General features: G+C 44.4%; 5 protein-coding genes across 7 annotated transcripts; 3 read left to right on the forward strand and 2 right to left on the reverse strand.

The window, feature by feature from the left end:
• Nucleotides 1-3138: 3138 nt before the first annotated feature.
• Nucleotides 3139-12813, forward strand: GALM (galactose mutarotase; the record flags this gene model as incomplete). The annotated part of the gene is made up of 7 exons (XM_081997921.1): nt 3139-3334; nt 3820-3974; nt 6834-7040; nt 8466-8547; nt 11870-12011; nt 12095-12269; nt 12736-12813. 7 exons carry the CDS (start codon nt 3139-3141, stop codon nt 12811-12813), a joined length of 1035 nt encoding a protein of 344 aa, XP_081854047.1.
• Nucleotides 12814-16384: 3571 nt separating this feature from the next.
• Nucleotides 16385-23117, reverse strand: SRSF7 (serine and arginine rich splicing factor 7; the record flags this gene model as incomplete). Of its 2 annotated transcripts, XM_081998491.1 has the most annotated exons (8): nt 16385-16651; nt 17795-17830; nt 20676-20729; nt 21105-21206; nt 21296-21370; nt 22255-22431; nt 22567-22747; nt 23090-23117. In XM_081998491.1, the coding sequence occupies 8 exons, from the start codon at nt 23115-23117 to the stop codon at nt 16597-16599; spliced, it is 708 nt and encodes a 235-aa protein (XP_081854617.1). In that variant the 3' UTR covers nt 16385-16596. The 2 variants fall into 2 exon arrangements, with proteins under 2 accessions (XP_081854617.1, XP_081854618.1); XM_081998492.1 differs by lacking the exon at nt 17795-17830.
• Nucleotides 23118-25403: 2286 nt separating this feature from the next.
• On the forward strand, nt 25404-28428 carry GEMIN6 (gem nuclear organelle associated protein 6; the record flags this gene model as incomplete). The annotated part of the gene is made up of 3 exons (XM_081997153.1): nt 25404-25451; nt 26283-26428; nt 28053-28428. Exons 2-3 carry the CDS (start codon nt 26301-26303, stop codon nt 28426-28428), a joined length of 504 nt encoding a protein of 167 aa, XP_081853279.1. The 5' UTR covers nt 25404-25451; nt 26283-26300.
• Nucleotides 28429-30277: 1849 nt separating this feature from the next.
• On the forward strand, nt 30278-37191 carry LOC309403235 (serine/arginine-rich splicing factor 7-like; the record flags this gene model as incomplete). Its single annotated transcript, XM_081997300.1, has 8 exons — nt 30278-30299; nt 30700-30880; nt 31027-31203; nt 32139-32213; nt 32337-32438; nt 32910-32963; nt 36065-36100; nt 36924-37191. The coding sequence occupies 8 exons, from the start codon at nt 30278-30280 to the stop codon at nt 36946-36948; spliced, it is 672 nt and encodes a 223-aa protein (XP_081853426.1). The 3' UTR covers nt 36949-37191.
• A 3577-nt stretch (nt 37192-40768) lies between these two features.
• Nucleotides 40769-59998, reverse strand: DHX57 (DExH-box helicase 57; the record flags this gene model as incomplete). 2 transcript variants are annotated; one of them, XM_081998028.1, is made up of 23 exons in its annotated part: nt 40769-40912; nt 41031-41231; nt 42226-42360; nt 42793-42867; nt 43681-43818; nt 43935-44018; nt 44117-44212; nt 45311-45587; nt 46398-46598; nt 47364-47537; nt 48870-48966; nt 49311-49427; nt 50487-50689; nt 51458-51512; nt 52183-52316; nt 53076-53200; nt 53979-54174; nt 54431-54552; nt 54684-54877; nt 56323-57134; nt 58574-58744; nt 59014-59166; nt 59838-59998. In XM_081998028.1, 23 exons carry the CDS (start codon nt 59996-59998, stop codon nt 40769-40771), a joined length of 4065 nt encoding a protein of 1354 aa, XP_081854154.1. The 2 variants fall into 2 exon arrangements, with proteins under 2 accessions (XP_081854154.1, XP_081854153.1); XM_081998027.1 differs by having other exon boundaries at nt 59826-59998.
• Between the last annotated feature and the right edge of the window lie 950 nt (nt 59999-60948).

The raw sequence follows: 60948 nt of genomic DNA on the forward strand, positions 1-60948 counted from the left end.
GATCATAGCCCTGCAGGTGTGCACATGTCTCTTAACTCTTGTTTATTCCCCATGTTATGTGCTTTTGTATAGAGGCATTTAAGTTGGGCCCCCGATGAAACTAACTTACTGGCCTGAGTGGCTGGAAGTCCTTTGTGCTGCTCTTCAGTTGCTTTCCTGTTGACCTGTTGACCTCTCCAGGCTCTGGGTATCTATTGTTGGCACTGGCATCAAATTGGGATGGATTAAGGTTTCCCTCCCCTAGCAACTTTATTTTAAAGCCCTCTTAACCAGCTTGGCAAACCTATGGCCAAAGATGGTCTTCTGCTTCTCTGACAGACTCTATCAGCGCCCAGTAGACCAGGTTTCTCAAAGCAAGTCCCATGGTCTAAGTAGCCGAACTCCTGGCTGTGGCATCAGTCCTGGAACCAGACATGACTGTCCCTTTCAAGCTCCTTCCCTTTGACTGGGTAGATTGATGGAAAAACTGCCTGTGCTCCAGAGTCCCTTACCACCACTCACGGGCTCTGTAATACTTCCTGATAGTCCTCAGACTGCTCGTAGCTGTATCACTGGTGCCCCTGTGAAACAACAGCAGCAGATAATAGTCAGTTGACTGTACAAACCTTCGTAGTCTCTCAGTGACATCCTTGATACAAGCCCCCAGTAAGCAACACACCTCTCTAGAGAGTGCATCAGGTCGGCAAATCGGTGCTTTGTACCTCTCAGAAGATGTCTCGCTTCTGCCGTGTAAAACGGTCGCTGCCCTGTAGGCACCTGGGATTTCCAAGCTACTGATCCCAGGGAAATAAATTCTGCTCTGTAATATTTGTCATACCAAGTTTATTTTTTGACAGTAGTTGACAGTCCATTAAATGGCTCCCTCTCAAAAAAACAAAAAAAACCCAAAACAAACAAACTGTTCTTTTTCACAGTATGCTTTTTGGTGGGGGAAAGACAGGACCATTCACTCACAGGCTGAATTCCCAGTTTGCCTTTGCTACTAAACAGAAATCTCTTGCCTGCTTTAGAGCACCGGCGCCAGGCTTCTGGGCAGCATGTAACAGGTTTTTATGCCTTTATGCCATGCCTCTGCTACACCTGCAGGGTCACTGGCTGTGATAAAGCACATAAATCCTTGCTCCTCCCGAATGTTTTGGGTTGCAAAAGGCTGCTGCAGTACCTCAGTGAGAGCGAGGGAAGATGGGAGAAGAGAGCTAGTGCGCTGCCCAGCTACTAGTGCAGAGCCGCAAGGCAGAGCAATTAAACCAAAGTCTTGGAGCTGTGCAGCAAGCTTTTGTGAACACACTCTGGCTGTGGAAATGCCCTGCTGGCAATGTCAGGCATGTTCAGGCCCGGTACTGCGGTTTTCTTCTGGGAAGAAAGAAGACAAAAATGCACAAAACTCAGTGCCACAGTGAATATGGCCTGGAGGAAACTCACTCTTAAAAATAGGAATGGCCAAAAAGAAAATCCAGTGTAGTGAGATGCTGAACACAACTTGCTTGCATCTTGTCTCTTCCCTTGTCTGCCTACCCCATTCACCAGAGGTAGACAGGGAAGACACACGCAAAGGTGAACTACGAGAAATCCTCTAGGTAATGAAGCAGGAGTCTTGAAATACCTTGCTCAAATCCTGAAGCTGACCTTGCTCGACTGCCCTTACTGTTTCATGCAAGATTCAGTCTTGTGCAAGCTGATTTGTTTTCTGGTTTATCTGTGAGCTTGAAAATTGGGTGGATGATTCATGAACAGATTTGTCTGTGGTATTGCTTTTGCACCTGCACAGTCTTAGATGTCACTGGGGCTTGGGTGATCTTGCAACTGTGAAGGAATGTGAGAAAATGAAAGAGTGTGTATGACTTAGGTCAGACAAAGAGTTGGATCTGGACCTTCTCTGGTGTGAATCAGAGAAGTCAATCAAAACGGCAGCTCCTGTCGTGTTAAAAAAACACATCTTAATGAAAACCTGTCTTTGCAAAGAAGAAACGCTTCCTGTGTCTGGAGAAGCACTTTAAGAGAGAAGTGTTAAGGGAGCTAAGGTGCTAAGGAGTGAGCTTCTGTGAATGCTCTGCATGTGAAAACACTTCATTAATTCTTTATAAATGCGGCTGCCCTCTCTTCTACCTGCCAGGAGCTTTCTTCGCTTCAAAGTTTGTGCTGCTCCCTGACCCACTTCAAATGGGAGGTGGTATTGACGAGCAGTAAAAAGCATGTTTACTTGCAATGTTGTTTTCAGGTAGAGAGCACTAATTGTGAAGATGCAGAAGGAAACACAGGAACAGCCATTTGTGTTACACTGCAAACATGAGGCCTTCGTTAACAAAGAAGAGCAGGTTTCAGAACCACCTCTGCTTAGCACCAGGTGGGAGGTTTTGTTTCTGTGTCAGCTTGGAATCCATAGTTTGTCTTGTCTAAAGGTGATTGCTGTGTTGGAAATGGATATTTAGCAAGTACTGGTTGATTGATTGAGGTTTTTTGATTATTTTTAATGAAGTCTGTGAAAGTGACTTTGAGAATAACACCTGGCCAGCAAAAGTCCTGAGCCCAATTTACAGCTAGCTCCATCAGCAGGCATTAGACCTGCCTTGTGCCTCTTGTGGAGGGGCTAAGGGAGGGCATAAAGGGAGAAAACAGCATTTTGTCATGTCATACTTTGCAAGGGCCCTTGAAAACTCTGGCAAGTGTAATGAAAGTGGGGGAGAAGAGCTGGTGGTGGCGATGCTCTGTCCCTTGAAAGCCTGAACGTGCAGGAAGGCAGTCCACTGCCTGTCCCCGGCAGCACAAGCCTGAGCACATACAGCCTTGCTCCCTCTTTTCCGCATCCTTCCTTCTCTCCTCCAGCACCTGCAGCTGACCAGGCCCAGAGGGATGCTGCCTTCAGGTGAAAGCCCTCCACACCTCTCCACGCTCCGCTGTATCCTTCTGCGGCTGCCCTGCCACTTGCCAGTGTGCCGTCTGCTGATCCGGGATGGGGGGGAGTAGCCGATGCACGGCGTAACTCCTCCCAGCGCTGGAAGGCAATCATGTGGTTTTTATGACTGCTTTCTAGAACTGTGTTTGCTCTGCTCCTGTCCGCCATTGCTTCCTCCTCAGCGTCCTTCCCTGGCAGGGCTGCAACTCCTGCCAGCGGTGCCAGGGGCCAGGTTTTGGGGAGCAATGACAGAAGTGAAGAGAGAGGCATTCGGGCAGATGCCCCCAGAAGAAGGAGGAAGCGTGGTGGAAAAGTTCATCTTAAAGTCGGACACCGTGAAAGCAGAGATCCTGTCCTTAGGGTGCATAATCACCGCTCTGGAGACAAAAGGCAGGGATGGGAAGTTTTCAGATATTGTCCTAGGCTTTGACACTTTGGAAGGTGGGTCTTAATCTGCTTCTTTAAAAAAAAATAATATTTTTTTTAATCAGGCCATTTAGGCAGCATTTTCTGGTGTATTACCACACTGCATGATCTGCTTCTAAGGGTCCTGTCCAAATAGTCATCTGAATAAATACAACTTTTACTGCCTGTCCTGAGCTCGGTAGTGGATGGGGAATGGGGACATTGGTGGCTCCAGGTTGCAGTGTGCCCCTCTATTGGGGCAGCTCTGTGTCACATTTTAACTGGCAGTGACAGAGGCCTTTTCTGCAAATCTGCAAAGAATACAAGATCCCATCAGGCTATTTTAATCAAAGATGTGCATGACTAGCAAGCTGTGTGTCTTATGAAACACCAGGACAGCAGTCACCTACTTAGTACTGGGGGGAAGCAGAGAGAGACACCTCTGAGTCCGTAAGCACACCTAGAGACCACCCATCCTGTCCCAATCCTTCTGTTTAACTGTGCGCTCTTTTTCCGGACAGGTTACACAAGGAAGCACCCCTTCTTTGGCGCTGTCGTGGGACGTGTTGCCAACAGGATTGCGAAGGGGAGGTTCACTGTGGATGGGAAGGAGTACCAGCTGTTCCTCAACAATGGGCCCAACAGCCTTCATGGAGGAGCCAGGGGATTTGACAAGGTGAAAATCAGGCTGGCAGGTTCCAGCGTCCTCCAGCACACAGCCTGTGGGGTTGTGGCACGAGGATATGATGCCTTCACTCCTGACCCTGTAGGGTTTTCTGGTAGTTATTGTGTTGAATACAGAAGGTATTCAACTCCCAGAAGGTGCTGTGAGTGCGGGAATGGGTGGAATTGTGACCCTGTGAGCTGCTGGGTCAGCCTCTCTTTGCCCTTAGCAGGGCTCACTTATGTCATCCTCGGATGCCATACAGAGGGTTGCTGTGCTTTCTGTGCGTTACCGCAGCCCTGAGGCCCTGAGAGCTCAGTTGCAATGGGATTGTCCTGGAGGAAGGTACTGCTCCCGCAGAGCCTGGTTTGGGACATAGTGGTTGAGGACCCAGCTTCATGCACTATGGAGGCTCCCAAGGTGCCAGCCGCACCACCCCCAAGTTGCTGTAGTTGTCCCAGTGCCCAAAGAAAGTTTCCTGGGGAACAGGGAACAGTGATCCATGCAGACTCTTTTGTGCCTGCAGTTTCAAGGCTGTTACCTGCCCATAGCTCCTCCCAGAGTCAGATTGTCCTGGGTTTGCAGAAACTGAATATCATTGCTGCTTGCTTTTGACAGCACTCCCAAGTACGGGGAGAGCAGGGGGGTGCTGCGGGTTCAGTGCAGTTATTGCATACCCTCTTCAGTGCTGCTTTCATCCTAGTGACAGCGTACCCTGGGCTCTAGCTCTGACTCACAACAGCAGGTGAGTAGATTAGGCCTGAAAATCACCCAGCATCACCGTGTCCCTTCCCCAGCCCTTCCCTGTGACCTCCTCGAGATAAAATAATCTTTCCCTGGCCTCAGAGTATTCAACCCTTCCTACATCCTCCAAAGAGCTGCTGCTGAAGTCCAGATCATCCATGCACTACAGGTGGTAAAAGCAGTGGAGCATCTCCTCTCTTGAAAGCCTTGCTGATAACCCTGCTGATTGCATAGCAGGCTCAGAAATCTCTGCTTTCCTGAAACCTTGGCCTTTGTCAGATTAAATGCATTTGTAACCAGCAAGTGGCTGATCCACCATTTCCCCAGAGGAGTGCATGTGAATGTGCTGGTGCACCTGCTTTCCTGGATTGATGTTTTGTTTCATGAAAGTACATGGGGGATGATGGGGCAAAATTCAGTCTGGGCAGCACAGTGTGGTCTGGCATCAGATCGGCATCAAATGCTCCTCAGCAGCCTGAAAAAAGGGATGAGTTGGCTGTTGTACCCACAAAGAGGACAATTTGGTTTAAAGTTTCTTTATACGCCCTGACCCTCTGTGAGCTGGAGATGAAAACGTGTACTTCTTTGCACCCAGGGCTTCCAGGCTTCTGCATGTGGTCTCTTCTCCTGCCTCTTCCCCTTGCTTGCTGAAGGCATGCTAACTTGGTGGGGACAAGGCAGTGACAACGCTCAGCCATGGCTTTGTGTCCTTTGGCCCACGGGGCACACTCAGGTACCTGCTCAAGAATCCCTCCAGCCAGGTAATGGTGACTGTGCAGACACCTGTGGTCAGCCTTAACAAAAACAAGACATGCTGGCTCTTGGCTGTGACTATCTTGGCTGTCTTGTCAGTCAGATAGTCTTCCAGATCTTGGTGCTGCGGTCAGCGCGTGGTCTGATGACAAGGAGGCTTGCAGCCACACTTACATGTCACCAATATCTCACCATGCTGCTGGGGGACTTTAGAAAATAACCTTCATATCTTTAAAAAATAGTGATGTCTGTATGCTTACTGGCCTTTAATAGCTTTTTCTTTGAAGAAATTAAATAGAAATTCATATATAAAACTACAGCATCCCAGAGCACTGGGAGCTGCAGCCGAACCGCATTCAGTGCAGGAAGATGTGCTCTGCACATTTGGAATCCTCAATTCCTGTGTTTTCTGAAAATGTTGGCTTTTGACAAGTGCCCCAAGTCTGTGATTTCTGCATAGGACATGAAAGGAGTGATCTCAAAAACGTTATTTGGCCCCTGTCCCTAGATCTGTCCTCTTTCTTTGATTAGACAGTAACTATTCCTTAAGTTGATGCAAAGCTCCAAAGACTGGGCACCTTGCCTCTTGTTGCACTTCCATCCTGCATGGGGCTGAGACAACTGCTTAGCATCAGGTCCACCGCCGGGGTCAAACAGGCTGTCTGGGCAGCTAAATTAAATTTACAGTGTGCTGGCTTTGCTCGTCAGCAGGTTCAGCTACAAGCAGAGCCCTAGCCTCTGACAGGGGCAAGAAACAGAGAGGTTCCGGTTCTCTGGATCAGCCCTGACATGTGGATGTATCTGGCAATACATCTGGGTACTGTTTAACCCAACCCCAGCCCCTAATCAGGAGCTCCCAGCATGAATTTACATTGTCTTAGAAGCTGGCCCCAAGTTAACTAGGGGAAGGGCAACAGCTTATTGGGACCATGTTACACACCAGGAGATCCATGGGAGGGGGAATAAGTGCAGCTGCAGGGCAAAAATCCAATGCATGGACACCCTTAGTCATGGAGTAATACAGGCTGGGACAGATCCCCATCAGAGCAAACTGCTCTGTTTGTTTGGCTCCTCATTGGAAAACATCTTCTCTGCTGCTGGACCTGGCTGACCAAGAGCAGGCTGGTGCTTGTGTTTTCTCCCACTTCGCTTTTTCTTTTTCAACAAAGGGATATTGTTTTTTAGTCCTTCATAGGGAGAAGAAGATTGTTTGGGCTTTTTTTTTTCTTCTAGGAGTAAGAGCAGGAAAGATGATTGAAAAACCCTTTGTTTCAGTGTATCATTCCTTGATTACCTTTTGTCCCTGGGTTCAGGGCCGGAGAGAAGGGCACCATGTTTCCCATGACTGTCACAATAACAGCATGCTCCTTGCAGGTTCTCTGGAGCCCCCAGGTCCTCCCAAACGGTGTCTGCTTCTTCCGGCTCAGCCCTGATGGTGAGGAAGGCTACCCTGGAGACCTGAAGGTCTGGGTGACCTACACACTCAGCGGTGGGGAACTGGCCATCAATTATCAAGCCCAGACCAGCAAGACAACACCCATCAGCCTGACAAACCATGCATACTTCAACCTCTCAGGGCAGGTAAGCATGGGGAGATGAACCCTGTGGAAGGACACTGTACAGGGGAAGAAAGCCTGGGGACCCATGGGATGATCCATGGGCTTCTCATGGCATCATTGGGACAAACATGCTGGTCTGAGGACACAGCATGCTTCTGGGGACACAGCGATGGGGGTCTTTATGCAACATGGGCTGTGTGCAGTCTACAAGCTGGGACAGGACTGAATCGCATAGACCTCAACCGAGGATGCTTTATCTCAGTGCGTCATGAACAAAGACATCCCATCATGAATATTAACTCTCCTTTTGTATGTAACTGGGGAGTTTCAATCTCTCCTGAGCCTTCGGGAAGATTACAAAGGAGGTGCGGAACTGGCATGCCCTAGTGATGAACTGGTATTTCTTAGCTGTCTTCTGTTGGTGCTTCTGAGACAACGTACTGAACCCTTGCGTGGATGGTGCAGCTGAGATCAGGGCCTGTAGTGCCAGCCACAGCCAGCACAACACTGAAATACCCAGGTCAAAATGGGGAGGAGAAACGTCATGGAAATGGGATGTGAGGCAGGCAAGGTTGCAGAGCAGGGCAGTAGCAGGGTGCAGAAGGGTCCCGCAAACCAGTCCAGGGCCCTTCCAACTAGACAGGCACTGATTGCAGCTGCACTTTAGTTTCTCCCTGCTTACAGCTGGGCTTGGAGGAAAATGATCTGGGAAATAAAATGTTGCTGGGCAGAGCAGTCACACTTGGACATGAGACAAAGACCCTTAAAAGTGTTAGTGAGAGACAACCTAGCCACTCTGTGCAGGAGGCCTGCTCAGGCTACTGCCCTAATAATGGCTGTGCAGTTGTTAGTTTATCCTGCATTTGTCCTCCCAGTGGTGCAGTAATATCAACATCTACAGCATGCAACTCAGGTGTTTCCAGAGGAACGGGACGCCTTTGGGCATGACATTGCTGCTTAGGTTAGACAGTAACGTGCAGGCTCAGATTTGATCCTGCTCCAGTTCCAGCCCAGCAGGATCCCTGCCAACATCCCCGAGGCTGTGGGAGAGGAAGAGGAGTGCAACCTCCCATGCTGCAGGAGATGAGTAAGGAGGATGGGTTGTGTTTCCCCATGCTTGCTTCCTTCCCCTTTTGCCCGCTGCTGTGTGCTCAGCAACAAGCATGTTTTGGCTAGTCAATCTGCAGGGTGGTAGTGCTTGGTGAGGTACCAAGTTCAGACTGATAGTCTCAGCCCTGCAGGATTTACAGCTCCTAGGTCCCATGCAGGTTTTTGCCTGTGCTGGTACCTTTGTCCTGTGCCTAGGGTCAAGGTAAGATGACAGCAAGGAGGTCCCCCAGGCACTACCAGATCAGCTGTGGCACCACCATGGGCAGCCACTTCCCAGGTGTGCTCGAATAGTGGAAGGGTCGCAGCAGGAATCCCAGTATTTCCCATCCTTCTGCAGGGCTCACAGGATATCTACGACCACGAGATTTCTATTGAAGCAGATTCCTACCTGCCTGTGGACGACACCAAGATCCCTACTGGTGGGTGGTGCGACACCTGCGGAACATGGTGGAGGCAGTTTTACAGATGAGTGTTTGTGTGTATCAGGGGAACAGCACTGCCCAGCAAGGTGGTACAAACCAGGACCAGGGGACCCTAGGTGCAGCAGGGCCCTAACCCATGGACAGAGTCCCACAGCACTTGAGCAGAGTGGGCAAAGCCAGGTGCTGGTAATAGGGTCCATCACCAGCCCCAGACCAAGAGAGGGTGTGGATCACGGTCCATCCAGGAGATGCAGGCAGGAGCAGCAGGAAATGGGGCCAGAGGCAAGCGGGATGTGAGGCTGCAATGTGGGTCCAAGCGGCCCATCCAGGAGACAAGCTACCTACGACATGGGACCAAAGCATGTCCCTCCAGACCTGTTTGTCCAGCATTTCCCTGCAGGCCAATCCATTGTTCCGGGGGCCAGTGGGGCCACCAGAGAGGGTCACTCAGCACTTTGAGAGCTGGGATTGGCCTGCAGTTTGCCTGCTTTGATTCCTCTAGCAGTGTTCAGCTTTATCATACTTCTCTACTGGGATTTTCCATGTGATGTCAAGGTCTTACTTCCACAGACCTTATTTCCATAAGATCAGCCTCTGCTCAAAGTCCACAGAAAGCAGGAGAATTTGTTTGTTAAGACTCAGTAAAATGTGGAAAATGCAAGCAGCATGCTCCAGGCACATCGATAAACGCGATGCATACCAGGACACGGTCAGATGCTCTGATCTGGAGGCCAGCTACCAGGCCCAGCACTGAGGTCTAGAGCTGCTGAGGTCTGTGCTGCTTCGCAGGCCAGCATTATCCTTTTCTGCAAGAGCTGAGCCATCAGTCCCCTCATTGGGGAGGGACAGATGGCACTACTGGCTGGGGGGCTGAGAACACAAACCTAATACTTTTTTTTCCTGTTTTTAATGTCCGGCACAGCCAAAAGAGAAAAGGCAGTTAAGGAAAACAGCATGTTTTGCATGCTAAGCAGGTTAATTAAACAAGGTGATATTACTGCTATCTCCAGTCTCAGCGTGGAGAAGTGACCTGGCAGCCTCTTGATTCAGGGGGTTAAAAAAAGAGGAAACAGGGCTTTCTAGTTTTCTTTTCCCACCACTTCCACTCTGTTCCTCCACATAAACGACTGAGCTGCTAAATAATCTGAACAAGCTGGAACCTGCACGAGAGCCAGCACTGAACGCATGCACTTGGCAATTGTCCCACTGCTAACAAGGGGGCACCTTTCTTTGGGTGGCTTGACTCCAACCCTCCCACCATGCTGCTCCGACACCCATTTTTCATTTAGCATAAGTGACTGTGATGAGTTGCAGGAAGAGTTGATCTAATTGCAAAATGAATCTGATACTAAGTTTTATTGTTTTTAAGAATGAAAAACATTATTTAAAAAAAAAGCTGTATTTGGCTTAATTTTTTAAAAATGTAACATAGATTAAAATAATCAGAAAACCAGACTTCTAGATTTGCTCCTAAATGATGGCTTTTCATCCAGCCTGACTGGAATAGAATGGAGGCTGTCAGAGTGCAGATGCTGAGACATGGCAGGCAAGGGTGCTGTGCCGTGCTGGAGGTCTCCTGAGGACAGAGTAGTGACGAGAGCACCAAGCAGCCGGCCTGGGGCATAAATACCAGGAAGGCTGTACTCCTGAGTGCAGCTATCATCAATGGAAGATAAACTGGCGCAGGGGATGTGTGCCTGAGGGCTGCATGCACCGGTGGGTCTGTTTCTGGTAAGTGTGCTGGAAATGGCAGGGCTTGTTTCCCTGATGCTCTTGCAGGGCTGCCTTGCTGAGCACAACTTCTGACTTCAGGGGGAAGAGAGGCTTTAAAAAGCAAAAAAAAGAAAGCAAGAAAACTTTTTAGCTCAGGTGTCTGCTAAAACCAGAGTTATGTCTGTGTCCATGAACAAAAACTGCTGTGCGTGCATGCATCAGCTTGCACCTGGAGGAGCGGGTCTCACAGTCCAAGGAGCTTTTGCTCAGCTTGACGTGTCATGTCTGGGCTCAAGCTGGGGAAGTACTTAATGCCATACCAAACCCACTGCCCTGCTTCTCCCCACTGCTTTCACCATGGAGCTGTTTCACATCTTAATTGCAACCAGCTTGCTGCACCTGCTTTTTGCAGTTTCCTCTTGGTGTTTTGGGTAAGTGTAGCCTTTGAAGCTGATAAAACTGTGTATAGTCTTAGCCCTGGGGTGAAGACAAGATTTGTGCAACTATTAAAGACAGAGCCCTTGTGTACAATGGCTGCTGTATTTTATGTAAGTGCCTAAACCAAAATGCTTGTTTTTTTCAAGGTGTTTTTCTGCCCCACCACTGAGTTCAGTAAATACACTCCTTTTAGATAGGATCAGAGCCACAGAAATGTGCTGTTTGGTCAGGTGGAGCCTGATGTTTCTCAAGGTTTGCAAAGCAGAACCAGTGCAGAACCGCAGCAAGCAGAGCACAGCGCATGGGGCTGGCAGCAGGGCTGGGATGCCTGCACGCCACCATCCGCAACACTGGCAGCTCCCTGCTGACCCTTGGAAACCTCTCCATTTAGAGAGGGGTAGAAAAATGTGACTTTAGGGAAAAATCCCCTCCCTGCCCTTCCTTTCTCACTTCCCCCATGCAAACCCCCTTGCCTTTGGGTTGGGATGGCTCTGTTTTGCACTGTGTTTTAGTATGTCTTAGGGTTGTTTTCACTGCAAGAGCTTTATCACAGGATGCTGTGTCTCCACATTAGGCCTTAAAAAAAGACTTGAGAGAAAATGCTGGCTTTATGCTCTTAAACTGTTTTTTCCTGAAACAATGCCCTGAGGCAGGAGGGGTCTGGTCCCAGTGTACAGCCCATATTCACCATCCTGACAGGTGGGCCACCTTCATAGTCATCTCATGTTTGCTTGTTCAGAGATCAGGGAAGATACATTTATTTATTTATAGTGAGATAGATAGTAAATGTATATAAATTTTATGCATGTATAAATATTAACAGCTAATAAGTTTGGGGTTTATATTAATTAGCTTGTATAGTTACATATACAAGCCCCCCCCCCGCCTTGTTTTCTGTCTACTTGGCTTTGCTTTGTCCCAGCTAAGCACAGCAGTGTCCCCAGGGGCTGCCAGCTCTGCTAGGGGACAAGATCTGATGTCCCAGACCAAGTCACAGTGGCCACAAGGCAAGCTCGCTTGAAGCGGGGCACCACAACGAGACAAGGATCACAAGCAGCTTAAAACCCTCAGCTCACCAAAGCAAGGGATCTCAACCCTGTGCAGGGGCCAGCACTGCAGGTGTTTGTTGGCATGTGGGTGAGCATCTGACAGTGTTCTCCTTGCCCAGGGGAGGTGGCCACCGTGCAGGGCACCAGCTTTGATCTCCGGCAGCCCGTGGAGCTGGGGAAGCACTTGCAGAAGTTTCATCTGGATGGCTTTGACCACAACTTCTGCCTTCAGCAGGCACAGGCTCGACACCTCGTGGCCAGGTAGGCTGGGACCCCAGCCACCGGTCCCCTACCCCTGGAGCTATGGGGCACCCATTTGGTGTCCTCCACTGGCATCTCCCCAGGGCTCGCCACCCACCCACTGGCAGGGCCATGGAGGTTCACACCACCCAGCCTGGCATCCAGTTTTACACCGGGAACAACCTGGATGGTTCCCTGAAAGGGAAAGGTGCCGTCACGTACCCCAAGCACTCAGCTTTCTGTCTGGAAACACAGAACTGGCCTGACGCCGTCAACAAGGTAAACCATGTCTCCCTCTGCCATGAGCTGCTCAGGTCCTGCAGCAGAGGACCATGTCACCACCACAACCCATGTCTCTGGGGCGTTAAATATATGTACAGAGCCCGTTTGGCAAGGCGATGCTTTGTACACACCAGAACTGTGGCAGGAACAGGTAACAGCATCCTGCAGTGTTAGGCAGGAGTTGGCCAGTGCAGTGGGGACCAGCCCCACACAGCCTAGCTTCCCAAGGGTGTGGGGTCTAGAGCAGAAGACCCCACGGGACCTCAATTCAGCCAGGGGGAGGACTCGCCCACTGAGCCAGCTGGCAAGTAACAGGCGATTAAACACTGTCACTGGAGATGCTCGGGGGGAGCCATGGGACATGGCCCCAGGAAGGCCAAGGGAATGCAGTTGTGCCCTCATGACCCTTTCTGATCCCATGGTGTGCACTTACAATCACTGACGTGCTGCTGCCTCTCCCTAGCCCCACTTCCCCAACGCCCTACTCCGGCCAGATGAAGAATACAACCACACCACGTGGCTCGTGTTCAGCGCTGCTTAAGGAAAGGGGATACTGACTCCTACCACCGAGAGAGGTAAGTGACTTTAGCAGGTTAGCCAGAAACCCTGCCTGGGTGCTTTTAAACTACCCTGGGTGATGCATCCTATTTGGGTACTTTCTCCTCCTCTGTGGTTTTCACTCATGGTTTCTGCTGGCTTTAACTCCTGTCACCACCTCTGCTGCTATCTGGTCTGTGCAAAGCTCTCACCCTCTGTCCAGCTTCAACCTGGGCATTAGGTTTTGTTTCACAGTAAAAATGCACTGAAAAGACCTTGTTTAGGGACATTGCAAGTCACAGCTCAAACTACAGCAGGGTAATATCTGGTAATATTAATGTGGAGCATGTGGGAAGGCTGATAAAGTTGTGGTTGTTTGTTACAGCAGCTATTCCCAGCAAAGTGCTCTGAGCTGCGCTGGATGCTGCTCCCTTCCCAACAGTGACCTGCCCCACAGCTTGGTGTCAGCTCATGAATGGGTGCCCTGCCCCTTCCCATGCCAGGCAACAGGGCAGCCCTTCCGGCTGGAGCCGCCAGGTCTCACAGCAGCATTGCAATGGCATGGGTACGCAGTGGTCATGCAGAATAGCTTTGCAGAGGGTGGTGTGCTGGGATTACTCCAGCTGGCCACCCTGGTTCCTCTGGCTTAACTCCTGTTTTGAAGCCACAGCAATAGCTGCACAAGAGCATCTTCTGCACTACGCCTTGGTTGCTGAAATGAAGCGGGTGCATCCATCTGTAGTCCTGAATATACAACCGCAGGAGGAAAACCATCATCTTAATGTTGTGTTTCCACATGAAATACATATCATCCCCAAAAGCCTGTAACAGGGACCTGTATGATGAAAAACTCCACGTTTCTGAGGTTGCATAAAAAATCAGCACAAGCCAGACAGATGGCAGTGCCATCATATTAGGGAGCTGACATCCCTCTCCCCAGGGACACAGGGGTAGCCAGCCCTTAGGCCAGGCACCCCATGCGAGGTGCCACAGCCTGACTCCCACCTTCTCCTGCCATGCTGCTGCTGAAGGGGCTGCACAAGCTCAGGATCCTGCTGACAGATTGCGGCCAGGGCCCACAACACTCCAGCATACTTCCTCAGCTGCAGAGCTATGGGAATGATTTTGCCCCCAGTGGAAGTGCCTTATCACTAGGCTCGCAAATGTGGAGGACCCATCATGGTGAGTTCTGCCACCCTGACCCCCAAAATGAACGCCCTGCTACTCTCCTACAATGCCCTGAGTGCACAGACGTGCACTGTGGTCACACCTTTGGCGGCTACAGTTCGTATTGTGTAAGGGTTGGTATCACTTGAAGGGTAAAGCCCAGATGATCCAGGCTTGGGAAGTGCTAGGTTGCAAACCAGGGTTGGAAGCACCACCACCCCTATGAGAGTGCGGTTTGCCCACCACACTAGACCTCAGGCACACATCCCTTTGTGTGCACACCCTGCACAGCCTGTCTGGGGGCAGAGGGCAGAGACCAGAGGTACAGGGCCCAGGGGCACAGCAGCAGCATTCACACAAACACACCCCTGTCCAGGCATCTTTTTTTTTGTGAAATCCTACCAAACTCAGGTGAGAGCTGGAGCTGTACAGCCTCCTCCAAGGATGACATCTGGAGCACAGGGAGACAGCACAGCTACACTCAATTTTGGTCATCACAGCTGCACAGAATCACAGACATCAGATTTGCTGCTGCTCAGCCCTGCACCTCAGAAGTGCTGGCTGTCTTTAGTAGTGGCCGCAGCTGCAGGCAGGGCTGACCCTGCCTCCTTGCTCAGGTTCTCACTGCTAAGCCTGGGTTCAGAGGAACCCTAGTCCCCTACAGAAACTCAAGCTCCTCTGCTCCGCCTTCCACAGTGTCTCTGGGTACTGAAAAACAGGTACCAGTACAGCTATCATGTTAGTCTGCAGGTTTATTGTGGAGTAGGTTTGCCTTAAGAGTACAGAAGAGAAAAAAGCCGATCAAATTCCAGAGCAGTGGCGTACATGTGCCTCCCACCAGGTACACTATAAACTGGGCAGGCAATGCACAACCAATAAATATTCCAAACACAAGTCACAAGCTTTGGGCATTTCTGCTAAATCACTGCAGGGCAACATCTGTGTCAACCCCCACTCTCCCACTGCGGCAACGTCGGAATTTAATGGATATTGCTAGAATATTGATCATTGCACCCGGCAGATGAAACACTAATCCCCATTGCTGAGCACCACAGGAGTGCCCAGACAGACACCAAGCACCACAACAGTTAGGGCTAGACATAAAGGCCAGACAATGCTGCAGCATGACAGTATGTTCAGAATCTGGACTATTTACTCATACACTGAAAAAACTCCATAAAGCCATTGTTAACAGGAAACCTGTTTTTTGAAGATCATGGGTGTGACCATGGGTCAAGGTGTGACCGAAGTTAATCTTGTAATTTTTTTTTTCTAAGATGCTCTGCTGCAAACTGGAAAGAAAGCTGCCTTGATAGATTTCGTAAGCCCAAATAGGCCTCACTTTCCATTTCAGTGCTTGTTTACTGACAAAACTGGCCTTTATTTCTGCTAGATATCCCATCACAGTAAAAAATGTTTGCTTTTTTCCCCTTTGCCTACCAGTTTGTTTGTTCACCATTTAACATTGTTTCCAGTCTTTTGCTGTGATGTGTCAATAAAGTGCCTTGTCATGCAATTCTTGACTACAGAATGAGGACACAGAGTTTGACATACCTATACATATATAATTAATCTTGCAGGTGTGTATTTGCTGTAAGAAATTAGCTTAATTCAACAAAATCATCTCCAGGATCTGGGCTGCTTCAAAACCATACCAATTCCTGTGAAGCAAGTTAGAATTACTGAGGTCAGCTGTGATAAACTTTCCTTCTTAAAGTGAAAGTTTAAGTGAGCTGCAGAAAGACTATTAACAGCTTTCTTCTGCCTCTCACATTTTCCTAAGGTCCTTCAGAAATCAGGTCAGAAGACCTTAAGTCTTCCCTCAAAAAAGGAAAACAGGCCTTGAGACATTTTAAGAAGTTTTCTTTATATTAAGAGCCTAAAGAACTAAAAAAATGCAACAAGTGAAAGTAGCAATTGTCAAGTTATTAATGATTTCTATTACGTTCAGAGGTTTCTGCAGATGTTACTCATTTAAAAGACACCAGTGTTTTGAATAAAATCTCATCCTTAAATTTTTGGGCATCTGGTATGACAATTAGTCAAGCACCAGAGAGTAAGCTTTGCAGACTAATTAGATCAGGGAGAAAAATCAATGCCCGCTAAATATCATAAAGGAAGAAAAAAGGCATACGCAAATTTTTAGCCACCTGCAGACAGAAATGGATTTTAAATTCCATTTCAAAGCAAGCAGAAACTGATCCTTTCATCAAAGGCCATTCAACAATAAATGTGAAAAGTGACTAGTCTGAGAAGATACTGATATTAGTCATTCCCATTTTAGACGTTTTTCATCCACATTACACAACACACAGCTAAAATCACCTAAATGTTAACAGAAGCAGCAGGGTTACTACAGAGAAGTTTTAGTTAAAAATACACATTTTATTTCAATGTGCCAATAAAAAAGTCCCACATTTTTGTATCACAGGAAGTTAGTTCATACAATAAAAAGAGACCTGTGCTAGTCTATTGGTGTGACTAACTCAGAAGACCCAGATCATGCCAAATTTTAGTTGATATACTCTATCTACATTCTTACATTTACAAAGACACCACAAAATCCCTTATAATAATGTAAGCAAAATAACTTTCTTCCTAAAAGATTAACTTCATAACTTTAATCCATTCTTTCAGGACTTGCACTTCTTTGAGGACTTCCTGATGGTGAACGACTGAAAAGAAAAGAATCCACAGTTAACATTTCAGTAGTCATTTCGGATTCACAAATACAGGAAAAAAAAAAAGCAACAGGAGGATACCTAGACTACTCTGGCACCCTTTAAGCACTGTTTTTTTAATAAAATAATCAATCACTATTCACAAAGTTAATGGGTTGATGATTTAATGTTAGAGATAATACATTTACTTTTTTACTTTCACATTTTTGCACTTCTCTACTGCTATTTTTATAATACAATTTATATGTGATCATTGTCAAGTCATCTAAAGGGTACTACTAATAGTGACCTTCATGGAGGCAGGATACTTCTTCGCTGTTCTGATACAGCAGCGTGTCAAAACCTATTACGATGATCACCCAGCATTTATTCACATCCCTGTGATTGTGTATGAGGTTAGACTACATATAGCCAAGTTTTTAAATGAAGCAAACCTAAGTGTAGAAGTTCTATAAGTATGTTTAAAAAAAAAAAAAAAAAAAGAAACAACTTGCAGAGCAGAAAGATCACCAAGGCAGGGGACACAATGGCAGGCCTACAGCTATTCTTACTAGGATATATCCTGTCCCTGCAATTCCTGAAGTCATAAAAATGAACTAATAAAGAATTCAAACTAGGAAAAAAAATGCTGCTGATTCTCCCACTACACATATATGCATACACACACAGAGATAATTATTTACCAACTTATTGGGAAACAAAATAAGCTGAGTAACAGCAGTAAAAATAACAGGCTTGATCTTCCATTCCTGACTGCTATGCCAGGTTATCTTCCCCAATTTCACTCTAGCTTTTAATGAAACTCAAAGCTGATTCCCACTTTTATTCTGTGCTTTAAGCTCACCAGTAGAAAGCCTCTGTGCAATAAAACTGTTAGTGAACTGAAATGAACACAGGAGCAGACAAAGGCAAGATGTAACACTGCTACGGAACCAGTATCTCGAGGAATTATTGCTACATATATATTACCATATATAAAACCACAATCACAACATTATTTCTGTCCAAGAGATCTCGGCAAAATACCTGTCCAGTACTTTCCTACAAGCAGCAGTCAAACTCCTCAGCAGAGATCACTGCAGATACTAAAATGCCAGCTCTACGGAGTCTACGTTATTAGCAGGGAGATCAACATACCTTCTCTTTGGAGATGGTGATCGGGACTTTGACCGACTGTCAAAACAGAATATTGTCAATGCAGCTTAAAGGTCAAATGGAACTTTTATATTCAAAAAAGTAAGCATCTTAAGACAGCAATAGAATTATTATGGGAACCTAGCCAGAAGCCCTTTAAAATGGCAAAGTTTTCAAATCAACTTTTACGGTGACAGGGATTCTCAATTCACGTAGCGTGGAGATCAATTTTAAGCAGCTGTCTTCAGTAAAGAAAACAGGAAAACAAGGGGTAGTAGTGAGGTGAGGCTTTGAGCAAAGAAACGTCATGACAGATTCCTGCGGTTTTATCAACAGCATTAATAAAGCTGAAGCCCTTTATCTGATGGATAGAAAAATTTAACACAACTGAGCACAAAGGCACAAAAAGATCAGTACTATGTTGGAAACTACAAAGAGTTAATGAAAATAAAGAGATGGGTAAGGAACATATTCCAAATAGCTGCAGAGTAAATTTTATAATTTCATATTGCAAACAGATTAGCTGGGCAGCCATGTTTGGGCGATTTTTTTTCTAAAGGAGTCTGTTAATCAGGCAAGCCCAATACTGAATTCTAAATAGTACTGCAGGCTTTATCTCTGTATGCTTACCTCTTAGCCGGTGAGCCAGATTTTGATCTGCCATGAGACCTAGACCTACAAGAAGAAAAAACACAGCTCAGCAGGGAAGGTGGTAACATGCATATTCCCACATTTGAGACAGCAAGATTCACACTAAATGTGTAAGAACTGTCATGTTGAACAGACAGAATCCTGTAAGTTCCCAAGGCTTTTCCTGCTAAATTTCAGAAGAAAGCTTTTTAAATGGATGCTGCACATGTCGCTCTGTACTTTGGTCCCTGGCTGATGACTGGTGTTTGCTGATGCAGGTGGCAGGAATACACAAACAATCCAAATCCTGACCAGTATTTTCACAAAGCTAATAAAAAGCCATGCTCAACTTGCAAGTTTTATTAAGTTTGAGTGACATTTACCACCACAGTTGAAAACAGCCACAGGCAGCATGCTCCTACAAATATCTTCTCCTCAGTGCACTTCATCTTATACATGCACTTGCTCAAAGTATTTTTTCAAATCTGTCTGAACTTAACCCTTCTGAAAAGACTGTCAAAAATGTCAGTCTTTGAGATAAGACTGCTGCACCGTAAGAACACTAATACTGCCCAAAAGAATAACTGACATTTTTAGGTTCCCAAAGGAAGTGGTCTAATTTCCACATCCAAGGCTTTCCAAAACTTCCAGATGTAAGCTTTGACACTGTCGGACCAAACATCATGTAACACTTATACAGTCTGTCTTCCTTATGAATCAAGCACCCATCTCTGGGTGCTATGCATTCCTTTCACTCTCCTGTAAAGCAACTATCTTTCAATCGCCTTATGTGGAAGTTTTAACAGTGACTTCATTAGAGTTAAGCACCAGTATTTCGCCACTTCTCTGTACTTGTATGTCTGTAACTTCCTCTGCCTCAGTCACTTAGTCTCTACTTACAATGAAAGGTGTCATGCAATACAATCTAGAAATTTCATTAAAAGTATTCTTTACACTGCAGAAAACCATCCTGGTACTAAAAAAAAAAGAAAACAATGGTGGTAAAATCAAGATGTTTTTCTCTTTGAAAGCCTGTTAACTGTAGCTGTTTTCTGCTCATCACTGACAGTGGAAAGTGATGAGCCATGATTAAGTCACGTTTGGAACAACTGGTATCTTAATACATATTTTAGCAGCAGATAGAGAAAGTGTACCTGATCAGTGAAAGGCACTGCTCTACTTCCTCAGGAAATTTCCCTTCTCTTTTTACTAGCTTCTGGACTGTTTGTGTGAGTTTCTGCTCTTAACTAAACCATCTTTTGGTCTTCATCTCTCCATTCCCTAAAAACTTGTCATTGCTGTTCTACTCCCAGAAAATGCGACCACCACCTTTTAGCACTGAATCTCCCATCTTCAGCCGTAGGCTTTTCCACTCACTCACTCCCTTCAGCAAAAGCTTCCCTTTATTTTTTTTTTATGTTTCTTCATGGTTAACTATTATGTTATTTATTTCAAAGAGCAGCCATCAAACCAGAACAGTAGGCCCAGGTACGAGCTGTGGCAAGAGCAGTACCAATCTCTTCACATCTGAACTTCAATTTACTCTTGTTCTCCTACGACAGCTCACCGAGGACATCCATCAACCCGTGTCAGCCATGCTGCCTGGACAAGGTTGCACAAAGCACAAGCTGCATTCAATTCCTATGGAAGGATTAAACTACAACTTAAGAGAACGAATGACATCTAGTGTTCCTTATAAATTTGATCGTCACTCTTATGGCACATTTATTGGTACAAAATAATTCTGACAGGAGTTTATCTCAAATTTAAATCAGCTCCTGCAGACTGACACTTTGTTATTTAACAGAGCTGGAAACAAGCTGTAACACTCATGGCACTAGCAAGCCCTTCATGACTTGCCTGGCTATATCCATTAATGCTTTAAGACGCTATCAGAAGTGCATCCTGATTTCTCTGACAAATAATGAGAAGAATCCACAATCTTTTGTGTGTTACACAAAGAAAGAGAAAACAACTTTCCAATTAATTCTAAATTTGTTTGCTATGTTAGCTGTTAATGCAACCTGATCAAAACAGTACTTGTGATGACTATGGGGATCTGGATTATCAGTGATATGTAAAACAATAAGAAGAGAAAGAACAATGTTCTGCACTGCTTTTTAAAACTACAGACCCTGAAGTTAGTGGAGGGAAAAACACAGCTTTTTCTGAAAACATTACCAGCTGTTAGAAAGCCTAAACAGACTTCTAAGCAATTTTTACAAAGAATCTGCAGTCACAGAAGAGATCTCACCTGCTTCGGGGCCACGTAACAGATCTTGATCTAGACCTGGATCTTGATCTAGACCTGAAACAAAAAAATTACGACAAATTAAAACAAAATCAAAGAAATCAAGTCAAACAGAAGTGATGACAATTACAGCACTATTTAGATAAACGTCTAGATGTTGAGCTTAAAAACTGCATGACCATTAGATGTTTTAGACGTCAAAATTCATCATGGGATATGCAGCTGTGTAAGGTCGCAAAACTAATCGTATTACCATGCCTGTAAAATCCTCAGATTCTGATTATCAGAAACTCTTTAAAGCATGCTAAAGTCTGATTGCTAGAGGTCAACACCTTCTGAAGTCTGCTATCAAATACCTTTTTGAATCCCTTAACTAAAACGAAAAACAACAACAAAAACGAAGCACCCAACCTATTAAAAATTACTAATTACCTTGATCTCTTCAAGGAACCTGATCGGGACCGGCGGGGAGACACAGACCTAGACCTACGAGGAGAAACGGACCGGGACCTACGATAGGAAGCTGACCTGGACCTACAAAGAAATCAATTAAAGAGTTGTACAAATGTAGTTTTTTCGAGGCAAAAGAAGCAAATACGAATAAAGGACAAACTGAAGCACACCTCCTACCACGACTCCGACTGCGTGACCGAGAATACCTTCTTCCTCGTGACCTTGAACGGGATCTAGACCGGGACCTGGTTTTAGGTTAGAGAAAACAGGTATCAGGAAACAGCTGCAGCAATCAGTGCACATGAGGCCCTGCTGAAGTCAAAACTGATTTCAGACAACTAAAGAACTAGCATCTGTCAGTTGGAAAAAATCTCTGGGCCTACTTGTCTTGAGCATTTTACTACCTAGAAAAATGTTAAAAGCTGAATTACATTGCAGAATTACATTAGAATAGAAAACACTGTAATGCGTATTTAAAATAAACCTTGCAAGTTTGCAGGTCGACCCTCTTTGGCCCAAGGTCTAGCAGATCTAGACGATCTAGAAGTATCTATAGCCGATCGCTGCATCTAGGTGTTCTCTTCAATCTAACGACGATCAAACTGACAGCCCAATGAGCCAGGGTGAGGCTTGATTGACGCAAGAAGATTTTTCTAGGTGGGAATGTGGTCAATCTGGTGTTCCTCTTTCTAAACCGGAGGGGGGCCCCAATTGAAAGCCAAATTTACTGTTACGGCGATCACCGTCTCAAATTTTCTGCCCTTAAAGAATAAGGTGAAGCTACGTGTAGATGGCTCGAGGGGATCTGGCCTCTTATGCTGATCACCTCAAGGTCTAGGAGGATCTTAAGTGTCGGATTTGCAAGGCGCCTCAGCATGAAATCTTAAGGCTCGTGACATTCTGAATCAAGGCGACTGACTCAAACGAAGAAACCTGAAAGGTTTTGACCAGGTTGATTATTAAGATATTAACATTTGATAGAAATAGCAACAAATTGAAATATACACCTATACATTTATTCTAGCGTTAAAGTTTAAAGAAAACTGGCGTAACATTCTGTTCTTTGCTAACAAGAGCTACACAAAAGTGAACTGGCGAAGCAACCCAGCCACTCTGGTCCCATACGTACCTGCTCCTCCTTCGGCGACTATAACGGTGACAATCATAAGCATAGTGGCCTTTCTCACCACATTCATAGCATCTGTCATTAGGGTCAAAGGGGCGTCGTGCAGGAGGCCTGTCATAACGGGAGCGACGAGGCATCCCTGTTGAAACTTCCACTCTAACCCTGGAGCCACATATCACCCTGCAACAAGTCCATGATGGCTCTGGTTAATCGTTACTGTTTATGGCAAGAACTACAAAAGGAGAAGAACCATAGAGAAGTTCCCGACTCTCTCTTTGGTCTTAGCTCCTGCAAACATTTCAAATGCACACGTACTTCCCATCAAGTCCACGGACAGCGTCTTCAGCATCCCTCGGGTCTTCAAACTCCACGAAGGCAAACCCTGGCGGGTTCCTCGCGATCCACACGGTTCTCAGGGGCCCATAGTAGCTGAAGGCTCTCTCCAGCTCGCCTTTGCCCGCACCCGTGCCCAGGTTCCCCACGTACACCTTGGTCTCTGCCGGGAGCGAAGCCGTTGTCAGCGCCGGCGCAAGACCGGAGTCACGCGGCGCACGCAAGCGGCACACCTGCCCCGCCCCACTCTGGTGCCGCCATCTTGTTTGCACGGCCCGCTCCCGCCTTCACCACGAGCAGCGGCACGCGCGGGCTCACCCCCTCCCCCCACGGCCGCTGACGCAAAATGGCGGCGGCGACAACAGCAGCAACGGCCGCCTCGCCTTCCTTACCCCTCACCGACCGCCAGCGGCTCCACTCCCCGCGGTAATCACCCCTTCCGCAAACGTCCCTCACCCTCTCCTCCGCGCAGCCGCCCACCACTCACAACACCCCAAACACTCACCGCCTCCATAGCGGCCGTAACGCGACATCCTAACGGCTCCGCCAACCGCCTCTCCGCGCGCGCACGCGCCGCCGCCCGCGCCCGCCCCCTGCTCTCCTCTCCCTCCTCCCTGAGGCGGTGCGGGGCTTCAGCGTGAGGCGGAGCGCATCCGGGCGGGGCGGTGGCTCGCGCCAGGAGGCAGGGCGGGTAACGGGCTGCCGGTTGCCACGGCGACGGCGGGCTGCGGCCCATGGCGCCTGCGCGGGACGGAGAGCGGCGGGAGCGTCAGGGCTGGCGCAGGGGGTGGCCCTGGGTGGACTCCTGCACCGGTGGCGGCCTCGAGGGTCGCTTCTCGCAGCGGCGGGGCTCCGTGGTGAGCGAACGGGACTGCGGCGGGAATTCGCCTCCGGAGCGGAGGCCAGCAGCGTTCCCCCGGGTCTGCCGCCGCGGCGAGGGGAAGCTCTTCAGGCTTGTGCCGATCCTTCCGAAAGGGCCCTGTAGGCTTGGGAAAGCGGTGCAGCAATACCAGTGTTGGTCAAGGTAAGGAGGAGTTGGAATGAAACGACAGGGATCAGCAAAGTAAAGTAACCTGGAAGAATAAATATTGTGCTTAAGGCAAAGGACTAAGATAAGGAAAACATCTGCTGACCTATCCCATGCCGAAGCCTGATGTATGCAAGTAACCTACCTTCATTATACTGTAATTATAATGTTGAAGTTGACACCCACTTGGACGAAAGCTCTGACAAGATAGCCCCCCCCACTCCTTTGGTACATGTGCAACATGTGTAATATTGTACAGGAATCTGTAACCAATTATGTTTCAACACAACTAAGTTTGTCTTGAAATGTATATAAGCTCCCAAGGGTAGAAATACGTTGTGCTAGCACCCATCTGCGCAGAAATAAAATAAACCAATAACTCGACTCTGTGTGTATATTGGGTTTTTGCATGCTGTGTAAAATGGGACTGTAAAATTTGGGACAGCGCCAGCAGAGCTGTTCTCACACAATTCCGAAGCCAAAAGCTGCTTTTCTGGTATTTACGACTTGATCTGCACCAGGAGCTTCCACTAGTACAGCTACCTGAGTTGGGAAAGTTGCACCTCTTTGTGACCATGATTAAGGTTAAATGTATGGTGGGAGAGCTGTAGTAACTGCCCACAATAATGACCTGTATCTATAAGATATGGCTTAAATAACACAATAAAAAAAGACTTAAGGGCTTCGTGGTTCAGAATAATTAACAACACTGGCATCAACAGAGAAAAAAAAAATTAGTAGGGATTGAGACGAGCAAGAATTAAAACCGAAGATGTTTGGAGAATTTTGCTCAAAAGGGACTTCGAACAAACCACTTTCCAGTGTGTGATCCAGAAGGAGGCCAGTTAGGAAGTGATTTAGACGATAAACAACTAAAATGTGTTACACATATAAACATAAAACCAAACCACATTCCTTCTATCCAGCACTTTTCTTTCAAGCAGAAGCTAAAATTTCCCATTGTGTTGGTTGCTCTTAGAGTGAAAACAGTTACATTTGCTAATCCTTGCTTTCTAATAAACTATTTATAACTGAAAGAAAACCAGTAGTTGAATAGAGTGGCATAAGCCATTCATAAATAATCCCCATAGCACTGTGGAAGTTGAGTTGAAACATCACCAAAAAAAAAAAAAGGAAATTACCACCTTAAGCCTGCAAAATAAGACTCTCATTTTATACCCATGATGTTTTTTTCTGTTATGCTTACAAAATCATCACGTTTGCTTTCACTTAAATTACTGAAATGGCTGCTTGTGTGCTTCATCCATTGGAAGCTTTTCATTAGTAGTGTTAAAATAGAGCAGCTTTTGACAGGGGAAAATCAGGTTTCTCACCTTCACAGCTACATAGAAAGCTTGTAAAGACAACTCAAAACCACGGAGCAAAATATTTTTATGCAGCAGATACTCATTTATGCACACAGATTGTTTGAAGAACTTGAGTCATGATTTTGCATACTCAAGTTAGCAATCTCACAAGCACTAGCAGGAGCATTGGCAAACCCAATTTAATGTGAGGCATAAGGCAGAACACCACGTGGATTTAAGTGCTACACCCCCCGCCTCCTTATTTTGCAATCTGGCCTCATATATATAAACCTATATATAATTTATATGTACATCCATATTTATAAAACACTCCAGATCGGAGCAATTCCCTGCCTCAGAAGGCTCTAATTTCGTACTTAACTCCCCGTGAACTGTGGCGGGGGGGTGGAGGGGAGTGTTCAGTGGTAGCAGGAAGCGGCGGGTCCCGCCGGTAGCGCAGGGGCCGGGCTATGGCTGGGTCCCAGGCGCCCTTGGCGGGGTCAGGAACCGAGCGGCTGGCGGCCACCGAGTCGGTGAGCGGGGTTGTGGGTGCAGGGTCGGGGGGACACGGGGCGCTCCCCTCTCCTGCCCCCGCCGAGCCTGGAGGCTCTCCCTGCCGGGTCCAGCTCGCTGCCCGCGCTGCTCGTCCCGCCGCGTGCAGCTTCAGCTGGGAGCAGGCAGGCATTGAGGACGGCGGCGAGAGGGAGCCGGGGGGAGACAAAAGAGGGAGCGTCCTCCAGCCCTTTGTCCTCCCTTCGTTGCGCTGCTCCCATCTCTCTCCAGCCCCTTTCGCGGAGGCGTACTGGGATGGAGAAAAATGCTCATGTGGCCGTACGATGGAGGGGATGGATACAGGGCTGGCTTTGCCGTCGTTACCGGTAATGCAACTGGTACGGGGAAAAGAGTGGAACAGCACCGCTCGTCCTGCGGCAGGGGGTGAGGATAGCGCCGGGGTCCGGGTGGATAACGCTTGTCCACAGGCAGTGGAAGGGCTTGACGCAAGGGATGTGCCAGTACACAGGGCAAAGGCGGTAAACTTCTGCCCTGAAGGGACAGGGATCCCGAAGGTTTTATAAGAGGGCAAAGCAATAAATGGAATGCTAAATGCAACGGGAAAGCGTTAAGTGAGCAGAACAGTTATTTTTGAGGCTTTGCTGTGTGCCTTTAAAAACAAGTGAACTGGGTGGGAAATTACAGAACTGCAGCAATTTGCAAACCACTTGTGTGAATATTTGCTTTTAAAAAAAAGCGAATTGTGCTTAAGACGAGTGGAAGATCTTTACCTGGAGGCAAACTTGGTTCTGATATGAAGGACAAAGCAAAAGGATTCACTGCTACTGCTAATTGCTCTTGCTATTTTCAAGGTTCTGGATGTAAAAAGTATGAATGACTGGCAGAGGAAAAGCCCTCTAGACTGGGAAACATATGTGAACAAAATGGTGAAAGTTGCTGCAATTGAGAAACATGAATATGAAGGATGGGTCTTAACAATTGATCCAGTTTCCGCCAGGTAAGCATGAAAGCTTTTGTTTCTGTAAAGCTAAGGGAAAAGAAGTTTTTCAGGAAGAGAAAAGATCCCAGACTTATGTGGAGCAAAAACTGCATGTTGAGACTGTGTCCCCTGTTTTTTTTAATTGGCAAGGCCTATGAGAAAGCAATACTGTAGTTGATGAGGCCCGTTCACCGAAATCCACTTTAACCTCAAAGGACTGATAAGTTTGGGGAATGGGTGATGTCCGGGTTCATGCTGACTTTATTGTGGACCTGAGGTTAGTACTTTAAATTATATCCACGTGTTTAGGACTACTTTTAGTAATATACCAAGCCCTGCTTCACAAAGAGAGCAGGAATGCAGGAATGTGTTTAATGCTTTAGGTGTTGAAATCCTTATCCTCTGTCTAGAGTTTTCACATCGATGCCCTGCTTTCTCATCCAGCTGGACACCCATAGGGGTGTAGTGGCTGCTTTGGAGATGAAGCAGGGAAAATCAAGGGCATTGGACAGAAAAGTGGTACTACAGGTCTCTAGTATCTCAAGTGACTTGAAAACAGGGTTTGAAAGGCAGCACACATCAGGAAATAGGCAGAAGTTTCGCTCCTTGCTGCCAGAGCTTTTTCATACCTTTTTGGTTGCAAGCTTGTCCCATGTGAGCGCAAGATGGAGGCTAGAAACCAAAACATCCAGCTTCTAATGTGTTCTGATGTGTTGCAGAAGCACTGGTTTCTGCTTCAACTCTGGAGTAGCTCCAGTACTCTAATCTTCTCTTGGAGCTGCTTATCATTTTGGTGGGAAAGTTGCACGCAGCTGTGAGTCTGGGGGTGGTCCAGGCTAAAATCAAGGCATATTTCATTGCACATTTCCCAGAAAGTCATTATTTCCACAAGTGATGGCAAAGTGCTGGCATCAAATACCGGAATTTTTCTTCCCACAAGAGGAAGAAAATTTTTTCTGATCCTCTTTGTTGATATATGAAGAAGAGATCCTAGAAATACAACAAGCTGCATTCCTACCTGTAGTTTAGGACTTCTGGGATGCAAGTGCCATTGGGGGAAGGCTGCTACAGGCTGCTACAACATGAGTTTGATGCTGCTGTGGTGTGTTCCTGTAATACTCAAGCTATAGTTTTCAGTTAAGAAACTAGTAACACTCATTTAAAAAAATTAGTAATTATTAATATTTAATTATTGCTGATTTACCGTTAAAAAGTTTTGATGTTGTTAGCTGCCACTATTGCCTTCAGCATTCAAAGTGTTGAATGTATAAAGGTATTACTGGTTTTAAATGTTGGAAGACTTAAGGTTCTTCAGCGAGGTTGGGAATGCTGCACAAAAATATTTAGATTCCCAGCCCTGATTTCAATGTATGCTTTGCTTTTTTTAAAGTAATGTTCTGCCTGATAGTATCTAGAGTAGTTTCAAATTCAAGGCCAGAAGTTACCCACAAAGCCCCACACTTTCAGTATTTTAAGGGTACTTAAAGCAGCATGCTTTTCAAGAAAAATGCTGGGTACTTGATATTGCGTAACTATCTGGGTATTACACACTCTAATCAGCACTCATCTCCAAGAATCTTATCCTGTGTTTCTTGGTCTTCAGTTAAGCACAGTCACTCTTACATCCTTCTTTCCTTGGCAGTATTGTCCTTGCAACATTCCTGGAGAATGAAAAAGTGTCCGTATCAGTTGTCTTGGGCCATGCTGTCCAGGAAGTTGAAATACTGAAAGAAGGGGACCATGAAACAAAGCAACGGCTTTCTTGCGTATTTGCACCCGAAGAAAGCAAAGCCTACACCCCAGAGGAACTTGAAAAGAGGAAGAATGACTTGAAGACCTGGCTAGAAACAAACCACATCCCTGTAACAGAGCAAGGTGAATTGGGAAGAACACTATGCATGGCAGGGGTATTAACTATTGACCCACCATATGGCCCAGAAGAGTGCAGCAGTTCCAATGAGATTATTCTGTCTCGGGTTCAAGGCTTGATACAGGGCTATCTTGAAAAACAACAGTAATGTCTGCTGTTTAAAGCAGTTGTCTTTAGGAATGGGTTTACCAGCCCTGTTTTAGGATCTGTTCTGCGTATCAATATTCACTATTTGCAGAAATGCTGGGTTTAGGTACTTTTGTCTGTTTTTTGTATGTTAAGAAAGGGATAAAACAAGCGGTATAAACTAAAAGCATGAAGCATTTTCCGTGCACTATTTCTTATTAAAAGCAAGCCATTGGATAATGGTGATGTATTAAACTGATCTATCAGTTTACTATATCAGTATTAAGCTGATCTTTCAGTTTAATAAGTATTTTTTGTAACAGTATTATGAAAGATATATGATGAATTTAAACTGTGTTGTCCTCTGCCTTCAAAATTAATTAAATTTATTGTCTAGGGGTGTAGGCATCTTTATTTGAACTGCTTACCAAAATTTTTTTTCTCCAGAAAGAGAATTGCAACATTTGGACTTCCCAAACCAGATGAAAAAATTGTTCAGAAAGCTTTTTTGTTTTTTTTTCCTACAATCGTTCTCCTGTTTAAGAACATAAATTATAACATGGGTCTGTAATGTGAGTTTTTATATAAAAACCCATCTATTATAATGTGCGTCCAAGTCTGTAAAATTGTTAGGGAAAAGTAGCAGGCAAATAGTAGGTTTTAAAAACATTTGCTATCTATATTTGTTATTTTAAAGCAGCAGTAATTTTTTTGAACAACCACTTTTTTTAACTGTTTTTGAACTTTTTCCTTAGATAATTTCTTGCAATTCAGTAAGTATGTGTTTCTTAATGCTTTGTTTCTAGCTTATGGCAACACACAATGCAAGAATCATTATGTGATTATTAATGCAGTCAGGAGCCTTTAGAGCCCTCATTTATCTCTTAGTGTATCGATTTGTTCTGTCTTATTACGAGATAGCACCAAAACATTTTAATGTGTTCAAACGCATTTGAAAAGTCTGTCTAACCCAGTTAATAAAAGGCCCTCTTCATTCGTGCTGTGGTTTATTTAAAATTACTGCAGATCAGTTGGGTTCCTGCTGATTTTTCTTAAAAATCCTCTACTTCACACACAAGCATGTGTCTCCCTGAAAAGGTTGGTGCTGAGGCATAAATGCTTCAGCTGCCTGACTGGATGAGGGGATCGACCAGTGCCTGAACTGTGGGGCACTCAAGTCTAGTTGGGGTGTGTTCAGCATGACAGCTAGCGTCAGGTCAAACTCTGCTCAAGAGTTAAAAACGTTACAAGGAGGTAACGCCTCCTACCTCCTCGCCAGGGAGTAAGGAGCCTGGTAAGGCTCCTTCACCGCCAGTCTCTGCAGGGCCAGAAGCTGAGTTACTGTCTCACGTGAGGGGTTCCTGACTGGAACAAGTGGTTCCCGTCTCCTCTGCTCCCTCTTTGCACCACGTGCCTTACACCCAGGCACGCCATGGCCGGGCGCACTCGCGTGGGGCCGGCTGGGGGCGACTAGCGGTTGTCTGTAAAGGAGCCTCGCCGATGACATGAGCCCCACGGAAAACATGTGCCTATGGCCAAAATGGACGTGGAACCTGGACAGCAGAGGCATGACCCGCTTGCCTGGTAGAAGCCACCCAGGAAAGCAGCATCCCTACCGGGATGCAGCGAGGGTAGCCGCGGAGCATTTACCGACCCCTGCACCCACCCTACGCTTAACTCAGCTGCGCGCCGCAATGCGCAGGCGCACCGGGCCTGCCGCCATTCTCGCGAGACCTGCCCTGCGATTGTCCCGCCCCGCGTTGCCAAGCGACCAGAGCTCCGCCTCTCGTGCGGCCGTCGCGGCGCGCAGTCGCAAGGTCGGCTCCCCCTATATAAGGGTCGCGCACGGCGCTCGGCCTGTCGTCGGGAGGATGTCGCGCTACGGTCGTTACGGTAGGGGGGGAGGGAAATGGGGACAGTGCGGGGAGAGAGGGCTGTTGTCCGCGCTTTGCTGAGGATGGGAGAAGGTGGCCTTTGGTTCGAGTGGCCAGCTGTCAGAGATGTTGACGCCGAGGGGCCAAGGAGGGAGGCGCTGGGAGCAGGCCGCCGCCGTGGAGCCGCTGGGGCTGTGCTGTGGGTCCAGTGAAGAGTGGGCCCTGATGACGATGGGAGGGAGGGATAGCGCGGCGCCGGCGGGAGCGCACCAAAATGGAGGTGGTGTCAAAGATGGCGGCGCCAGTGGGGCGGGGGCGGTCGTGAGGCGCGCGTCGCCTCATGTCCAGCGCTGCGCCTGCGCACTGCGGCCTCTGTGCGGGGACGGGCGCCGGCCCTGAAATGGCGAACCTCCCGGCAGAAACCAAGGTGTACGTGGGGAACCTGGGCACGGGTGCGGGCAAAGGCGAGCTGGAGAGAGCCTTCAGCTACTACGGGCCCCTGAGAACCGTGTGGATCGCGAGGAACCCGCCAGGGTTTGCCTTCGTGGAGTTTGAAGACCCGAGGGATGCTGAAGATGCTGTGCTTGGCCTCGACGGGAAGTATGTGCATGCTTAAAACCACCTTGACTGCTCTGGGTGCAGGTTCTGACCTCCTCAGTCTGCACCAATCATCGCTACCTATTATATGTGTAAAGAGCACAGGGGAGAAAAGTATTACTGTGACTAATATGTGCTGTGTCTTGCAGGATAATATGTGGCTCTAGGGTTAGAGTGGAAGTTTCAACAGGGATGCCTCGTCGCTCCCGTTATGACAGGCCTCCTGCACGACGCCCCTTTGACCCTAATGACAGATGCTATGAGTGTGGTGAGAAAGGCCACTATGCTTATGATTGTCACCGTTATAGTCGCCGAAGGAGGAGCAGGTACGTATGGGACCAGAGTGGCTGGGTTGCTTCGCCAGTTCACTTTTGTGTAGCTCTTGTTAGCAAAGAACAGAATGTTACACCAGTTTTAACTCTTAATGTTGTAAGTCAACAGGTGTATATCAAATATTTTTTGCTAATACATATAAAATGTTAATATCTTAATAATCAACCTGGTCAAAACCTTTCAGGTTTCTTCGTTTGAGTCAGTCGCCTTGATTCAGAATGTCACGAGCCTTAAGATTTCATGCTGAGGCGCCTTGCAAATCCGACACTTAAGATCCTCCTAGACCTTGAGGTGATCAGCATAAGAGGCCAGATCCCCTCGAGCCATCTACACGTAGCTTCACCTTATTCTTTAAGGGCAGAAAATTTGAGACGGTGATCGCCGTAACAGTAAATTTGGCTTTCAATTGGGGCCCCCCTCCGGTTTAGAAAGAGGAACACCAGATTGACCACATTCCCACCTAGAAAAATCTTCTTGCGTCAATCAAGCCTCACCCTGGCTCATTGGGCTGTCAGTTTGATCGTCGTTAGATTGAAGAGAACACCTAGATGCAGCGATCGGCTATAGATACTTCTAGATCGTCTAGATCTGCTAGACCTTGGGCCAAAGAGGGTCGACCTGCAAACTTGCAAGGTTTATTTTAAATACGCATTACAGTGTTTTCTATTCTAATGTAATTCTGCAATGTAATTCAGCTTTTAACATTTTTCTAGGTAGTAAAATGCTCAAGACAAGTAGGCCCAGAGATTTTTTCCAACTGACAGATGCTAGTGGTGTGTTTTTGTTGTTTTGTTTTGGTTGTTTTTTTTGTTTGTTTGGTTTTTTTTCTTTTTACTTGTCTGAAATCAGTTTTGACTTCAGCAGGGCCTCATGTGCACTGATTGCTGCAGCTGTTTCCTGATACCTGTTTTCTCTAACCTAAAACCAGGTCCCGGTCTAGATCCCGTTCAAGGTCACGAGGAAGAAGGTATTCTCGGTCACGCAGTCGGAGTCGCGGTAGGAGGTAGGGTTCTGGCTGTTGTTTTCATTCTTTTTTCTTACTCCTCCCTCTGCTCCACCTCTTTCTGTAGTCCTTGTGAAAAGTACCTTGTAGTAATTTTGGTGGTTTTTTTCCTTTGTTTTTTAGATCTAGGTCAGCTTCCTACCGCAGGTCCAGGTCAATCTCTCCTCGTAGGTATAGATCATTTTCACCCCGCAGATCCCGATCTGGTTCTTTAAGGAGATCAAGGTATGTGTTTTCTATTAAGCCCACAACATTGTTGAAGGCACCATAACTTTGGAGTTAATGTTAAGTTTATATTTTGCAGTCCATGTGTTTGCAGGAGCCTTCATGGTGTTACATCCTTTAGAGCTAATCTGAGTGCTTTCTTTGAAGTTAAAAGCGTAAGCATATAATTTTGGAACTGCTGTTTCTGAGCTTTTTCAATGTTGCAGCCTTGATCTATCTATGGTTAAGTTTTCCTACTTCAGCTTCAAGGGTACAGGGAGAAATTATACTTAGTTGATTAGGGCAGTGAGATATCTTATGTGGATGGTAGTACTGGCTAAATGTACTACAGCTTTCTAATAATAAAAGTTACTTCTGCCAAACTAGTAGCTCAACAAAATTCTATGAGATCAGTATCGTAAGTCATAGAATACTATGTCAGCTCTATGAATCATGTAATAATTGAGCTTGCACTGCTTTTTTTTTTTCTAGATCTAGATCCAGATCACGCTCAAGGTCCCGGTCTGTTCTATGGCCTCGAAGCAGGTAAGATACTCGTTCTAATTCAAACCAATAATAGTTTTGGGGTTTTGCTTTTTGTATTTTGTTTTTTTTCCTATCCCCAGGGGAGTTTGGCTGGAAAGGGTTAAAAGGCTGTGCAGAATAGCAATATTAATACTTAAGGTTGATTAATTTATGCCTTTTCACAGACTAAAGTAGTGGTCAATTTCTTGTAATAAACATGAGTTTGCTTTAGTCTGTGGTTACTATATACAGTCTATATATATGTAGCCAAAACCAAAGCATATACGTGATTTAAGGTCTGTGGAGAGGAGTTTTGAAAACTAGCTAATGCCTATGTGTGTAGAGAATGCTTGATCTTGTGTCCTGCAGGAACTGCTGCTTAGGTTTTCTTGGCATGTTTTTTTGTAAATCCCAAATGCTGGGCCGGGGGGGAAGCTGTGATAAGGCTGCCATTATTAACTGAATTCTTGCTTACAGCTTTTCAGCTTTGTCAGTTCCAGTTCTGAGAGTTAGATAAATTAAATTGCTGTAGTACTAAGAACTATTAAGAACTACGTTACACTTGACTTCAGATGTTTGGAGCACTGAATGAACAGGACCATGAGTCCTAATGTTACAGGTAGTGTTTTGAAGAACTTCTCTGACATGTAGCCTTGGTCTTGTGGATCTGGATGTTTTCCATGCTGAAATAGAAGTGGAGGAAAATGGGTGTAGAGTAAATGCTCCTACATGATTTTTATCTATCCTTTGTGCTAAGTCTTAGTTGGAAGAACTGTGAAAGCATAGGATAAAAATGTGATGGACATGAGAGCCAATAGGTTGAAAGAAGTTGTCTTGTTTTGCATTAGAACACGGAAAGAGAAATGTTTGTTAGGGATCTGCTTGCTACTTTAGGACTTGCACATTGAGCCTCTGGGGGGATGATAATGATTATTACTAGAGCTGTCCTGATTTACTAGTCATACAGGCCTGTAATGCAGGAGATGACTAGCCAGACTTAAGTTGCATGCTGCTAGTATGGAAGAGTCTGGATACTGCTGATGTTGCACAGTGACTTACAGTTCTGGGACAGTCATATTCCTGCATGAAAGACTTGATACTTGTATTGAAATTTCTGAGGAATGCTGACTTTGCATAAGTCTGCAATTGCAGTCCTGAGAAGTAGTTCAGGACTAGTCATGGAAGCATTGTGAAAACTCCAGCCAGTGCTGGTCCACTGCTAATACAGCAAAATGCTAGTATGTAACTGGTGTTGCTTCTGCTTCAGATCTGCAGTCCTGCTTTGTTGGTGTGCCTCTTGGAAGGAGGATTTGCCAACAGTTTCGTGTAGCAAGATGAAGCGCTTGTGTGCTGCCTTACTGTATTTCTTACCAAAGTCAGTCATGCACATGCTACAAAATGCAAGTTCTGGGTAGTTGTGAGCAACTCATTTTGCAGTAACTCAGTTACTGTGTAACTGGGTTACAGTAACAAAATTAGTGGTTATACTGTTGGGAACTGTGACAGAGACTGGTTCAGCATAGTGACCAGGAAGGTTTCAAAGCAGTGGCATGTAACTTTTTTTTTTAAACTTATGCCAACAGTGTCCACATAGTATTTCTGTAAGTTAATGGGCCAGGTAAAGGTGAATCTTGATTATCCTTTTAAAAACAGTTCTGAGCAGAAATAGAATAAAAGTTTCATACTTTTTTGGCCAAGTCTATTAAACAACTGACTATTCTGAACACTGGGATTTCTGATGTTCAGTGATACCACAGGCCTGAACTTTGCCTCCACTCTAGGAGGACAAATACTTTCTGAGTAACAGTACATACTTGAGTTGGTAAAGTAACATAAATGTGGGAGGAAAGTCTCACTACTTGAGTAGATTTTAATTCATAAGTTGAACAGGGAATAGTTTACATATTAGCCAGATACTGAAAACTGAAATGCTGTTTTCATTGGGATAACTGAAGCTATATTACATTTGAATAAAAGTGTCACTGGAAACTTGACCTGAAGGATGCATCAGCTTTTCAGCACATACGCTTACCTGTGACTGATTCCAGGCTCTTAATGTGCTATTAAAAGATTTTTCTAAGATGACGTTTGAAACTATTCTTCCCTTTACGGAAGGGATACTTGCAGGTGGGGAGAAAGTCCGGGACCCTGGTACCAAGTCTTCTGTTTGTGAAGGTGGTAGCTGAAGCTTTGCTTGGGGAGCTTCTTGTGCTTGTACTCTTGTCTTCTAATAAGTGGGGTCTCTGGAATAAGAACTGAAGGATTCTCCTGAAATGTCATGAGAAAAGCCTGCAGCACCAGAGCCGCCTTCTCTGGTTTGTGATGCTATGTAGTATGAATTTGCTGTTGCTGGTCTAGCTAACTTTCATTGTATGTGCATGCCACTGGCTGCTTTGCTGAGCTTTATTTTTCTCCTGTTGTAGGTCTGGGTCCCATGGTAGATCTAAATCTGGCTTACCTGCTAAAAGGTGAGCATATAAATACAAGTAGCACTCAGGGTTGTTTGTGGTGGGGTTTTTTGTTTGTTTTTTTAAATTATGATTCAAAAATCTCTGTTCAGACCAATATTTCAGTTGCATGTGAAGAGGTTTCCTCAGGGTTGTTGGGTTTTTTGTTGTTGTTTGGTGGTTTTTTTGATAGCTGATTTGAAAATATTTTTCATACATTATGTATCTCTTTTTATAGCTGATTTTTGTGGGACAGTAGGTAATTCTTCCAGAAGGATTGTGGATACAGGTTTTTGTTTTAACCCATGATTGTGACAAAGTATTTTTGACAAGATTTAGGGCATACCTTTCCCTTTGTTCTCAACTGTCTGTTCTCTCTCCTCTACTTGATTCACTGCACCTGTTTGCAGGATTACTGTGATCATTTTTATAGCTGCTTTGAAGCTGTGTTGCTGTTCTCCCTCTGGCTTTCAGCAGATTTCTGTTTCAACTGCAGCTTCTTGGTTAAAGTAATTGGGTATACTTGCTATTGGCAGCATTAAGGGTGGTGTCTTTTCATGTATTTAACAACATCAAACTATTATTACTCTTTTTAAACAGTTGAAAGTGGTTACTGAGTGTATGCAAGTTTACAACATTGATTGTTTTGGTTTGGTTTTTTGTTTGTTTTAACAGTCGCTCAAAGTCTAGATCACCATCTCCAAAGAGAAGGTAGGAATATCTTAAAACTCGGGTGTGTCATACAGTTCTATAGCAACCATTCTAGTTCAGTGTAAGTTAACTTATGCAAGGATAAAAGCTTAAAGTTTTTTACTTGTCCTGATTTGTGAACAATGAAAAGATGAATTGTTATGGGCATTTCCTACTACGAAAAGATGAAATTTTATGGGCACTTCCTACCGCTGTTAGTCAGAACTTCATGATGGTAACTCTGAGGTAACCTACTTTAATGACATTTTAAAGGACAACAGAAAATGTGGGCAAATGAGAATCAATTGTCCTGATATTCCTGAGGAATTTAGAATCTGGGGAAGAAGTGCATAATGCAAGGTATGCAGCAAACCATGAATATGTGGTAGGATTAAATTCCTGCTGGGGGCTCTCACTCAGTTGCACAGCTGCCAAGTTTTGCTATGCACTGTGAAGTAGCCAAGTTTTCCTATGTAATCGGAGAAGAATGTCTCGAACTTACATAGTCTGAGATAATGCCGCATGGCCAGCTCTAAACTGGAACCATGCAGGTTATGGCAGAGTGAGAATTCTTCTGCACAGCTGGACTGCAGGCTCCAAGGTGTTTTCTGAGCAGGCTTGATGTCTCACCTCACTGTCGCAGCTGATGTCTCTTACTTTGCCTGCCCTTTTCAAGCTTAAAGCAGTTGTTACATGTAAAGGTGTAAAATACAACACGTTTCTAATTACTCATGAACTGTAAATGAAAACTGTGGGGAGGGGCATTGAGGTGGTGGGGTAGCATGTACAGTTTCTGTTAGTTTTGCTGTGGGAGTTGCTCTTAATGTTTTCCTTTCCCTTTCAGTCACTCACCATCAGGAAGCCCTTGAATGAGTGCAAGTCCTGAAAGAACAGATTCAAATTTAAAAAGTTTAAGAAGAAAATTTATTTTGTTTACATTATTATAAGGGATTTTGTGATGTCTTTATAAATGCAAGGGCTTAGTCCTAGAAGGCTCTATTGACTAGCAATTGGCATGAATCTGGATCTTTTAAAAGTCTTATTAGACTAACGCAAAACTCTTTTTTTGTTGTGTAATGTTCTGTGATCTGGGAGCATTGGGCTTTTTTTATCGGCACATTGAAATAAACTGTGCATTTCTACCTAAGAAACATCTTGTGATAACCCTGCTGTTTCTGTTAATATTTGAGTAGCTGAAGCTGGTCATGTGCCACTATGGTGGAAAGCAGGAGGCAGGCTGTTACAGGCACTGTTGAATTGAGCCTAGTATAGCAGCCATTTAATGGCTGTCCTGCAGGTGTGTGCCTGTTGTAGGACTTCATCCCTACAGAGCACTGATTAGAGTGAAGAGTTACCAGTACCAGCTGTCATTCTTACTCTTCAGTCTTGAATGTTATGGTGGTCTGTACCTTGTGTTTTTATTTGTACCTCTTCAAAGCTGAGTGAAGCTGAAAACCTGTCTGGAGGTGCTTATACATGTGATGATTTGACTTAAAAATGTCTACAAAAGATGTTAACAGGTAGAAGAAACATGCTGGTTTGTCCTTTTGATTAAAGAATGAGTTAACTTCTCTGTTACTTGGAATACTTCTGGAATGTAAACTATTAGAGATATTTTTAGAAATTTTGTTTTATGTCCTAGTTGTCCAGATAGTACCACTTTTGTGATACTTTGGATAGATTGGCATTTCTGGTGCAGAAGGTAATACATTTAGACACTCTTTTTAGGAAATCAAGGCTGTTCTTGCAGCTTGCAGGACACAAGCAGAACCTGTGGGTCATGTTTAAGTAGCAGTACGTTTGGGGAAGCAAGAGCTCATGTTATGCCTATCTGACCTGGTCTGCCTTACCACATCTTTGGCAGTAAAGTGTAACCAAGAGCCTTGCTGCTGCCCTGATCAGTTGTTGCTTTGGGAAACTGGACTGTAGCTGCCTGTATACAGCTTGTTCCTATTTCACCACAGGTCACTGAAGGATTTAATAGAAGTATGATAAACTAGTGCAAGGTATTTGTCAGTTTCATTTGTCTTTGCAGCTGATAATGGTTATTAGCAGGTGAGTAAGGAAATTGGAGTGCCAGATGATTTTGACTTAAAAGTCTTCCTTATAGTATGTTCTGGCCTATATTGTGTCTTGCAGGCCAGTGAGGAACAATAATTCTCTTGGGGCTTCTAATTTGTCAGCAGTGGGTTGATATTCTACTGTTAGAGTACAGCACTGCAGCTGTGCATGGGCACCCAACCTCAGGTTCAGGCTTTCAGATGAACTTTGGTTATTATTGCTTTACATGACATCCAGGTACTAAAAGAATGATAATGAGCCCCTATACATGACTTCACAAAGACTCTTCCTTTGCACTTCAGCATCTGTTTGTCTCATCCCTTCTCTCCTCTCTTCCCTGTGTTTGTACATTTTAGTGCATTGGTGCTTGGTAGGATAAGTGACTTTCCTTGCTGATGATGCTGCAATTAATATTTTGTTACAACCATAGTCCCTTGTAAGGCTTGTAAGCAGAAGAGGGATCTGGAAGCAACTGTTCTAAACTAGGGTGACCCAAAAGCCATTGCTAAACACTGCAGGGGGGAGTATTTATTGCAGTTCACATCAAGGGTAAAACTACCCCATGCAAGAGTGCTTTTAAAAGGGAGTAGCTTTTTCTTTTTTTTCTCTGTGTACTGCTGATACAAGCTCACTCCACAATAAACCTGGAGACTAAAACTCTTCTAGTGCTACCTTTCTTTTTCAGTCTTTCTACCCATTAAAGTATTAGAAGGAAGGGGGGAGGTTGGGACTGCAACATATCCACTGTTGTTTTGTGATTGTATCTATTGATGTGTACTTTGTTCCCTTCCCAGACTTGCCCATTCTGCCACTAAGGCAAGGCACTGGGATGTTTTGCAAGTCCTCCCCTCCAGCTGCATGAATACTGCTGTCACCTGCTACATCACCAGCTGTCCTTGCCCTCACCTTCACTTGGGATAGCTCAGGTGGAATTTAGCATGTACTTGGGGGAAGAGTCATACAGACCCTGCTCAAGCACCAGTTTCCATCCAAAACAGTACTCCCTGATGGTTGAGAAGTCATTTATTCAAGAGGCTACCACTTGGAAAGTATGTGGAAGTCTGAGGTGAAAAATGGAATCTCTTCCTATTCAGCTCCACAGTGAACATGAACAGAAAGACTGTTTTCTTATCCTTATTGGCATAGCTGCCAGGCACACAGAAGCAACACCATACTTAACAGGTCTGCTTCACAAGAGCTAATGGCTGACAACATGCTCTGTATACCTCTGTAATACCCTGCCCCAGGACTCCTAGGCCTTAACAGCTCTTCACTAAAACCTCAGAAAAAACCCCAAGTGTCCAGGTGCACAGTTACAGGAGTATGGTGCTAGTGTTGACCAACATTAAGCTAAGGCAACAGTTTAGACTTCTGGTCTCTGTGGGTATGTTAAACTGCATTCTACTGCACTGGTATGTTGGTCTTGGTACTGTCTTTGTCATGCAAGGGTGTGTTGCTGTGAAAGCACTTCTACAAATGTTCAGCTGTGTGTTTTGAAAAAATCAAAGTAGTCCCCAGACAATATACTTCCTTCTGCTCATCTTTCCTCAGCCTGTAGGCTATTTCTAGCTAGGGCTGGTGGTAGGGACAGTGTTTACTCTGGTTTTACTATTACAGATGACAGCAAAGTTATTTCACTGAAGACACTTGCTAGTATTTGCAATTGCTAGTACATCAAGCAGCTTGACTGTAGCAATGCTCAGCATTCCCTGTTGAAGGGAAGAAGTAATAGTTCATTATGACTGTGTCATTTTGCCACACTCTTCTGTAAGCAGGAGTTTGGTTAAAAGTTTCCAAAAGTGGGACTTTCTTCCAGCTGTGCCAGGTGACAGGAGGGCTAGCACCTACCAGAGGAGGTTAACAGTGAGCAGTACCATCCACACAAGGGTCCATTTTTAATGCGCTGCAGCAGTCTACCTATCTCATCTGTTTTACTTTATCACAGCACAGTGGGGGCTGGAAAAGCCTGGCTTTCAGGGGAAATTGCCACACTTTCCTGCAGTTTTACACTGTAACCAGAGCAGCCTGCACTGATCCAACTAACTGACTGATCTGGTATAGTCTCCTTGCCAGAGGACACTCTGTAACTCCATTTCAGAACCACTTGACATGAATCAAAAGGCACCTTTTTAAGGGCCTTGGGTTGAACCTTAAGCAAATCAATCCCTGGTCAGCCAAGACTGACTACCTCAGTCAAATCTTGGTCAAAATGTAGAAGTGAGTTTAAACCAATTTGTGAGCAGCCTCCAGGCATGACTATTACAAGCAGCAGCTAGGTATTGGGTATTTTTGTGACCAGAAAACACTACTGCCAGTGTATAGCCTCATGAAAAAATCACTTTACTTTCTTACTTGGAGGTTTCTGTTCCCCCAGGAGATTTGCCCTTTTCCCATTCCCCAGAGCATACTGTAAGCCATCTTTGAACATGTGAGCTCTCGGCAAACAAAGGGGGGGGGGAACCAAAAACAAAACCCCCAAAAACTTGTCACAATAATAGAGTTGCCAGCTTGGTCTTCCAGAGATCAGTGCCATGTTTTGAGACAACAAATACATTAAGACACTGATGTTACTTGGTCTGTTCTCAGGCAGTAGCAAACAGTGAGTCTTCACAGAAAGCTGTTCTCATGTTACTGTGTGGTCACAAGCTTTACAATCATTCCGATGATCTGAGATCCACGGGGGCACATACATAAATCCATGCTGGGATTCTTGATTTTATCCTGCAGCAGCTGGTCGAGTTCACAGCGCAGCTCTTTCACCAGCTCTGCCACCTAACACATGGTAAAACACAGAGGTGAGTGTAAGGCTCATGAAATGCACCTCCTGCATTCTAAACAAAAGCACAGCTCTGCAGCACTCCCAGTATTATCTCTCTCTCCTTTTCCTTACCTGGTGAGAAGCAGCCACAAACCGTATCCATCCATCATCAAGAGAAATGACAAATTCTCCTTTCTGCAGCTGCATGTGAACCTGCCCACCTCCAAGCAGGACCAGCGGGTACACTGACACCATACTGCAGTCTCGAATGAACACACGGCTGGTCTTGATTTTCTCATGATACACCAGGTAGGGGCTCTCAAAGTGCCTAGTCTAGAACATACACAACATACTTGTTAAAGTGCCACATCTCTTCCTACCTGCTCAAGCAAATATGGGCCCTCCCCTGCCTCTTTTACAGCTGCAAAGAACAGCAAATGTGCCTAAAATGCACTAACAGGCTCTGACCCTTAAGAGCTGCCAAAAACTTAACTTTACCAGTTAGCCCTTGCTCCTTCCCACTTTGCAGTGAGCATGTGAGAAATCAGCTAATTCATCAATGTTTCCCCAAGTTCTTCATTTCATGCTAAGGACATTTTCATGTGCGTGTTTGTTTATGGTCTTTCAAAGCAAGTGATGAACAGTTCAAAGCCTTTGATAACCCAAATATGTGGTTAATGATTAAAAACCCACTTTTTTTTAAAGCAAGTAATTTATATCCTGGAAAAGCAATGAATCATCAAATATGGAGACAAATTTCTTGAGACAAATTATAACCTTATATCATGGCAGAGAGTGAAGAGCTTTTATTGCAGTATTAGCTATTAAGATGGAAAGGAAACTAACTTCAGAGTTTGAGGACACACAAAGTAACGAACAAGAGTATGTATGTCCCTGAATTATTTACCAATAAATAACATTTCAGCTGAAGAGACGAAGCCTGGGGAGGGGAGGTGGGGACAAGTAATATCAGGTGCTATATATGTGCATGCAATCTCAGTCAATGCCGAGGAGAAGCCAGAGGAGCATTGCAACTGCAACATTTTTGTGTGCAGCTTTGCAGATGCAGCTTAAGAAACCATGAACTGGGGGTTTACTGCCGTCTGCTAATTCCACTCCAGAGGCTGGAATTTATTAACTGTGTGCTGAAAAGAACACTCAACTCAGGAACACACCATTATTTTACAATTCTAAAGGGACTGTTCAGTCATGAAGATTTGGGTTTTTTAAACATCAATAGGGACCCTCACTGTAATCTCAACTGCTCAAGCAAAGGCGATTTATTTTATAAAAAAGAGCCTGCTTTGCAGAAAAAAAGAATCTTGACCTGATAATTCACAGATGAAGGGTGAATGTGAACATAACCATCATTTTTGGTAACAAATTTCAGTTCTTCTGCTTTTGGTTGCATTTTGACAGCTCCTGTACTGGTCTTCTGGTATTTGCCCTCTGGCTTTTTCACCTGTATGGTAAAATAAAAAAATTATTAAAATCTGCTGTACCAGAAAACCTTTTTAATTCTACATTTTAATTTTATCAAAACCAGAAATTCTCAAGTAGTAAAACATCAAGTCACTAGAGAAATATTACACGCTGGGTGCTGTCTAACCCTGACTGTTCATTTGTAACCTCAGCCTTCTAAAAAGCTGTAATTTAAAGTAGCTTCTTAAAAACATTTGCTGCTGGTTTCTGTGTGACACTAAAATCAGCCTGTAGGAACAGCAGCAGTCTCAAGCAATACAAACTGCAACTCAGCTGCCTGGCTCTAACATTATAAGCAGCAAGCTTTGTCAACCTAAGCCAGGCTCAAGTCTGCCACAATCAGCCCAGACTGAAAGCAGGCTATGTGGATATGCTAGATAGCAGAAGGGAAAGTGAAAAAGCATTCTTTTACCTGAACAACGTTGGGATACAGTGCAGCACACAACATAGCTGAGATCAGCTTGATGTTCTCTGCATTCGAGTTTGCCTGTGAAATTAATGCATGCATTAGGTATTCTATAGGTAAGTCTATAAAGGTAAAGCCTCGCTTCTGGAATGATTGAATTCCTGAAACTGACTTACTTTCATAGCTGCATTGCAGTGCTTTATAGGGGAGAACCAAGTTACTGCTCCTAAGGGCTCAGGCTAGACCTCGGCTGTGTTCCCCCCACTATCAATGGAGCAAATCTCTTGATGCAGTTAGTGCTGAACCTAATTGTTCCCTGAAGTCTGGCTACAAAGTCGCTTGCCCCCGACAGAAAGCAAGCACACACAAAGCTCACTTCCAACGCACAGTGAGACTCTACAACTACTAAACCCTTAGCACTTCATCATGCAGCCCTAAGAGTTCTTTGGCTCTGGGGGTACTGCTTTTTGAACACAGTCCGCAATGCTGAAATATTTCACTGCCTGCTCTGTAATGTAATTCTGTTCCCAAAATAAGGTTGGCACTAATCCAAACATTCAGGCCAGGTCATGAGTCAGACCCATGCCTTTCCACCACTTGCTGACTTCTAACGTGTCAAATCAACAGTGTTTCACTGTCTCAAAGGAGCAGGTTTCAGCTCACTTCCACATCTGGGCCTGTTCTTCCTGGGCACATATGGCCTCATGCAATCAAGGCTAGTACCAGCACGTATGATGTACAGGGAGGAAGAACAGAGCAGGTAGGAAGTGACTGTTGACAGTGTGAGATTACAAAGCCAGGCTGTGGCCAGAAGTCCACCAGTCCAGAGCCTAGCACCCAGGTCAAATGAAAAACTGCAGCATAATTTTGGAGCATGGAAATTCTGCAAATTACCTCTTCTCCTGTGGCATCCAACACACCATCACCTCCCTGGGACCACTTCTTCTCAATGTCCCTGGCTCTTAACCCCTCCTTCACAAACCCGATGTCAGAAAGCAGTTCTGTGAATTGCCGTTTCAGACTGGCAATTTCCTACAAACAGACAAAGGGCTGTGATGGGAGAGTCCTCAACAGTTGCTTATTTTTGCCACTAGGACTCTGCCAGTGACTCAACCAGTCCCTGTGCAAGGCCACAAAAAATGACTTACCTGAAGAACTCTTCCTGACAAAAAGTTCTCCCTGCAGTAGTTGTAGCTTGCCTGAGAGCCCTGTTTGATACTTAAACACCATCCCTAATTGAAAGGATGGGAGGAAATCTTTAATAAAATATTTCAGTTGAATTTCAAGCACATCACAAACCTCTCGGAGAGGCTACTGAATTTTAGCTCACCTTATAGGCCTGGAGAAGAGCCAGGTAGTCACTATTTCCTAATGCAAACTCCAGCTTCTTTTTGTTTGCTTCTTCCCTTTTATCCCATGGTGACACCTAGACAGGCAGTAACAGATTGTGTTCTTCCCCCCACATAACCTTGGTATTTTCCGAGCAGCTCACAGCTCTAAATGCAAATTTTCTCCATGGATAACAGAAAATATAAGGCATTAAAAAAAATGCCTATTCAACAGCAGAGCACCTAAGCCCATTGCCCTGTCTAACCACAAGAGATCCAAAGGTAAATCTGTGACTGACCAGCTCACAGAAAATACCTCATTTTGGGCAGACCTCTCTGCAGCTGCCAAAGATCCATGCCAAACACCATCCCATCTGACAAATCTTAGCAAGTTAGTGGAGCTGTAGCTCAAATGAGAACGTCTATAATAGAGAACAGCACAGCAAGTCTAAAATCCACTTGGGTCTGAGGGAGAGAAGAAGGTGATAGTAACTCAGGACATTCAAAAAGCTGAATTCAAGTTATTCTATATCATCATATAGAAACTTACAGCACTTGAAGTCAAAATGCTGTAGAAAATGCCCAATAAGCATATGGAAAACAATATGCAATGAAATAACTAGAACAATCTATTTCCAATTCTTTCACAACTATTCTCAATACAAACTATTTGCACTACTAACAATAGCAATCAAAACTTCAAGAAAGTCTGACTTTTCATGCAAGTTTGTACATTGCAGTAGATTACAGCAGCTGATTCAAAAAGCCAAAGTGAAAGTGAACACACAAACTGAGATCCAGACTGAACTCTGCATTCACAGCTCAGACATGTCAACTTCATCATTATCACTGTTTCATAATAATTTCTAACTGCTTCTTATATTGCCATTCATTTCAATTTTTATACCAAATTTGGACAAAATGGACTGGCTGTACTTCTTAGTTCAAATTAAAACTAATATTCATTCTGTTTCTACTGTTCACTTAGAATAACATTCTTGTCACTGCTGCATTGTTCTCATCTTCTGCTTATAACTGGACTTTTTTAATGAGCACTGTATTAACATACAAACAACATAGGTTAAAAGGGAGAATTAAAATACTCAAGTGTAGTACGCTGCTGTAGTACGCAGCATTTTGTTGCTGCATGAAAACACAGAACTTTCAAAGTGGGATACACAGTTAAGAACACTTACAAAAGGCGACTTAAAGGCCAGACTGGCTGCTATAGTTAGTGCAGGATCCAGGCAGCGGAAGATGGTGCCAAACAGCATTAGCTTGCCAATCCTGACATCAACAGGCAGAGAAGCCAAGTGATATCCCAGAGGGGTGAGCTTTTCGTCTCGAGTTAATGCTCCCAAGTCTTGTAGTCGTAGCTTTGATGTTTGCAAAGACTCAGTTCTAGGGGGCTCAATTAGTCGTGATAAGACAGACTGAAGGCTCTGTGCAGAAAACATCTCCAGAATCTTAATTCTTAAGGGGGTGGGGGGAATTTAAAAAGAAAAAAAAGCAGCTTAGTTCCATACACAGGACAAAAAAGCAAGCTTTTATAAAAACAAAACAAAAAAACCAACAGAAACCATGCTTCTAGGAACATGCTCCCTAGAAGAGGGCCTGTAACATGTATTTCAAGTCAGGAAGCAACATGAAAACATTGGGGGGCAGTATACCTCATCCAAACTCACAGTCCATAAGAACAGATTCCTATTTAGCACACTAGAGTTTAAAATAAAGTTTTTACTGTAAAAAAAAAATTTGTACAAAAAGGAACCGAAACAACACAAAGAGGTGCACAGTGTGCAACAGGGACAGGAGGGCCTCTTCATTTAGTATTTGCATGATGGTGGTGCTCGATCCAGGCTGTGGGTTTACTGTACTATGCTGCACAGAAACAACACAGGAGAGTTTACAGCATAAAGGGGCAACCATCTACCATGGATCTGGAGTACAGGAATACAACCGACTTCTCTGGTGATGAGAGATCTGAGACATGTATCTTTTTCCCAGGGTCAGACGAGAGCTAAGGAATGTGAAGAAGGGCAGGGAGAACTGATGGAGGGTGCGATTCGGGGAGGGTCTGGATGCAGAGGCAATGTGACAGTAAAATCAAAACAATCAGCTGACAGAGCCTTAAATCTCCAGAGCAAGTTTCTTGGTCTCATGATGTGAGAAAACACTGAGGAAACTAAACACCTTGGTAATGGCATTCCAGGTGCTCCCTGCAGTGGAGGAAAGATGTTCTGCACGCTGGCTTTTTCAGGCAATACAGGAACAACAGCTCACCTTAGACAAAGCTGCTCCAAGGGCACCCTTTGTATTTCTGGTAACTGCTGTTTTATAAGATGATGGTTATAGTGATGGCTACTGAAAAGATGAAAACAGACGCCTGAGGCTACACGGCCTGCTCGCCCTTTCCTCTGCAGAGCGTTGGCCTTGGACACAAACGTGTCTTCCAGACTTTCCATTCCTTTGCTTGGGTCATATCTACAGGAGAGCAAGAGACAGGCTTATATTCATGAATGTACAGTGAACAAGCTGGAGGTCACAGAATCATTAAGGCTGGAAAAGACCTTTAAGATCATCAAGTCCAACCATCAACCCAACACCACCATGCCCACTAAACCATGTCCTGAACTGCCACGTCCACACGTTTTTTTGAATACTTCCAGTGATGGTGACTCCACCACCTCTCTGGGAAGCCTGTTCCAATGCCTGACCACTCTTTCAGTAAAGAAATTCTTCTTAATATCCAGTCTAAACCTCCCCTGGTGGAACGTGAGGCCATTTCCTCTCATCCTATCACTAGTTAATTGGGAGAAGAGACCAACACCCACCTCACCACAACACCCTTTCAGATAGTTGTAGAGAGCGATAAGGTCTCCCCTCAGCCTCCTCTTCTCCAGACTAAACAACCCCAGTTCCCTCAGCCACTCCTAATAAGACTTGTGCTCCAGACCCCTCACCAGCTTCATTGCCCCTCTCTGGACATGCTCCAGCAACTCAATATCCTTCTTGCAGTGAGGGGCCCAAAACTGAACACAGTTGAGCAGTCAGATGCTGCCAACTTCTGTATGGACCCAATTCCCACCCCTGCAGTTGGATCTGAATCTAGACTGGCTTCTTCCACCTTGCAGCAGCTTTCCGCAGTTCCTTCAAGATTTTCCCAGCTCTTCGGACAGCTAAAGTATGCAGCTCAAGGCATAGAGCAGTCTCACAGATCACAAAGCCCTGAAGAATGAACCCCAGTACCTTTTCTCCTTCATTTTTCCAGAATCAATGACATAGACCACATCATCAATGGTGACAGATGTTTCTGCAATGTTTGTAGAGATGATGATTTTGATAACTCCTGCAGGAGGCCTGAGGAACACAGACTGCTGTTCTTCACTAGACAGTGAAGAATGAAGCGGATAAACGACACACCTGGAAGGACAATATGACAGCATTCTCAGTGCCATCTCCAGCCTTGGAAAAGGCTGGGAACAATCTTGGGAACAACCTCCCTGCACACACTTTTGCTTCACTAGTACTAGACACTGCCCACAGCCATTCAAAGCAATATGAAACCAGCAAACTTCTCTGCCGTATCACCTTTAAGACACAGAATTATAGAATCATTTAGATTGGAAAAGACCCTTAAGATCATAAGAGTCCAACTGTTAAGCTCACACTGCCAAGTCCACCACTAAACCATGTCCCTAAGCACCACGTCTACATGTCTTTTAAATACCTCCAGGGATGGTGACTCAATCACTTTCCTGGGCAGCCTGTTCCAGTGCTTGATAACACTTTTGATGAAAGTATTTTTTTCTAATATCCAATCTAAACCTGCCCTGGCACAACTTGAGGCTCTTTCCTCTCATTCTATCACTTGTTACTTGGAGAAGAGACCAACACCCACCTCACTACAAACTCCTTTCAAGGTAGCTGTGGAGAGCAACAAGGTCTCCCCTCAGCCTCCTTTTCTCCAGGCTAAACAACCTCAGTTCCTTCATCTGCTCCTCACAGGACTTGTTCTCTAGACTCTTCAGCAGCTTTGTTGCTCTTCTTTAGACATGCTCTAGCACCTCAGTATCCTTCTTGTAGTGAGGGGCCCAAAACTGAACACAGTATTTGAGATGTGGCCTCACCAGTGCTGAGTACAAAGGGACAATAACTTCCCTAGTCCTGCTGGCCACACCATTTCTGATACATGTTCTAGGGGAAGGTGGAGAAGTTTACAGAAGGGACAAGTCTCAGAATATTGTTGAGCAAAAATTTTGCCTCTTCTGAAGAGTCTAGAATCTGGAATGTCAGACTGGAAGAAATCACTCCAGCTAACCTTTCCATGGACATCTGTATAAAAACTGTTTAGTCAAGGAGATTCAATTACATCTCCATGTAACAATCTAAGGACAAATACAACCACAACTGAATGCATCTCAACAAATGTTCTGAAACAGAAAAAGGGCTGAGATGAAGTTTTCAACAGTCCACTGGATCATGCAGAGGCACAAAATGGAGAACATTCATCAGTAGGGTCTCTGAGAACTTCAACAACTGACCTTCCTGAGTTGAGGAGAAAAAAAACAAAAGAGCAAGGCTGTAAGATAGTAGAAAAGAAATGACCCTGGCTGGAGTCAAGACCTTCATATCACAAGCTATCGCAGGCATTTAATAACCTTTATTTATCCCTAGATAGAGGCAGGCTTTGTGCAGGAAGCTACTCTTTATTTATGGGTAAAGACCGATAGTTTTGGAGCTTTTCTGCCTTACCTCTTGCTGTGCCTGTTATTAAAAAGAGCATTAGACTGGAGCTGCTCGTAAAGCATCTTGATCTCTGCTAAACCAGGCAAAAATATCAATACAGCACCTGTACATGTAGGTTTAAAAAAAAAAAAAAAAAAAATCACTCAACAGACAGGACAGCATGATATTTTAAAGTGCAGAAGGCCCAAGTCAAAACTCCAGCTCTGTTTTGCAATTATTGTACAAAAAACACACAGGCTGCAAGAGTCTCTCACCAAAGACTTTCCAAAGTAGACAATTCTCTCACCATCTCATGTATATCAGGGGCATTGTTACTCAGCTAGAACTTTTTTTTCAAAAATAGTAACTCCAGAAACTCTCCATGCAAAACATTAGCTTTGGGCTGTCTATAAGTGCGCAGCCTCCATGAATCTACTTTTGTTTCTCTCTCAAGGACAATGAAATTACCAGGGGGGTATGAATGTCTGCCAGCAACTATCCATTCCAGCAAGGCTTCAATTAATTCCAGATTAACTTTGTCCAAGTCCATGACAGACATTGTTTTCAACACTGCCTTGTTAACCCCTGAGGAAAAAGAAATAAAACACACAGTAAGTCCATCTCTTGTAAAAACGTCTGCTGGATGCACTGAACCAGTGTGACTGCAAAACCAACCACACCTTGGTTTAAACAGCATCTGGCTTAGACCAGACACAGGTAGCTCTGTAAGTGACTCAATGCGTCACATTCCCCCTCCACTTCAATGCTTTCCTCTGTTTCAGCTCTTCTGTTCCTTTCTCATGCCTTACATTGGGCTCACACCAGCCCTGTGCACAGCCTAGATCAGCATTCAGCTACTAGCAGAACAACACGCTCACATACTAGTGGTAAGAGGAGCTGAAAGCCTTCATATGGCCACTTACAGATACTTCCAGGACTACCTTCTCAAGCTCTCTCTCCTCCCTTCCAATGTTTCTTACAGACACTCAAAAAAAAAATCCAGGTTCCCTTACTCTTCTGAGACGGTTAACTGTCTAGCAGCAATCTGAAGCTTTTAAGCAATGGCTCTCACTCAATACCACTGTAGTGCTCACCATAAGGGTGTGCAGGGAGGAACTCTTCAGGACTAAGCACAAGGAGGATTTTGATGATAACAGTGGGAAGTTCATGGGAAGGTCTGCCTCTCTTACTAGGGCATTCACTGAGTGACTGAATTTCTCAAGGAAGGCTTGTCGTGCTGAAGTGGCCTGCTTGAAGCAGGCAGATACATGCTTGTGCTTTAAGTAAAGCTGCTCCAGCAAGCACAGATCCAGAGAAGAAAGTGGAATTAACAAGGCATCTTTCAGATGGGATGGAAACAGACAGCAGCTGAAAACTGTCCATTTTCAGATGCTAAGACCTGTTTTCAGCCAAGATGTTTGTTCTAGTTTAAGAGAACAATGCGTTCTCTCTCTTTTTTTTTTTTTTTTTTTTTAAGCTGGCAGGAGGTTTCTGATCTCACCTAGAAGCAGTGACCTGCTTAACTTCACAAGTACAAAACTCTGAAATATACATATGCATTCAACACACAGTATCATATGCTAACATACCATTTTGGGTGGCAAATGTTACATGCCCATTTATTAGATTTAAGAAGGAGGTCACCTTTATATCGTGTAAGGAGCTGCTTCAGAGTTAGTTTTTGGTCTGGATCTGAATCTCTGACAACTGCATCAGTGCCTTCCAGAACGCCAGCACATCTCAGGTCCTCCTCTACTTCTTCAAATGCAGTTCTTTGGTGTCTTCCACTCTGTTTGTTTTCTTGCTTCATCTTGCGCCTGTAGGGACTACTGTCCTCTAAAACATACCTGACCAGCAGAACATTTAGTGGCATGGATAGAAGCTTAACAGTCTCCTTCTAATAATTAACTACAAAGACAGGGTATGAAAAGTATTTATATAAAAATCTGAGAGGAACGTTGTATAAGGGGGTTGCAAAACCATAGACAGCATCAAGGTCAAGATGTCCTTCCATACCGAGATGTTGGTCTTTTAAAAGCTGTGATGTGAAAGACTAGGACTGCAAACTTGATCTTGACAGCTAAGTGGGCAGCTCAGAGCAACAATCCACAAATAATTTACAATAGCTGATCAATTTACTATCTGGAATACCTGAGCTGCTGTGACTCTCCAGTAACTACAAGTGGTAACAGGAATCTGGTACCTGAGCTGCAAGGGAGGGCTTACAAAGAGGAGTTGTTTGGTATGCTTTATTTTTCACCTTCAGTGCTGAAAGCTACCTTCAAATTTCTTTTGCTTACCAATTTCTAACCACCAATGAAACAAGTAAAGCACAAGCACTGACAAGCTCTTCATGGCAAAGCTCACCTTTTCTTGAGTACTTATGTTGTATTTAATGCAGAAAGGCTTGTTTTGGCATGAGATCCCAGACTGCACTGCACTATAAGAAGTATGGTTTCAAGTCCATGCTTTAGTAGAATTCCAAGACTGCAGATGGTGGGGGAAATCTGAGTGGATTTAATTTTTAAATCTATGCACAGAACTACTGCAGTCTCAAGGTCAACAGTGCAACCTCAAAGGACACATACATCTGAGAATGTTTGGCAATTTCATACCTTGTCATTGCAATCACGTCTTCCAGAAAAAACTGATCCACAGGAAATGTTTGACCTAAAAGGAAACATGAGAATAAATCTGCATGCCACACAACATGCAGAAAAAGAGGCAAAAGACAAAAGATGGTTATCATTTCACACAGGTTTCAGTGTGAAATGCTTTCATCATTTCAAACAGTGTCATACACTGTTTTACAGCTCTCATTTATACTGCACTCTTCAATACAATTTCTGTCTAGGACAAAGAGTGGATACTTTCCAAACATGGTTTGGTCACATGCACTTACACAGTCAGAGAAGGGCTTATGGGAACATACCCCTGAGGCTACATGCTTCTGTCATGCTCCATGTAATAACTTAGCAATTTAAAAGGCACATTTAGCTAAATGTGTACACATCCAGCTGGATCCTCTCACTGCTTCTTTTTCACAAGGATAGAGAAGAGTCTTCAACTGTGGTGAAACTAGCTGAGGGAACATACACCATACAATTTTGGTCTTTTGGGGAAGGAAATTCTGCTGGTATAGAGACAGGACAAAAAAGTCTTCTCTCTCCTAAATCTCATTGTCTAAGCCCTTGGAGTCATAGTTCTTGTATACTCATCTTGCCACTTTGCAAATTAGCCCCTTGCACTTGAATTGAGAAACTCTTCTCAAGCAGAAATACTGAAAACAAACCCCTAAAACAATGAATGTGACAAGTCAATAAATATGAATGGTTTTCACCTGGTATGTTAATAATTGGACAGGAGTGAAAGTATTGAGAAAAAAGCTCTGCATTCAAGGTGGCACTCATTAGTATAATGCGCAGGTCTGGCCTCTGAACCATTATATCCTTCAGAACCAGCAGCAAGAAGTCACTGAAGAAAACAAGCAAAAAGACATTTGAATTTCCTCAGTGCTAACTTTCAGAATCCTTTTTTTCTCCCCATTCTGTCCACCTTCTTGGTGTTTTCAAAGGCACAGTGATACCACCACAGAAGCATGAGCTTCTCAGAATGTCTGGGGGCTAATAATACAATAAATTAATGGAAGGCAATCTGCCTACTTTTTGGTTGTCCCTTAGTAGAGTGTCAGGGTTACAAAAAGCTCTAGCTACCTTATAAATTAATTAAATTAATAACAAAACAAGAACATTAGGTAACAAATTAACTCAAAATAACAGATTAGTCTTTTTTGCTATGCTTCATTACTGGAAGAAAATGTGAGCACTTGTCCCTTGCAGGTGCTCTGCTGAAGTCTGCATCAGGAGAAATAATTCCCAAAAGAGCATGTGAAGAATTGGGGTATTTGGTAAAAGCTGAAACAAGGGAAGAACCAGACAACTGTGGTTAAAAAGTTACTTAACCCTCCAGCCCCATTCAAAACCTCTTTTCAGCAACAGTGCAATGTCATGGCAGATTGGAGGCACAGAAATTTAAGAGACATGCTTTCTTTGCAAGCTGCTGCAACACAACTTCCTATTGACCAAAGACAAGAACCTAAAACCAGACTCCTTCCACCATGCCACATTATGGCCACAGGATCAACAAGTCTGACTTCAGTTACTTGCACCTTAGTCACCTTTATCCTTCTGACTATGTTTCTTCATTTTGCGTATGGCATAAAAGATTATTTACCTTTCTTCTGTTCTTTCGTGAACTTCATCAACAATTACATGTGTGATTCCCTGCAAAGTCAGATCTCCTTCCAGCCTTCTCAACAGCACACCAGTAGTGCAGTACAAGAGTCTGGTAGCTGATGACTTGAACGGTAAGACAAAGCATTCAGTTGACTTTGTGCAACTTAACATAGTGCAAAGAGAACAGGTGTTGCTGTAAAGCATTCGGTTTCAGCTGAGTGCCAGGTTTGGCAGAACGGGAACAAGCAATCCCTGCTGGAGATGGGCTGAAGCATTTTTCTTTCTTGATTAAAACTGAAGAGTATCTGCTTCTTACCAAGGGGCATTACTAACTATAAGGGGTAAACAAAAAATCTAAACTGTTTTTCCTGTGGAAGTTGCTTTCTGATAAACAACTCCCTAGAAGGATTTAGTGAATGCCTTTTTTTAACATAGTTCTTGGAAAAAGCAATCGGCTGCAATGTAGACAAAATTTCACTTCGCAAGGCAGCAGTTTGAACTCAACCCTCCCTTCTGGCTGACTGAAGCTGTACCCTTCAATCTCTGCTTGGGAGACAAATGGAAATGGAGGCAAGTGGAAATGAAGTCAGTAGCCTTCCAGAGGACAGAAGTATTACTCATACTCTCAGACCCCTTTACCTGTCTCTTTGCCTTCTGTCTCAACAGAAAGAAAAACAACAATACAAGACATAGTACTGCACTCTTTTTCTGTAAACTGGACTGTACAACTTGAGATGAAATAAAATACAGAATATATTTCATAATATAATATAAAATATGGTGATACAGACTTGCTTATCTCACTATATGGCAGATACAGGGTAGAGATTCTGTATGCTAGCGAAGCACTAAGCACATTTTAATACAACTAAAAGAAAACCAACAAGCAAAGCATATATACCTTTACACTTTCTAGACGGATCTGATATCCAACAGTGAATCCAATCCTTTCTGTTCTTTCTTTGGCTACACGTTCAGCCACAGAAATAGCAGAGATCCTACGAGGCTGAGTGCAGATGATGTTTGCAACTCTGCTTGGAGATCCTTGTAATGAAGCATCCAAAATAAACTGAGGAATCTGAGTGGTTTTCCCACATCTGCACAACAAAATCAGGGATTAAAAAAACCCCACAAACCTACCGCCTTTCAGCCATGTAAATTAAGATGACTGCATTCCACTCGAAATTTGCTTTGTTTCATTAGTGTCATCCTTCACATGAAGTTCATCTAGGACTGCTGTCACTGCTCACAGATGGACCATGACCCTAACCTTTTCACAACATGGATACATATTTCACATTCTTCTGTGTATACTTTGATACATGAAGTCTGTATGTGCAATCACACTCTTACCCCGTCATGCCACTCACAACAAGAACTTGATGGTTGTTCAGCAAACCAAGAATGGTTTCTCTCTCTTGCCACGCAGGGAGCTTCTGTCTTTCATACAACATGGACTGGAAGTGCCTAGAAGACTGATGCACAAAAACAAACACCACAGCAGTGAGGACACACACTGGAGTGGAACAGAACCATTTGATACAGCAGCCTGTGGTTTAAATATATATTTCTCTAAAGTAAGCATGAAAAAAGATATTCGTTATACCTTTTTCAGCTGAAATTGCATGCAGATTTTAATATTTTCGTTATATAGAGACTTTGCCTGCACATCATACTTTTTGGAAAGCTTTTTCTTGAGGTTCACATAACTCTCATTCTCCACAACAACTTGTTCAGACCTATCTTCCTCCTCCTCTTCTGCCACCTCCTCTTCTTCCTGAGGCTCTGACGCTGTTGAGGCTTGAGACAGAGAATGTACAGTTAGGTATTCTTGTTACTAAGGAACAGGACCTCATCAGCACTGCAGAAAAGACACACATGTTCCAGGAGCATTCTCAACAAAGAACCTTGTTAGACTGGAGCTGAGTGTCTGCAGGACATTTTTTGACATGCATTTAGTTCAACACTACCAGCAAACCTCCCCTCACCCCATCAAACAAACCACAACCTCTCCAGCTTCAACCCACTTGTCACTACCCCTGCACCAGCTGTGCTCTGCAACACTATGGTCTGGGTGGCCACACAGTGAACCAGACTGGTAACTGGTTTGCCTTCCTTAACACTTTTCATGTGTCTCAGCTCCCCTCTCCAATTCACCACATGACCACTTCTATGGAGCACAAGACTGTGATGGCAACACCAGCTTAAATTAATTCAAACTAAACTGTAACATTAAGTGTTAAGCCACTGACAAGTACTTTTAAACCAAGGCTGAAAGTGGACCCGTCACTTTGGTGCCTACTGGCTATCAATTGAATTGGGATTTGCTCAGACAGTAAAGTCAGCCCTTGAAAGTTTTAAGGCTACATTTACATTTAATTTACATTTAATACATAAATAATGTATTTTATAACATAAGGAAGATTATTTAGAACCTCTGATTCCAATTTCTGGAACAAAGCTGTCTTTCTGTGGAGCTGTTAAAAAATGGAATAATTTGTTTTACTATAATAAAAAAATAGGCTGTCAACTATTTAGGTGCTCTAAAACATGATGCAGTTGTTCTTGAAAACTCTCCTGAAGAAAATTTGCCTTAGATAAAACAGTTTTGGAATTGAGAGCCTGCAGGTCATCTACGCCATGCAGTTGCTGTCACCCTGCCACGAGTGACACAGTCCCAACTCTCCCCCTGTGAAATCAACCTAGTTGTACTTGCATGCAGAAAAAGGGATGATACCTTGTACAACGTTCTAGAACCACTTGCAACATTTACTTAGCCTTAAATCCACCTTTACAAAATTAATTTTGAGGAGGGTTGGTAATTAAAAAAAGAAAAGTTTCTGAATAGATGAGTAGCAGATGCACCAAAGCTTGCAAACAACCTTCTCTGTTGCCTTCCAAGCACACTTCTCTGGTCAGTTTTGGTGAGCTCACACCACATCTTTCAATGGCCTTATATTGATTGTGTGGGAATAGGCATCATTCACTCTGGCAACCCAAACTCATTATCTCTGTGCTCCTTTAACTTCATTCTTGCCAGCAGAAAACGTCTCTGCTGCAGCTTTATTATGGAAGGGACTTCCTGAGGCACAAACAGATTATGGCTCTGGCTCACCACATGACTTTAATCTCCATAAATAGATGTGGAACAGGTGCCTGAATTGGGTGCTCTGATTTCTTTTTTTTTTTTTTAAATCTTTTTGACCATTCTCAGCCTAGAAACTGTAGAAGGAAATTTGGTGTACCTTCAGACATTTGATTTGAACCAGATGTGCTCTCTGCCTGTAGCTTTACTGAAGGTGTTGCCAGCAGAGACATAGGACGAACACTGTACTTGTGGTAAGTATTTTTAAGTAACTTGCTTATTTCAGATCCATCTTCTAAGCAAGTCACTAAGGTGTACACCACTGGTTCATTAGACTCTGCAGCTATCAAGGCCTTTCCAAAGAGGAATTCAGCAATGTGTAAACGACAAGCAAGAGGTAGATTCTCATCAGTGGAATAAAATGCCACAAGAGGTGCCTGGAGTGGATACTTGTTTTCTTCAGGAAATCTTACTTCAAGTTCATATATAGGACCATCATTGTTAGGTCTGAGATGAGCATCATCTACAGAGATCCTAGCTGGGTTTTGTGGGTGCTTTGGAGAGAATTCATGTCCAAATCTGCATTTTGAACCAAACCTGCAGCCTCCTTGGAGATAAAATTTACATACTTCCTTTGAAGTCTGCTTTGCTGTGTCCCTAATACAACCACCCTTTTGTTTAGATTTGCTGAGCCTGTTTGCTAGGTACTCCAATTCCAAACTAAAAGTCCAAACACGGTTTTGAATTCTTTCGACAAATTTTTCTCCATAGATTGACTGGAGGGCGAAAGCCTCTTCTTGTCTCTGTTCTAAACATTCTTCTCGACTGCCTTCAGCAGCTGTTGCAGAAACCTGCATCTTCTCTCCATATCTTTCGGTAAAGCACTGCAATAGCAAATACTCCAATGATGCCCCAATATTACCATTGCAGGATCTCAGTACTGTCCTACAACGCTCATTGTCAAAACCATACCTGCGACGAAACAGAGACAACATGGCAACAAATGAGTGACAGAGACTTGTTTGAAGCAAAATAACCACAGATCTGCTTGATTAGGCTTACAGTAAGGAAGCATGTATAGCATGAGATATTACTACTACATCAAAATACTGATGATATTTTACATGACAGTGGCAGGCAGTAATTTGGTGCCTGTGAATGCTAGTCAGTTGTTTATAAGGTGACAAATTAGTTTATATGGCAATCCCTAGTATCAATCCAGGCTGGGGGATGAAGGGATTGAGAGCAGCCCTGCCAAGAAGGACCTGGGCATACTGGTGGATGAAAAGCTGGACATGAGCCAGCAACGTGCGCTCACAGCCCAGAAGGCCAACCATATCCTGGGCTGCCTCAAAAGAAGCATGGCCAGCAGGTCAAGGGAGGTGATTCTGCCCCTCTACTCCACTCTGGTGAGACCCCACCTGGAGTCCTGCATCCAGCTATGGAGCCCTCAGCACAGGAAAGACACGGAGCTGTTGAAGCAGGTCCAGAGGAGGGACATAAAAATTATCAGAGGGATGGAACAACCTCTCCTATGAGGAAAGGCTGAGAGAGTTGGGGTTGTTCAGCTTGGAGAAAAGAAAGCTCTGGGGAGACCTTATTGCAGCCTACCAGTACTTAAAGGGGGCTTTTAAGAAAGATGGGGACAGACTTTTTAGCAGGGCTTGTTGCAATAGTAAAAAGAGTAATGGTTTAAAACTCAAAGAAGGTAGATTTAGGCTAGACAGAAGGAAGAAATCTTTGACAGTGAGTGCAGTGAAACACTGGAACAGGTTGCCCAGAGAGGCCCCATCCCTGGAAACATTCAAGCTCAGGTTGGAAGGGGCTCTCAGCAACGTGATCCAGTTGAAGATGTCCCTGCTTATTGCAGGGAGGTTGGACTAAACCATCAACGGTCCCTTCCAACCCAAACTATTCTATGATTCTATCTCACACCTCAGAATGTAGCACATAATAGTTACAGGATTGGATTTCCCTGCCGAACTATATAAATTAAACTCTTCAGAAAAAGCTGAGTCCTCTCATATATAAAACAATCTCAAACAAAGAAACAGTAGTTAATAAATGCTCATATCTGAGCAAAATGGATGAAGAACATTTACACGGTTTTGAAACATTACGTATCTGGAAGAAACATATGTATACCAGCAATTGTCCCTGAGCTTTCCCAGTATCTGTTTCATTGTCTTGGAAAAAGAACTGAAAACTTTACTGATAAAAGGCCAGAGTGATTTATTTTCATAAACCATTATTTTAAATTAATATATAAATTTGTAGGAGATAGATACAAACTAATCAGTTCTGCACATATAACTTCCCTGGAGTCAAGAAGTCTAAGCACTGAGGGCTTACAGTATCCAGACTAGCGATTTACCTCTTCAGGATACAAATTATTCACTGAAAAGCATCACCTGGAGAGTTTGTGCACAGCAAATGAAGACACTTCACTTTCCACAATTCTGTGCTCAGCTGGCTTAGCAGATGACCTTTGTATTATGTGAGAAACTTCCTGATCTGTTGACCAGCACTGTTCATCATCAAGGTAATGAGGCTCATCATTGTCTTCACCAGAACCAGCTACTCTGATAAAAAGAGTTATCAAATTAATATGAAACAAAATTATACTGTTGAGGAGACATAAAACTCTGCCTCTGCAGTTTTAAATCCTCCATTTAAATGGAGGATTCTGCTATCCCTTTCCTAGAGTTAATATTGTAGAACAAAGTAGACTCAAAACCACAGGACCTGAGAGCAAATTAAAAGAAAAAATACCGTTTTCATTTCTAACAGTGTGCATATTAAAGCGTGCTCATCTAGAAGAGCTAGAAGTAGTGCCTTTGTTTAAACTAACTCTGATTCAGGAGCCAGCTCCTGCCCTTGAAGCTCCTGAAGAAGTTCTTTCACTCTTCTCTGGTTCTCCGATGTCATGTGTATGGTCTGCAGAGGCATTCTCTCTTCAGGTCTCCGTTTCATTTGCCCTCTTCTTCTGGCAGAAGCATTTGATCTATAAATGAAAACAGACCATAACAAGGACTTATTTGCCTGTCTCAAATGATCTTGACTGAACTGGGATGTGTTAGGACCTAACCCTGTAATTCAAAACAGGAAAACCAAAACAAGACAAGTCCATCACCTAAGGATTATTCAGCTGGGTTCATTCTTACGTTACCGGGATGTGTGTATCTATATCTGCACACACAGAGGCATGCATATATGTATTTTATCCTATGTCAAATCCAAAGTGATTTAATAAACACTTTGCTAGGTAAAGCTGTTATCAGACCACAGTACAACCACGTATTTCTAAGCTAGATTGGTCAGAACACATTCAGGATACTATATTCATTCTAAATTGCTTATTTTCCATGGCCCAGCTTCTGCTTTGTAATACACAAAAATGAATATTCTGTGTTTATTAGTGTTTTCGGGACAAAGACATTCTGAAATTACCTTGTGACCAAAGAAGAAAATCAGAGGTTCTAATCTTTTTAAAAGTCCCCAAACCTTCCTAGCTACAAAATGTTAAAAATGTTAATCAAAAAAGACATGTAAAAACTGCTTCATCACCCCTTCACACTTCTGCATATTCAAAAGTGTCCAAAAACCAGCCCCAAAGTATCCCAAACATCTCTGTGCCAAACCCCTCCAAATTAACAGAGAGACCTGGATTCCAGCCTTGGTTCCTCGAGGAGAAAAAAGTCATCTCCATCGTCCCAAATTTTGGTTGAACATTTCCTATTTCCACCAAGTTGAGACTTGTTGGAATGGCCACTGCCTCCTCTCCCTCTTCCTCCTCCTCTGTTGGGCTTGCCTCTTTTCCTCCCTGCTGAACTCATGTTCTCTTGCTGAGGAATGGAAGAAAAATAGCCCTTATGAAGATGACTTAGCACATTGCAAATGTTTGGCCACACATTACATTATTTGTTTTTCCATGTGACAAGAGAAGATACTCTCTCAAACCACAGTTTAATTACCTGTATGTCGGTATATTTGTATGCATGTGAAGCAATGCACATTTTTCTAGAACACTGTTAAACAAGTTCTGTGGTTTTAGAAAATAAAAGTCATATTCACTCACAGCTGTTCAACTAAAAACTGCAGGATCTCTGGCAAAAGGTTGAGCCTACCAGCAGTGCTCCCTAGCCGGGGAGCTCCAGTTCTGCCACTCTGATGGAATTTTCTTGGACATGAAAGCCCCAAGGACAAACCTTCAGCGAAACTTTCAGAGCAGAAAGCAGCCTGTGCCCTGCCACTTTTCAGCTCAGGAGTTTGCAGGGCTGAGAGTAAAAGGCTGCAGGGGAGCTGAAGCCAAAGATATAGTTTGTCTCCACATTAACCTGCTCCTGACCCATCCCCTTCTGCAAGGAACTGCCCAGATGGCTGAGCGCTCCGTGGAGCCTAAGCAGGGGAGTGCTTAGGGACCTGTCTTGGAAAATAGAAGCCCTCCGCTCCTTCTCACAGCAGGATCTTCACCAGCTCTGACACAACAAGCCCATTAGCATTAAGCAGCTGTTGTCTTTTAATGAATGACAGAATGGCCCAACATGAACACATGCCCTAGCATCATGCTCCTACAAACAGAAAGCTACTGCAGGGACAGGCGAGCAGCTGTGGACAGTCTGGCCGGAGTTTATTATGTGTATCTTTGCACTGGCACCTCCAGAGCCAGGACAAGAACATGCACGGCCATGCATGTGTAACAGCCCAAATAAGGGCAGCAACAGTTGGGGGCTTGGAATGAAGCAAACTTCCCTTTTTGTGGCAGTTCGCCCCACTGGAGCTCCAC

Source organism: Phaethon aethereus, assembly GCF_964289735.1.
Source record: "Phaethon aethereus genome assembly, chromosome: 3".
Classification (NCBI taxonomy): Eukaryota; Metazoa; Chordata; class Aves; order Phaethontiformes; family Phaethontidae; genus Phaethon; species Phaethon aethereus.